The sequence below is a fragment of the Homo sapiens genome, chromosome 9, assembly GCF_000001405.40.
Source record: "Homo sapiens chromosome 9, GRCh38.p14 Primary Assembly".
Classification (NCBI taxonomy): domain Eukaryota; kingdom Metazoa; phylum Chordata; class Mammalia; order Primates; family Hominidae; genus Homo; species Homo sapiens.
Genome location: NC_000009.12, coordinates 26,711,722 through 26,783,810, shown reverse-complemented (window position 1 = coordinate 26,783,810; position 72,089 = coordinate 26,711,722). Strand labels below are relative to the sequence as shown.

The following is a 72,089-nucleotide window of genomic DNA, read 5'->3' as shown; positions in this document are numbered from 1 at the left end:
ACCTTATGTCATGGATTATTTCTCATTTTGTAATAAATCTTAGTTTGATCTTCCACATGGGTGCTTAATACTATTATTGTGTAAATACTGAAAAATCGACGTGTGAAGACCCTACAGTACAATGCCAGGCTATGAATCCTTTCACTGTGCATTCTGAAACATGCATTCTGAAATGCACAGCAAAAGGTGACTAGCTCCATTGTGTTGTTTTATCTGAATTTTCATCGGTATCTAGTGTATGTGTGTGTGTGTGTGTGTGCGCGTGTGTGTGTGTTTACCAGTACAAGGAACACACAGAGGATTCAAATAGTAAATGAAGAAGGCTGGTTATTATTTCCAAGATCAGTCAAAAGCCTTTGTCCTCAGACTCTTCAAACGGAAAACAGAAACAAGTTGGCTCCTAAAACTGAGGATCAGTTTCTGACTTGAGATCTGTATGGACATAGCTCTTTGCTAGAAGAGGAAAGGATACTTTCCTCTCTTCTGTGTGCTTATCTTTCTCCTTTCCGTGTTTTCCATTTATTGAATTCTCATCTTCTGGAGCTTTACTTTTGGAAAGAAACTTGTGTAATTCATGGACACCATTTTTTCTTTGTCTTGTCATGCTAATTTGCTGCATCCTAGTCTTTCCCTGTGAATATGTACAGTTTACAAGCTGGGTCATTGGTATGTGCTACCTAGCATATCCACTTCCTCAGTCCATATTCACTTCCTCCTGTTGCATAGGCCATTTTGGCTTTTAAGCAAACAAGGGAGTACATTTCTGTGTATATGGATGAAGTCAAAATAAAAAAGCTTGACTATCAGACATGAATCAAATGTGCTGTACAGACTAATCCATTATTTGAGTATATCTGGGACTACGTGTATTAATCTTAATCATGTTTACTCTTTTAAAATATCAACAGTTAAAAATTGCACATCTTCTTATTAAACATGGCTTTGGAGCTGAGATGTAATCTCCTAAATGAAGGAATAAAAATAAGAGCAGGATGAGCCAGCTAACCATTTTTCTTCCTAAAAACTTGAAATAAATGGAGATCAGGAATGTTAGACATCGTTCAATAAATCAGAGGTCTTATGACATTTCTAATATTTTATTAACAAAATTTTGATTTGATTTATCTATTTAAAATAACTAGCAAGGTATTCTCTAAGTGCTGAAACATAAATTACAAACACGAAGCCTTGATTTATGTTAATAGTGGATAATATGTGAGACATGGCAAGTGATCACAGATTTTGTAATATTCCCTGAGTTGGGGCTTGGAATCAGAGAAAATTACTGAAGAAAGTGCTGCCTTAGTCTCCATTTGTTAATGTATAGATGATGGCTGTCTTCTAAGAAATGATATAATCTTGATGATGTGAACTTTCACTCCATTCCAGATACTTTCAGATTTTAGTGACAGTTCTGGGTGCTTTCATGTCTCCAGGATGGATGAAAAACAGTCAGTTCTCTAGAAGGATAGCATAAAAGTTTTTTTTTTAAAAAAAGAGAGGGTTTGCCTATGTAAATATTGGATCTCACTGATCTCTTCCAGTAATGTTTTCATTTTTTCCATCTCTTGGACCCTAAATGACACCTACAGCCAATTCCCAGTTCTATGTCAATCCAAAATATTCCTTTTCTATTCTTTACCTGGGCTGCTGAGCTTTACTGGAGAGAAATCACATGGTTATGCAACTTGGCACCACTCCACATTTTTATTTTCCAGCCTCAGGAACTTTGGTTTGGTTTGCTTCATTCACCTACCTCCCTGTTCTCTGCATGGCTGTCTCCTTCTGATCCTTTGAGTCTCACCTTAAATGTATATAACTGCCTCAGGGAACCCTCCTTGGATCTCCCTATGTAAGCAGGTTCCCCCTCATTCAGTGCCCTGTTCGTTTATTTCATGACACTTTGCACTCTTTCTAATTGTTTACTCAATGCTTGCCTGACTTATTGTTTGTCTCCGTAACTAATTTCTTGTGCATAGGGATACATCTGCTTGATTAGTTACTATAGTACTGTGCTTTCTGGCACACAGTAAGCACTCAGGAAAAATTTTTTATATAAACAAATAAATTGTGAGATTGCATTTGAGAAAGAAAAACATTCCCTTATTTTTTAAAAAAAGTATTAAAAACACTACTGCAAGTCAATGTTGCCATAAGCCCAAGATATATTCTTACAGATGGCAGATTGCATTACCTTCAACTTATGTGTGGTTAAACAGTTAAACAGACTCTTGTGTTCTGAATTATGAACTCGTAGCAGTTGGTGATCATTTATAATAGTGGTTTGCGGCCGGGCGCGGTGGCTCACACTTGTAATTCCAGTACTTTGGGAGGCCGAGGTGGGTGGATCATGAGGTCAGAAGATGGAGACCATCTTGTCTAACATGGTGAAACCCCGTCTCTACTAAAAATACAAAAAATTAGCCGGGCATGGTGGCACGTGCCTGTAGTCCCAGCTACTTGGGAGGCTGAGGCAGGAGAATCGCTTGAACCCAAAAGTCAGAGGTTGCAGTGAGCTGAGATTGCGCCGTTGCATTTCAGACTGGGCGACAGAGCGAGACTCTGTCTCAAAACAAAGCAAAGCAAAGCAAAGCAAAACAAAACAAAACAAAAACAAACCAAAAAAACAGTGGTTTGCAACTTCTTTTTGTCTGCAGGTAACACACAGGCCAATGCTCTGTTGACATGTTCCACCTCAGCACACCCAGGGTCGCGTATGACTGTTCCTGCGCCTCTTTCTTCTCTACTCAATAAATATTGTGATGCAAGTGAATGAGTGAGTGTCTGTAAGGCTACTGGACAGATAACTGTAAGTCTGTTCTAATTTATATTAAAAATGAAAAGATAAAATACTTACAATTTTGGGGGTTTTATTAGTAGTAATAAATTACTTGCTACACACTTCACTGCTCATCAGGATACATCAGTGTCATGATGTGGATATATTTTTTCTTTTTTTAACTTTTATTTTAAGTTCAGAGATACATGTGAAAGTTTGTTACATAGGTAAACTTGTGTCATAGGAGTTCGCTGTACAGATTATTTAATCTCCCAGGTATTAAGCCCAGTACCCAATAGTTATCTTTTCTGCTCCTCTCCCTCCTCCCACGCTCCCATCAAGTAGAACCTAGTGTCTGTCATTTCCTTCTGTGTGTTCGTAAGTTCTCATCATTTAGCTCCCACTTGTAAGTGACAATGTGATATTTAGTTTTCTGTTCCTGCATTAGTTTGCTAAGGATAATGCCCTCCAGCTCCATCCATTTTCCCACAAAAGACATGATCTCATTCTTTTTTATGGCTGCATAGTATTCCATGGTGTGTATGTACCATATTTTCTTTATCCAATCTGCCACTGATGAGCATTTAGGTTGATTCCATGTCTTTGCTATTGTGAATAGTGCCTCAATAAACATCTGCATGCGTGTGTCTCTATGGTAGAATGATTTATATTCCTGAGGGTATGTACACAGAAATGGAATTTTTGGGTCAAATGGTAGTTCTGCTTTTAGCTCTTTGAGGAAATATCATACTGCTTTTCCATAATGGTTGAACTAATTTACACTCCTACCAACAGTGTATAAGTGTTCCTTTTTCTCTGCAACCTTGCCAGTATCTGTTATGTTTTGACTTTTTAATAATAGCCATTGTGACTGGTGTGAGATGGTATCTCATTGTGGTTTTAATTTGCCTTTCTCTAATGACCAGTGATATTGAGCTTTTTTTCATATGCTTGTTGGCTGCATGTATGTCTTCTTTTGAAAGTGTCTGTTTATGTCCTTTGCCTACTTTTTAATGGGGTTGTTTGTTTTTTCCTGTAAATTTAAGTTCCTTATAGATGCTGCATATTAGGCCTTTGTCAGATGCATAGTTTGCAAATACTTTCTCCCATTTGGTAGGTTGTCTGTTTACTCTGTTGATAGTTTCTTTTGCTGTGCAGAAGCTCTTTCATTTAATTAGGTCCCATTTGTCAATTTTTGCTTTTGTTGTGATTGCTTTTGGTGTCTTTGTCATGAAATCTTTGCCTGTTTCTATGTCCAGGATGGTATTGCCTAGGTTGTCTTGCAGGATTTTTATTGTTTTGGATTTTACATTTAAGTCTTGAATCCATCTTGAGTTTATTTTTGTGTATGGTCTAAGGAAGGGGTCCAGTTTTAATCTTCTGTATCCCAGCACCATTTATTGAATAGGGAGTCTTTTTCCCATTGCTTGTTTTTGTCAGCTTTGTCAAAGATCAGATAGCCATAGGTGTGTGGCCAAATCCTACTATGCTTTTTCCTATGCATATGTGCATATGATAAAGTTTAACTTACAAATTAGGCACAGTGAGAGATTAACAACAATAACTAATAATAAAATAAAACAATTATACCAATATGCCACCATCACCACTCTTGCACTTTGGTGTCATTATAAAGCACAGTAAGGGTAACTTGAACACAAACAAGCACTGTGACACTATGACCGGCAATATGATAACTCCTAGGTACTAAGTGGCTAACAAGCAAGTAGTGTCTAGGGTGTGGACAAGTTGGACAAAAGGATGATTCATGTCCAGGGCAGGACAGAATGGGATGTCATGAGATTTCATCATATTACTCAGAACGGTGCATATTTGAAACTTATGAATTGTTTATTTTTAGAATTTTTTCATTTAATATTTTCAGACCACAGTTGATTGTGGGTAGCTAAAACGGGGGGAAGCAAAACCATGAATAAGAGGGGATGGCTATATTCTCTTCCTGACACATGCAAATAAACATATGCCATACACATTTTTTTATTATACTTTAAGTTCTAGGGTACATGTGTACAACGTGCAGGTTTGTTACATAAGTATACATGTGCCATGTTGGTGTGCTGCACCCATTAACTCGTCATTTACATTAGGTATATCTCCTAATGCTATCCCTCCCCGCTCCCCACCACCCCACGACAGGCCCTGGTATATGTGATGTTCCCCTTCCTGTGTCCAAGTGTTCTCATTGTTCAATTCCCACCTATGAGTGAGAACATGCAGTGTTTGGTTTTCCGTCCTTGCGATAGTTTGCTGAGAATGATGGTTTCCAGCTTCATCCATGTCCCTACAAAGGACATGAACTCATCATGTTTTATGGCTGCATAGTGTTCCATGGTGTATATGTGCCACATTTTGTTAATCCAGTCTATCATTGATGGACATTTGGGTTGGTTCCAAGTCTTTGCTATTGTGAATAGTGCCGCAATAAACATACATGTGCATGTGTCTTTATAGCAGCATGATTTATAATCCTTTGGGTATATACCCAGTAACGGGATGGCTGGGTCAAATGGTATTTCTAGTTCTAGATCCCTGAGGAATCGCCACACTGTCTTACACAAGGGTTGAACTAGTTTACAGTCCCACCAACAGTGTAAAAGTGTTCCTATTTCTCCACATCCTCTCCAGCACCTGTTGTTTCCTGACTTTTTAATGATCGCCATTGTAACTGGTGTGAGATGGTATCTCATTGTGGTTTTGATATGCATTTCTCTGATGGCCAGCGATAATGAGCGTTTTTTCTTGTGTCTGTTGGCTGCATAAATGTCTTCTTTTGAGAAGTGTCTGTTCATATCCTTTGCCCACTTTTTGATGGGGTTGTTTGATTTTTTCTTGTATATTTGTTTACGTTCTTTGTAGATTCTGGATATTAGCCCTTTGTCAGATGGGTAGATTGTGAAAATTGTCTCCCATTTTGTAGGTTGCCTGTTCACTCTGATGGTAGTTTCTTTTGCTGTGCAGAAGCTCTTTAGTTTAATTAGATCCCATTTGTCAATTTTGGCTTTTGTTGCCATTGCTTTTGGTGTTTTAGACATGAAGCCCTTGCCCATGCCTATGTCCTGAATGGTATTGCCTAGGTTTTCTTCTAGGGTTTTTATGGTTTTAGGTCTAACATTTAAGTCTTTAATCCATCTTGAATTAATTTTTATATAAGGTGTAAGGAAGGGATCCAGTTTCAGCTTTCTACATATGGCTAGCCAGTTTTCCCAGCACCATTTATTAAATAGGGAATCCTTTCCTCATTTCTTGTTTTTGTCAGGTTTGTCAAAGAGCAGATGGTTGTAGATGCCACACACATTTTAGGATCGTTTTTATCGTGTAACAAACCATCAGTATTACCCTATGTTATTTTAGTGTTTGAAAACACTTATAATATGTATGTAATTTTTATCATATGAATATACTTGAACATGACCAGATTATTGAATGTTTGTTTCCCTTTTCTTCTCTTAAAAATGATACTTAAAAATGATTTTTAGTGCACATGAACTTGGGGCAATTTTCATACTTTTATGAGTTGATCATAAGAAAGAATGTATAATGTGAATATTCATGAATTTCCTCTTTTTATTACGTTTTTTAAATTCAAAAGCAACACATTTAAACTCTACTGAAATCTCTAAAACTGAAAATGAAAATCTCCCTCTGTTCTGGTAGGTTTACTTCCCCAAGGAAAATAAAATATTGTGAGGTCTGTGGCTTTAACCTGTGCATGTGCATCAGAAATTATTAGGAGTGCTTCTAGCAACTGTGTAAAAATGCAGCTTCAACCCTGAGCTATTCATAAGTGTTTAAAGTTCCAGTGAATTCTCAGGAAGAATATTAGAGGCCCATTATCTTTTGATTTGTTGCTGGGGTGGTATTGCTTAGGTGTTTCCTGTAGTTGTGGTGGACTTTTTTTTTTTTAAGAATTTTGCTGCTCCTTTGTCACTTAGGAGTCAGTTTCATTACTAGGTAATAGGCATCAACACCAGGGAAAAAGGACCCTTGATTGTCCCTGCCTTTCAGAAGAGATAATTCATCCTGTTCTCAGGACGTTGAGCCCTGTTGGGCAAAGCCCTGGCACTATAGTCCTCTGACACTGTTGTTCACCGTGAGGCAGCATCAGGGAAACATCTTGGCACCCCTGACTCCCAAAAGCCACAAGCCGCAGTGACTGGACGTTGTGAGCTCACTGTTGATGTAAGGGCTTACTACTACTAGGGAATAGGATGTGGAGAGTAGTGTCTCTGGAGTTAGGGCTGGGCTTAAATCCTGAATTTCTTTCTTTCTTTTTTTTTTTTTTTGAGATGGAGTCTCGCTCTGTCACCCAGGCTGGAGTGCAGTGGCACGATCTTGGATCACTGCAACCTCCTCCTCCCAGGTTCAAGCGATTCTCCTGCCTCATCCTCCCGAGTAGCTGGGATAACAGGTGCACATTACCACACCCGCCTAATTTTTTGTATTTTTAGTAGAGACAGAGTTTCACTATGTTGGCCAGACTGGTTGCCCACCTCGGCCTCCCAAAGAACTGGGATTAGAGGCGTGAGCCACCGGGCCTGGCCAAATCCTGAATTTCATACCTACTAGGAACTCTTTGACTTTAAACAAGTAACGGAGCCCCCTGAGCCTAGCTTTTTTTAACTGTAAAATGAGATTTTTTTACAGGCTATTGTATAATTTGAATGAAAGTGAAAATGTCTGATACAGTGCCTGGCACATACTGCAGCATTTGATAAAAGTTTGTTAAATGAAGAGATGGATGAATCACCTACCTAGCTGGCTGAACATGTTATTTTCAAAACAGGAGGTGTGGCCATTTGTGATAGAAAGAATACTAAATATAAATGAATTAAATGGCAACTTCATTTCTTCCTCAAGGTTGTAGGTAACAGAAACCAACTCTAGCTAGCTAACATAAAAGGAATTTATTGACAGGACACTCAAGTTTTGAAACCTAAGTTAAAACAATCAGTCCTTGGATGACCAAGCTTAGACAGCTCCAGGGACCTAGAAGCAGAAAGTAATGTACCTTTCCCTTTTTTTTTCCCCAGAGACAGGTCTTGTTCTGTTGCTGAGGCTGAAGTATAGTGGCATGATTATAGCTCATTGTAACCTTGAACTCCCGGGCTCAAGTGATCCTCCCACCTCAGCCTCCTGAGTAGTTGGGATTACACATGTGCACTATCACACCTGGCTATTTTTTTTTAAAAGATGGGGTGTCACTCTGTTGCTCAGGCTGGTCTTGAATTCCTGGCCTCAAGTAATCCTCTTGCCTCGGCCTCCCAAAGCACTGAAATTTATAGGCATGAGCCACCACACCCAGCTGGACCTTTTCTCTGGAACGTTGATATCTTTGTTTCTCATCTTTAGTGACCTGCCATTAGATGGATCTGCTCTGGCCAGGAAGGCAGGGTCATGTAGTACAAATGTGGCAGCGGGTGGCCCCTCCTCTATGTCAGGGGCAATTCACAGGACAAAGGGCATGTTGGGAGCTGATAAAATTGTAAGGCTTTATTGAGGCCTAATTAACATACAATAAGCTACACATATTTAGAGTCTACAATTTGTTACATTTTACACATGTGTTCACACCCAGGAAACCATCATCATGATGAAGATAATGAATATGCCATCATCCCTGACAGCTTCCTTGTGTTCCTTTGTATTCCCTCCCTCTCAACCCTCTACAGCCGTTCTGCCTATCCCAAGGCATCTGCTGATTTGCTTCTATCACTGTCAATTCATTTGTATTTTCTAGCATGTTATATAAATGAAATCATACAATAGGTACCCATTCTTGTCTGACTTTTTTCACTCAGCATAATTATTTTGAGAGTCAACCATGTTGTAGTATGTCTCAGTACTTCATTCCTTTTAATGGTTTAATAATATTCCATTGTATGGCTATGCCACAATTTGTTTATTCTATCTATTTACTTGCAGATGGACATTTGGATTGTTTCTAGTTTGGGGCTATTACCAATAAAGCTGCTGTGAATCTTCATATACAACTTTTTTTTTCTTTTGACATACGTTTTCATTTCTCTTGGATAAAAACCTAGGGGCAGAATAACTAGGTCATGTTGTAGATGTAGTTTAACTTGTTCAGAAACTGCAAAGCAGTTTTCCAAAGTGGTTATACCATTTTATATTTCCACCAGCAATGTATGAGAGCTCCAGTTGTTCCATATCCTCACCCATACTTGGTATGCATGCAGAATTTATTTTTTATTTGATTTTATTATTATTTTTTGAGATGGGCTCTCACTCTGTCACCCATGCTGGAGTGTAGTGGTGCGATCTCGGCTCACTGCAACCTCTGCCTCTTGGATTCAAGCAATTCTCCTGCCTCAGCCTCCTGAGTACCTGGGACTATAGGTGTGTGCCACCATGCCCGGGAAATTTTTTGTATTTTTAGTAGAAACGGGGTTTCACCCTGCTGCCAGGCTGGTCTGGAACTCCTGACTTTGTGATCCACCTGCCTCAGCCTCCCAAAGTGCTGGGATTACAGGTATGAGCCACTGTGCCCAGCCGCAGAATTTATTTTAAAAACTCTGAAAATTCAGTACTAAGAAGAGCAACAATCTAATGTTTAAAAATGGGTAAAAACGTTGAACAGATGATCCACCAAAAAAGATAAACTCACAGCAAATAAGAACATGAAAAGATACTCAAAATCCTTAGCCATCAGACAAATGAAAATTAAAATCCAATCACATGCTCATTCACATGGCTAAAATTTAAAAAAAGCTAGTAATTTTATATGATTATAATGCCCATTTTATAGATGAGAAAATTAAGCCCGATGTTAAGTAACTTGATCAAGGTAGAATTAGAATTTGAACCTAGGTGGGGTTAACCTTTATACTGTGCAAGCAATGGTCTTTTGAAAGAGGCTTAAAAAGCCAAAGTTGGAGACAGGGGAACTCATTTATTATTTAGGAATACAATTTCCACTTCCTCTCCTGATAGGTTAGGTTACCACCAGTCACAATGCATATTATGAAACTTCTATGCAAATTTTGGCATCTATTTTTCCCAACAGGGTAAAATTTATATTTTTCTGACATCTAGGTTTATCTAGATGCCTCTTGAGGGAAGTATTCAAAGCATGGAAAACCCACCAAGGCTTCATTGGCCCCCCAAAGATATAGATGTGTTTAACCATAAGGATTAGTAATTAAAGTTTTCTTGGATCAGACATCTGAGTTTTTACCACAGCTCTACTATTTCTTAACTATGTAACACCTGAGCAAATTACTAAACACTTTGAGCTTCGATTTCTTCATCTGCAAACTAGGAATACTGCTCCTGATCTCACAGTGTTTTAAGGGTTAGAGGCTGCATATAGTTTACCACAATGTCCTACACTTGATAAACTCAAAACATTGATGCTACCATTCACAAATACTTATATATAACCACACTGAGAACAGGTATGTTAAGCTTTGCATTCAGTACAAATCTTAAAACACTAATTCATTACTGGCTGATATCTTGCTTCCCTCTGAGGACTTGCTCTTTCCTTTAGAAAATGCTAATCTGAGGACAGATGATGGCATTTAATTCTGTAAGAATTATTAAGAAGTGAAATATTTATCCTTTAGTTGTAAGCGTTAGAAATATTCTTGGAAGGGAGTATCTATGACTGCTGTTGAGGCACGGCAGCTGAGTATCTGCATGGAGTTTTAGAGTTCAGTTGTCAGATATGCAGGAATCACATGGCATAAAGAAATCAAAGTCAACATAATAAAGAGCTCTACAGAGCGCTGTTATTCTGCTAAGATAACTAAAGCCCAGCTGCAGTTTTGCATGGCTCATAGACCTTATCAGGCACTCACACTTGGTACACTGCCTGTATCCTTTACTTGCTCTAACACCACCAGCTGTTTTTTCCGGGCCCCTGGAAGTGCTACTTCAGCTGCCAATGATGTATTTTTCTCTGTCCTATTAGTTTTTTTTTCTGAAATATGATCAATATTTTCAGTCAGTACTTGGGGACTATAGTGAAGTTTCCTCTAAGCCCTTAAATGTAAGATCATGAGGAGAGACAAGCCAATTTCTCTACTGGATGCCTCCAGCAACTTTCCCTCAAATAGTCCAGTAATGAGCTGGCCCTGCAGAGAGAGGCAAGAGTTCTACTGGTTGGCACTAATGCTGATATGCAAGCTTCTCAGAAGACTGGCACTGAGAGTAGAATAATTTTTTGCACTGGCAAGGCTGTGCCTTGTTTCAGACCAACTGGGTCAGATGATCTCTGTCAACTCCTAGTTACAAGTATATGAGGAGTCAGGGCATTGGAGGTCTCTCACCAGCAGCACAATTTAAATGGTCTCCAGCAGTGCCAGCTTAAAGAAGAGATCCTCACCTTAAAGCAGGGCATTGTGAGAGACTAGGGGGGCACCTCCATTCTGTTCCTCGAGCCCAAATGTGGACATATGTCTTCTTTGTGTGTCATTAGGGTGTTTGACCCTATCTCTTTTACAACAGAAAAACAATACTTGCTCTTTCATAATTTAACTTAAAAACAAGCACTTAACACTTTAGAGCAGTGATACCTAAATTTAACTCCAAGGCCTGTAAGACACCCATAAGCCATCCATCCATTCATTTTAAAAAATGTGGTAAAATACACATAACATAAAATATATCATCTTTGCTATTTTTAAGGGGACAATTCTTAAGAACATTCACATTGTTGTGCAACCATTACCATTCTTCACATTCAGAATGTTTTTCATCTTGCTAAACTGAAACTCTGTACCCATTAAACAATAACTCCCCATGCCCCCTTGTCTACAGACCCTGGCAATCATCATTATATTTTCTGTCTCTATGAATTTCACTTCCCGAGATACCTCATGTAAGTGGAGTCATACAGCATTTTTCTTCTTGTTCTATTTGTTCGTAAGGTACATGGATAGAATTAGAAGTTAGCCGGTGAACTTCCTAGTACCCTTGGCAAGGATACCCATGTTGAGAGTTGGTAGAATCCTGCTATTAATGTTGATGCCATTAAACATTTGCATGTCTGGCTCCCTTTATTCTGCTTTCATGTTCACAAAGCAACCTGCTGATTATGGTATGACTTCCTACAGTAGATAGAATTACTTTCCTCCCAAGCATCCATTCTGTCTTTATCTACAAGGGGTCTTCAAAAAAATTCATGGAAAATGTGTATTATGAAGAAACTGTGTGATGATTTCAGTTTCTTTTTTTGTACCAAAATAAACTCATACTAACTTGTTATAGTATGTCTGAAAAGGGTTTAGTTTGAGGCCCTAAGGATAAGATATCAGCTTGAAAAGAGCCACTATCAGAGCAACATAAATTCGCTAAAATTGAAGCAAGGCTAAACATTAATGTATCGTGAAACTAGGGTAGCAGAATGGTGAAATCACTGATGCTTTATGAAAAGTTTATGGGGACAATACACCAAAGAAATCAGCAGTTGACAAATGGATTACTCATTTTAAGAAGGGACAAGATGATGTTGAAGATGAGGCCTGCAGTGGCAAGCCATCCACTCCAATTTGTGAGCAAAAAATTAACCTTGTTCATGCCCTAATTGAAGAGGACTGATGATTAACAGCAGAAACAATAGCCAACAGCATAGACATCTCAATTGGTTCAGTTTTTATAATACTGACAGGAAAATAAAAGTTGAGCAAACTTTCCACTTGGTGGGTGCCAAGACCATTGTGCCCAGATAAGCTGCAGACAAGAGTAGAGTGTTCAATGGAATCAAGATCCTGAAGGATTTATTTGAAGACTTTTAACAGGAGATGAAACATAGCTTTACCAGTATGATCCTAAAGACAAAGCACAATCAAAGCAATGGCTACCAAGAGGTGGAAGTGGTCCAGTCAAAGCAAAAGCAGACCAGTCAAGAGCAAGAGTCACGGGAACAGTTTTTTGGAGATGCTCAAGGCATTTTGATTGTTGACTTTTTGGAGGAGCAAAGAACGATAACATCTGTTTATTGTGAAAGTGTTTTGAGAAAGCCAAGACTTTAGCAGAAAAATGCCTGGAAAAGCTTCACCAGAGTCCTTCACCACAACAATGCTCCTGCTCATTCCTCTCATCAAATAAGGGCAATCTGGGGAGAGTTTCATTGGGAAATCATTAGGCATCCACTTTATGGTCCTGACTTGGCTCCTTCTGACTTCTTTTTGTTTTCTAATCTCCAAAAAAATCTTTAAAGGGCATCCATTTTTCTTCAATTAATAATGTAAAAAAAAGAATACATTAGGCTGGGCACGATGGCTAGCACCTGTAATCCCAGCATTTTGGGAGTCTGAGGCAGGTGGATTGCTTGAGGTCAGGAGTTCAAGTCCAAGACCAGCCTGGCCAACATGGCAAAATCCCATCTCTACTAAAAGTACAAAAATTAGCTGGGTGTGATGGTATATTCCTGTAGTCCCAGCTACTCAGGAGGCTTAGGCAGGAGAATCACTTGAACCCTGGAGGTGGAGATTGCAGTGAGCTGATATCACACCACCGCACTCCAGCCTGGGTGACAGAGCGAGACTCCATCTCAAAAAAAAAAAAAAAAAAAAAAAAAAAAAAGACTATATTGACATGGTTAAATTTTCAGGACCCCAAGTTCTTTAGGGATGGACTAAATGGCTAGTGCATCATTGCCTACAAAAGTGTATTTGTATTGCCATCCCTTAACTCTGGAGATCCTCCATAAGCCAATTTTCATAAACCCATACTCTTTATCACAGTGATTGATTCAGAGATAGACATTGACCCAGGCCTAAACCAGTCCTCTGGCTATAGGGATTAGTTCGTGGACAGGTATTTTACTACAGAAGTCCGATCGAAGTGAGATTTAGGTCTTTATTTGTTGGTTGGGCAGAAAGAAGCCTTCCTTCTTTTACTGAAGTTAAATAAATAAAATGCATATTATCTTATTGCTGCTGATAACTATTTTGCAGCCATGGAAAGAAGTAGTTTAGGAAGATGCCAATACGATAAGAAATAAAGCTAATCTGTGGAAAGAAATTTAACCCTTGGTGATAGTTTTAAGCTGCTGGATCAAGTCTTGCCTGAAGCACTTTCTACCACATACCTTTTCAGTTATAAAGTAATTAAATTCTCTTTATTGTCTAAACAAATTTGAGCTGGGTTTTCTATTACTTGCTTTTAAGTACATTTTAACTGACTCTCCATGAAGAGTTGTCTATAGAGTCAGAAAACAATGGCTTTCAAAGGGGCCAGAATACAGAAAATCTATTTAATCCTTGTTTTCTATTGGACTTTATATATTCTGGCCCCTTTGATACTAATTTCTCATTGTGAAAAAAATATTGGTATTCTGATTTTACATATTAGTTTGTTTAGCTTGTATAATGTGAGATATGGATTCATTCTCAAGATCCTGACAAAAATCCAATTTCTGAGTTTGTCCTTTTGGGAACCATGATCTACTCTCAAGGCAATGAATATCATCCTGTGGAGGCATTCTGGGAGAAGACCTTGGTGAGCATACTGGTCTGCCTTGAAGGCTTTCCTAAAACTTGCATTTCCTTTTCTTCCCCTTGAGTTTCTAGAATCACTGGAAAGTCTTCTGTACATCAGTGAGTGCTCTCAAATAGTAGCCAGTGCTACCTTGTCTCTGACACTTGGCCTCACAATCATGGGAGCCTCCTCCTTAGGTGCTGCCACTTTTTCTGGCTAGCAAAAGGCAGCTGAGTTCTTCCTTCGAGGGTATGAGTTCTTTGTATGTGGTCATAGCAGAAGTGATATCATCTAGCATGATGCCTAGCATATAGTGCATTGACTCTGAATCTGAGGGGCCCCTCTTGTTCTGTCATTGGCAACCTGCAGAAGGTTGAAAGATCCCAAGTGCAGTGAAGGCTCAAACTTTTCCTGATCTTGCGTAGCCATTCTTTCGACTTATCCAGAGGCCTTTGGTGAGACCTCTCTTGTGGTATAGTTGTGTGTACTCAGTGTTTCCCTGTTCCTACTTCCCTTTAAAAAAATCTGTGCATCAGCTGGGCGTGGTGGCTCATGCCTGTAATCCCAGGACTTTGGGAGGCCGAGGCGGGTGGATCACCTGAGGTCAGGAGTTCAAGCCCAGGCTGGCCAACATGGCGAAATCCCATCTGTAGTAAAAATACAAAAAAAAAAAAAAAAAAAAAAATAGCTGAGCGTGGTGGCAGGCGCCTGTAGTCCCAGCTACTTGGGCGGCTGAGGCAGAAGAATCATTTGAACCCGCGAGCCGGAGGTTGTGGTGAGCCGAGATCATGCCATTGCACTCCAGCCTGGGCAACGGAGCGAGACTCTGTCTCAAAAAAAAAAAAAAAAAAAAAAAAAGAAAAAAAATTCTGTGTATCATTCCTCTTTCCTCTGCAGGCCCTGAGTAAAAATATGTTATACACAGAATAGGAACAACACATTAACAGTAGGGTTGTTCCCACATGGTGTACTTATGAAGCATTTCTTTCTAAAAGGACTCAATATTTTTTTAAAAAAGCAAAAGCAAACAAAAGATTGCAATTATACCGAAAACCTGAGTGTTTATTGTTTTTAATTTCACCCTAGAATTTTCAGGCTCCTTAATTGCAGGGAAAGTCATAGATGAAATTTTGTTCAGCTATCCCTTGGGAAATGTTCATGGACATGCATTCCATCAATTGTGGCTAAATGCAGAACTATTTGCCCTGTCAGCATCAAGATGTACTTGGGATTCCAGCCCATAAACATTTAAATGCAGTCATTCTAAACCTATCGTGGCCCTGACTTATATTTTCTCATGTTCAGTGATGGGACCATTTATTAACAAAGCATGCTGTCTGTGTGAACCAGTTGAATGGAGTGCCCTGAAAATCTTTAATAAATTATAGGTGAATTTATGGGTTCTGCTCAGGGCCAGGGTAGGTTGGCTGAGTTGAAATGAAATGAGACTTATTTATCTGGAAGGTCCAGTGGATCCTAGGTATTAGAGGAAGAAGGTTCATGAGTGGAAGCTACTTTTTTTTTAACCTTATAGACTGCTTGCTCTCCATAGACAACTGTTTCTAGTATTGAATAATCCCATCACATTAAAGTGACATGTTGTCTAATTGGTCACTTAGGAAAACTTCCTCAGTGTAACTCAATTTACTATCGGCAAAATCATAGCAGTGAGAGAACTCTCAAAGCCAACCCCACACTTGAAACAGGAAAGCATCAAAGCAGTCCAAAATAGATGGGCTGCCTTTATCTGCTTAGTACCTCTAAGAACATATTCCACATCTTGTGAGCTAGTGTTTCTCAGCATTTTCCACCTCCTCTGCTCTTATTAGGAGGAGAAGATGATTGTAGATGAAATGTCAGAGCTTCTGCTGAGCTTGGCCACTTTTAGGATGTTGTCGGTTTATCAATCCATTGTGACTTTTTGTACTCATAAATAAACCTTTTGTGAGCTGTATTCACGAAAAAATGTGAAGATGAGTAAGAGTGAGATTCTAAATTAAAGAGCAGTGTTTCCTTACGTTGGGGCCAAAGTGTTAGCAGAAGCGGTGGTGTTTGGAAATTACTGCTGACTAACCGGGGTTCTTAATGGAAAGTTCATAAACCCTGAAGGTTATGTATAAGGAATATTGTATACCGAAGGGGAAAGAACAGTTCCACCTCCCACTAAAAGCAGTTATGCAGACCTAATTCGTAACTGAATGATGATGATGTGCATTGTACCTCTCCTTCCTTTGACGTGGAATTTCTCTTCCAGCTCTCTCTTTGGTATGGTTGATTCCTAACCTGAATATAAGTTGTCAGCCTTTAGTGAACTTGTGTGTTCTGTGGCTGCTGCTGAAGCTGGGTATATAACTAGTCATACCATTTGGCTAATGACTAACATTTCTGAAGAAAAACAAAAAACCATTTTATAAAAAAAAGTCCATCTTTTATTTTCCTCTTCCAGAAGATGACTGAGATGGCTAAAATTTATATGTTGTTTGTGCACTAGAAGAGCTTCTGGTAGACAGTGCAAAGGATGAGGAAAGACAGTAAAGAAGAAAAGATAATGAGCAAACTTCTCTTTGTTGGCAAAAACAATATTGCCGCTTTGCTGCTTCAAAAGGCTTGTGTGAAGATTCCATTTACCTAGAAGCCCGTGTGCTTTCTGAAGGTCCTACTCTGTGTGAAGTTAAAAGCCAGCAAAAGCGCAGTCTCCAATGCATCGGATGGGATTGTCTCTCTTTCCTGTGGAGTCAAGTTATGAAATGAACCTGGACATTTGTCAAAGGTTTACACTCAAAGCAATTGATGCAAGGGTGCAGCATTGCTTTTAAGAGACTGCTGAGACTATGTCACACAGGGAATGGCCTCCTTATAGAAGTGCTAGAAAGTCATTTTCAAAGAGATGAAGGTTCACAGTGGCCCTTCTTCCTAGAATGCCCTTCCCTTACTTGGCCAACTGCAAAAGCCTAATCACCTTTTAGGAAACGTCAAGTGTTTTTGACCTCTCATTCCTGTGTAGAACTGTCCCTCCTCTGTACCCTTAATATTTACTACTTAGTTTATTAATTTCTTGCCTGTTAATAACACTTTTCACGGTAAAACAAATATCTATTGCTTTACTATAAGTCAGGAATTGTGTTAGGTGCTTTAAGGGTAAACTCTCTTATAACCAGCCTAGCATTGTCTCCATTTTACAGATAAGGAAATAAGGTAAAAGTATGAATAAATAATTAGTATCCAGCATAGAGCAAAATGCAAAATAAATTATTAGAAGTAATTAATATTGTGTGTTTATATATTGACCTAATGTCTCTTTGAGGTAAGAACAGAGGCCTATTCATCTGTGTAGTCCCAGCACTGACACAGTGCCTAAGGTCTAATAGCTGCTTGATATATCTCGGTGAAAGGTGCAATTGATTGACCAGTTTGTCTGAATCTTCCTAAGAGTTTAGAGTAGAGCAAAAGTGATTCAGATTAGATAGACAGCAGAGCTTTAGGCTGGGTGAGGTGGCTCACACCTGAAATCCCAGAACTTTGGAAGACCAAGCCTAGAGGATTGCTTGAGTTCAGCCTTGGCAACATAGCAAGACTCCATCTCTACAAAAAATTTAAAAAATTCCAGGCGTGGTGGAAGGCACCTGTAGTCCTAGCTACTCGGGAGGCTGATGCAGGAGGATCACTTGAGCCCAGGAGTTGGAAGTTGCAGTGAGCTATGATGACATACTGCAGCCTGGGTGACAGAGCAAGACCTAGTTTCTAAGAAAAAAAAAAAGTAGACCTTTATATATCTTATAAAGTATTTTTCTAATCATAAACATAATAGAAGTCCATTAGAGAAAATTAGGATAATACAGAATATATACTTTTCATAGTCATCTATCACCCTGAGATAATAATTTTCCTTTCAATCTTTTCTGTGTGCATTTTTACTCTGAGATCATAATATATATGCAGCTTTTATTTTGCTTTTGTGCAACTTCAATATTAGGAATATTTTCCCATACCATCAGAAACTTTGTGTCAACTTTAGTTCTAATTTGGTATATATGTAAATATATTCATTAGGTAAATTTACTTATTCTTTCCCTCTATGTTGAATATTTAGGAAGATTATAATTTTTCACATAAGTAACACTGTAATGAACATTTTGGGCCATATAAAGTCTTTGTGCACATCTTTGATAATAACTATTGGTATAGGAATTCCTAAAAATGGGCTAGTGGTCACTGGGTATCAACATTTTTAGACTTGATACATGTTGTCAGTTTGCACCTAAGAGAGGTTAAATCAGTTTACACACACAGTAGCTGAGCACACTCACCAACACTAGTATTACCTTTTACATCTCTACTAATTTGATCCACTGAAAAAGACTTGAGCCAGACTCAAAAGGCTACATACTGTATTATTCTACTTCTGTGACATTCTGAAAAGGGGAAAACTGTAGGGGAAAAAACTGGATGAGGGTCTAGGCACGAGGGAAGAAATTGACAGCAAAGAGGTCCAAGGAAACTTTTTGTGGGTTATGGAAATGTCCTATATCTTGATTTTGATGGTGGATTCATGACTGTACATATTTGTCAGAACTCACTGAACTATAAACTTGAAGACTGAATTTTACTGTATATGAATTATGTGGCAACAAACTTTTTTCTTTTCTTTTTTGAGACAGAGTCTTGCTCTGTCACCATGGCTGGAGTGCAGTGGCGTGATAAACTTGTTTTTTTTTTAAATGACATTACATTGTGGTTTTAAATCACATTTCTTTTGCTTTCCAGTAAAGCTGAACAGCTTAACATTTTATTAACCATTGATATTTCTTCTTTAGTGAATTGTCTTTTTATCCCATTGCATACTTGTCTACTAAGTCTGCAAATTTATCTTATTAATTTGGGTTGACCTTTGAATATTGCCTGTCATACTTAAAAGATATATTTTTCTAAATCTATTTTAATTTTATTCATGACCGTTTTTTATATTTATTTGACCTAGCTAAATTAATTGCCATTTACTTTAAGGGTTTATTTAATTTTTAAAGGAGACCTAGATGATAGTAACCTTTGAAACACTGAATTTACTGAAATGTTTCAGGAAATTCTACTTCAGTTTTTCTTGAAAATCTACCAGGTTTGGTCTGGGTAGACTTTGCAAATCATGAAAGCAATCCCTCTATGCATGAGTGTAGTTGTTGCCTTCCTGAAAGATGCTCATTGGGTATATCCTCTCATCTGATCTTACTGGCACCACTGGGCTGAGTGGATCTAAGATCATACCTGTGGACTGACATTCACCATTGTTTTCCCACAGTGGCAACAGCAATAACAGTTTAAACACAGTGCCTTGCAAAGTGATATGTATTTAATAGAAATGGGATACAGCATTGATCAATGGAAAACCTCATTTAATATTTCCCGCTGCTGCCTGGCTTTTGGTAGTTCTATTTTGTCTTGATTTGCTCCATGTGGGATTGATGAGAAAAAATATGACTTCACTTGTATATTTTAGTAAATATTTATTGAACACTTATTATATGCCTGGTGGTTTCTAGGTACTAGACACACAATGGTTGTATTAGTCCATTCTTGCATTGCTACAAAGAAATACCTGAGTCTAGGTAATTTATAAATAGAAGAAATTTAATTGGCTCACAGTTCCACAGGCTGTACAGAAAGCATGATTCTGGCATCTGCTTGGCTTCTGGGGAGGTCTCAGGAAACTTAAAATCATGGTGGAAGGCAAAGGGGAAGCGGGCTCGTCTTACATGGCTGGAGCAGAAGGAAAAGAGAGAGGAAGGAGGTGCCATCACTTTCAAACAACCAGATCTCATGATATCTCACCGACTCACTATCATGAGAAAAGAACTCAATGGATGGTGCTTAACCATTCGTGAAGGATCCACCTCCATGATCCAGTCACCTCCCAGCAGGACCCACCTCCAAACACTGGGGATTACTATTGAACATGAGATTTGGGTGGGGACACAGATCCATGGTGAATAAGATAGCCTTAGATACTGCCCTCATAGAACTAGCAGGCAAGTTATGTAGATAGGCAATTAATATATATCAAACAATGGTATAAAACAATTGGAAATTAAGGTAAGTGCTCTGGAAGGAACAAAGAAGATGTTGTTCCCCTGACACAAGTGGGGATGTGAAGAGTGACAGGATACCCCCTCTTCTGACTTCAGTTGGAGAAGTTTTGTTTGGCTTCAGGCTTCCAATAAGCTTTCACTTTCAGGAAGACTTCAGCAGAAGAAAAAAGTCTGCAAACCAGTGCCTTATAGAATTATATACAAATGTGAGAAGCTGAATGATCTCGGGCAAGGCCAGGTTTCCTCCTCTGTGAAATATAAAGGTTATCTCTCCTAGGAGTTGCTGTGGGAATTAGCAAAAATAAATGTGTGAGGTCAATGAGCTACTGGCCCAACACTCTGGAGGCCAACAGCCCAGGTTGAAATTCTGGCTTCTCCACTTATTAGCTGCTGCTGCCTCAGGTAAGTCATTTATCCTTTTGGTGTTTCAGTTTCCTCATGTAGAGAATAAGGATAATAATAGTGTCTACTTCTTAGGGCTCGTTTGAGAATGAAATTTTTAAGTAGTGCTTGGTGCGTGGCAGGTGTTCAGTTAAGGCTAACTTCTATCATTTTCATCACATTGTCATCATTATCATCATTGTAATCACTGGTTATGGGTCCTAACATAAGCAAGAGCAAATCCTCTCATGTACTCTAACTGGGTAATCAGATTACCCTGAAACAGCTAGAACCCTGGCTCTGGAAATATGAGGAATAGGTATGTGGCATAAAGCGAGAATGTGAGCAGCACAGTGGCTATAGACTTTCTCTGTAAACGGGGTCAGGGATCTCATCTCAATTGCAACTCCATCTCCCTTTCCTGCTTTACTGGGGAGAATGACCTTGAAGGAGGGAGACCTATACTCTGAGTAGATAGAACAGCCTTGGCTACAGCCCAGCTCTGCCCCCCAGGCACAGAGGAGAGCCCTTTGATGTCTCTTGAATGATTTAGCTTTATTGCCTATTGTCTCTCTCTCCAAATTGCCTTCAGGATGAACGTCCCAGCCAGAACCTATAGAGAGGACACCAGCTTCGCAAGTACCTCACAGATGCACAGATGCGGATGCTCTTTCCTTGTATTAAACATCCCTCAAAGTGACCATTAATGGAGGCTGTATTTTGCACCTTGTGAAGAGGAAATTACACTACATTAGAAGTTCTGCACTCTGGCTTAGGCAGTGAATTAGGTAAGGGATACAGGCTAGGGTGCTTTCCTACTGGGCATAATACCCAATTTATTTTCATTTACATTAATTTCTCTACATCACTGACTGCATGAGGCATTAAACTGTTAAATGCAAGCAATTCCCAATTGCTTGACACAAATAGAAATGTTTAATGAATAATAATAAAAAAGGAGCCTATAGATGAAACCAATATGCAAAATCGTGAGAGCGTGTTAATCAACCTTTTCCATTGCATAGGGCTTGACAAACTTATCCTTGTTTCTTTCCTTCCTTCCTTCTTTCCTTCTTTCCTTCCTTCTTTCCCTCCATCCCTCCCTCCCTCCCCCACTCACTCTCCCTCCTCCATCCCCTGCTCCCTCCCTCCTTCCTAAGTTTTCTTTGAAAAGACAAAGCAAATGCATTTAAACAGAATTAAATAGAGTAGTGTCCTATTGGTAACACAACGAATAAAACTGATATGAAAGCCTTTATCTGGAAGATTCCATGAAGGTATAAAAAAATCCCACCTCTGTTTAGCTGTAGCAATGGAATAGTTTGGCTGATGGTAGGAAAAGGGATTTTAATTTACGCATTTCATGTTTTCCTGGCCTCATTGACCTGTTAGTAGAGGAGTCAACTTAGGAAAAAGAAAGATGTTTCTTTCTCATTAGCACCTCATTCCAAACCTTCTAGTTTCTTGGGGTTACCTCTAGCAGGAGTAGAATCTTAAAGCCTCCATCAGAATTGCTGGATCTTTGTCCCTGACAGTTTTATTCCCACCCACTAACTTCATAGTGTCGGGTGGTAAAATGGGATTTGTTGTTAAGAGAGTCCCAGGTTGGAATCCAGACTCTGTTCGTGAGTGGTATGACTGGGCAAAATTCCTTAACTTCTCTGATCTTCAAATTCCTTATTTACAAAATAAGCAACAAATACTTCTTTCCCATGATTATTTCGAACTTACTGGTAGCTAATGCTCAGGTATATAAAAATACACATAGAAAAGAGACTGGAAGGAAAAATGATAGAATGTCAGCAATAGATGTTTATTTTTCCTCTTTTTCTGTTCTGCACTTTTCAACTTTCTATAATATGCAAGCATTATCTTCAATAGGAAAATTATGATGTACAAAAGCACATCATTTCTTTGTTCAAGCTATGTAGATTAAAATAACTATTGAATGTTTTTTTTTTCCTCTGCCCCATGCAATCTACCCCTTTCTCTTCCTCTTTTGAAAGGAAAGAAGATATGGGGTATATTAATTCTCAATTGTCATTGTAACAATTTCCTTATCACAGATTTAGTGCTTAAAACCACACAGATTTATTCTCTTTTGATTCTGGAAGTCAGAATTTTGAAATGAATCTTATAGAGCTAAAATCAAGATGTAGGTAGGTCTGTTTCTTCTGGAGGCCTTGAGGGGGGAAACTGTTTAGAAGCCTTTTCCAGCCTCTAGTGGCTGACCTTAGTCTTGGCTTCTGGCTGTTTCCTCCATCTTCTAAGCACATCGCTCCATCCTCTGCTTCTGTTATCACATCATATTCTTACCATATAAGGGCCCTTGTAATTACATCTGACACACCCAGATATCCAGGATAATCTACCCATTTTAAGATCCTTAATAACATCGGCAAAGTCCATTTTCCCATATTAAGGTAATGTATGGAAATTTTGCGGGGTGGTGGGGGACAGGCTTCATTCAGTCTATGACATGTAAGAGGTTATGTAAGAGGTGAAGGATGAAATAAAAGCTGGGCAAGGAAAAGCAGCAACAAAGTTCCTGATGACATAAAATAACAAACCAAGTGCTTCATCTAGACTACCTGTTCAATTCTTGTAGACTGTGACTGTATTGAATCCCCTTCCCTGCACTGTCAGGGAATACAAGGCATTTGGATCTGATGTGAATACAGAAGCTGATGTGTCCTAGTAGAAAAAAAAAAAAACCCACAAAATCACTATATATGACAATGAAAAACTATCAAATCCTTTCTCTCACAATCTTTAAAAGGCCAGAAATTCAGTCTAAAATTATTATTATTATTTCTTTGAAATATCAGTTCTTACTATTAAAAGGCACCAGGAAGACTCATGTCAGAGACTGCTCCTGGATTCAAAAGCAGCCTATTTTCTCCAGCTTGGTACTAAGATGTGCCAAGAATGATTTTTTTTTTTTTAAAAAGCAAAAAGGTTCAAATTATTGTTTTTTGTTGCAAGAATGCCAGAGGTTACTAAAGTAACATCAGGAATGGATATAATCAGATCTCATCTATTATTAATGAGATTCTGCCTTAATGTGATCATTATAGGTATGTGCCTTACACCTAGAAGCTATCATCTAACATAATAATAACCTCAAATAATGAGTTGCCAGCATGATTTTTCTTGTGCTAATGGTTTTACCCATAGGGTTGCTTTTTCCTTTTCTTATAACAACAACAATAATAATAAGCCATAACATTTTAGACAGAGACAGGTGTAAGTTTTATTTGTAATATAATGGTTACTGTTTAACATCTTTATAGTTAAGATTTGCTACCGAGCCAACACAAAAATGTTTTGAAAACCATATTATTACTACTTATAATGATGATCCCAGAGCTAGAAAAACCTCATATGACTTTCTATAACATCTGCTATATGTGTGTGTGTGTGAGAAATTGAGAGAGAAAAAAAGAGAGAGACAGAGACAGTGAGACAGAAAAAGAGAGACAAAAACTATCAAATCCTTTCTCTCAAAACCTTTAAAAGGCCAGAAATTCAGTCTAAAATTATTATTTCTTTGAAATGTCAATTCTTACTATTAAAAAGCATCGAGAGTTCCAAGATATGATTATACTTATAGTTTGATTTACTAAGAAATTAAAAATTATTTTTTCTCATATATAAGCCTCTTAACTGCAATCCCTTTTCTTCTCCAAGACATAGGTTAAGAAAGGACATAAATTAAGCCTTCGTGAACAGAGGCAGAGAGAGACCACATCCTGAATAGTTTAGCTTCCAATAGCATCTGTTACAGCAGGTCATTTCAAATAGCTGTGCTGAGGCTTGCTCACAAACTCCTATTTAATCGTTAACACAGTTGAATTCTACAGGGTACAGTTACCTGGAGACCAGATCAGGCAAATTTAAGTGTCAAGAATGCGAGTGGATGCAAAAAGGAGGGAATGAGGCCCAAATATCCAAGTACCTGACAACAGCCAAATCAATGGAGAAAAGCTCAAGGCTGGCCAATTAGATGCTTCACCCCTTAAATGGTTATTCCACTATTTCATCCCTCACTCTCTTTGAAACCCAGTGTCCCTGGGTGCTCTATGAAAGGGTAACCCCTTGTAACTGTGGCACCTTGAGTTTCGGTGTTTCAAAATGTTCCAGGAAGAAGTCCAGCTATGGCAAAACAAAAAGTCGCTGGAACCAGAGATGCCTGAGTTAGAGATGAACTTTGGTGAACTCTCCAAATTACCATACTAAAAACCCCGCCCAGGGAGGAGCTTGTTCACTATTTCCCATACATGTGGCATATGAAGCAACGTGATTGGGGACTGTACCTGTGCTGCCTTTACCCTGCCTTTACATACAAAAACTCAGCCAACTAGCACAATAAAAGCCCCCTTTCCATCTTTCTTCCAAGAAACACTGCTTTGGGAACGACCCCCTGTGTTCTCCTTACGTGTTGTTGCAAGTAATAAAATCCCCTTGTTAAATCCTCTTTGGTTGTGGTAATAACACCCACCAAGAAATCAAACTCATTTCACTGCTAGAGTCCACTTCCTCATAGTCTACTTACTCCCAACTCTGCAGGATGACTTCTCTTCCACTGGTCTGGTTTGGGGCAGTCTCCAGTGATCTCTCCAAATTATTCTCTTTGTAGGATTTAGTGCTGCTGGTCAGTTGTTGCTTCTGGGAGCTTTCCTCTCCTTTAGCTTCTTCAGCACTAGGCTTTCCCGGTTCTTCCCTTGCCCTTCTTCCCACTGGGCTGTGCTGGCTTCTGTGTCCCTATCCACCCTCAAGATATTATCATTTCCTGGGTTCTTTTTCTTCTCCAGCTCCTATGATCAGATCTTTACTGATAAATCCTAAGTTCACATCTTTAGCCCTTTTTCTGCTAATGAGATTCAAACCTGAATTTCACCCACTTGGTGGACGGCTCCATATGAATGCCAACAGCATCTCAAACTCTGCAAGTCCAGTTTTGCTCACTGGCTTCTCTGCTATTTCCATCTTCTGTTCTCACTTGTCCTGACTGACTCTCTTGGTTAACGGGCTCCTCTTCCTCTGACTCCTTCAGTCTGGAAACATCTTTGTTTTCTTTGCAATTGCTAGGTTCTGTGCTTCCTTGTTTGACCATGCAACATATCTCTTCCCTTATTTCTATTCCTGCTATCATTACCTGGACAATTAGTAACTTCTTAACTAGCCTCTTGGCCTCCAAACCAGCCTTCACTCTCCTACTCAAACTAACTTTTTAAAACATTGATATTGAGCTTCAAGTCAGGGTAAGTTAAAAAAAAAAAATTAAAACATTGATAGAATCATGATATTGCTAGTAGTACTATTTCACATAGTAGTTGCTCAAGAAATGTTACTTCATTACTTCCTTAGCTTCCATGACTTTATCTGGTAAATTGAAATCCAGCCTGGGCCTGATATCTTACACGTCTCGTAGAAATAAAGGATGGAGTTTTCATTTGACTTATGCCTGAAAATCCTATCACTGATGAATCTGGGCCCCGCTCTAAAGAGTGTTCCCAACATTTAAGGCTCATTTTTTACACTAAAACCTTCTCTGTGCCCCATGGATTGAGCCATTGTCAAGGCACCTAAAGCTCTAAAGTCAATGATGCTCCCAATATAAAACAGACTATGCTGAAAGATAGGACATTGAACCATTTTCTATAGAGTGGGCTATTTAAAATACCTTCTTCTTATGTATAAAATAAGCAGGTTGAAATAGTGAGCTCTAGGATCTATTCAGCTTCCAAAAAGTCTGTTTCTTCCTGGAACCTCATTTAGAGGCTGGGCTGATGTTTTAAAATAATTTATCCACAAAGAATCACATACTTTTGTGTGTGTGTTCTTTATAGTTTTTTTTTTTGAGGTGACCATGAATATGCATCTTTTAGATTTCTAACTGCAGGGAGTGTAATTATCCAAGGCCCAGCTGCTGGCCTAGGAAATCCATCCCTGCATTTTCTAGGCCATGCTTCCCAAAGGCTGCTGCCAGTCAGTAACTGAGTGTAGCAGGAATATAAAGTAGGTCCATTCCTGGGAGATGCAGGACTCCACTGACCGGTGACTTTGGCTCATGAACTTCCTGCTGGCCTTGCCAGACTTTTCTTAGAACTGAACTACATTCTCTGGCTGGGCATTGTGGCTCATGCCTGTAATTCTAGAACTTTGGGAGGTTAAGGCAGAAAGAATACTTGACGCCAGGAGTTTGAGACCAGCCTGGGCAACATAATCAGATTCTGTCTCTACAATAATAATAATAATAATAATAAATTAGCCAGGCATGGTGGCATATTATTGTAGTCCCAAATACTCAGGAGGCTGAGGTAGGAGGATTGCTTGAGCCCAGGAGGTTGAGGCTTCAGTGAGACATGATCATGCCACTGCACTCCAGCCTGGGCAACAGAGTGAGACCATGTCTCAAAAAACAAAAATAACTGAATTGCTTCCACCCATTCTTCCTTTCTTCTCTTTCTCTTTCACTCTGGGTTTGATTGCATTCCCAGCCTCCCCTGGCTCTCTCCTTCTTTCTCTCACAGGGATTTCTGCTAATAAAGTCCTCCCATGTGTTGGTGGCTGCTTCTCAGATGGCCTGGACTAATGCACAAACTGTATTTGTCATCATAAGAAGTTCACCTTTACCCACGGAGGAAAATGGAAAATTTGATCTAGTTTTAGCATTGTGATGGTTTGAATGTGTCCCCTCCAACATTCAGGTGCTGAAACTTAAAGGCCAATGTGGTTGTAGCAAAAGGTGGGGCCTTTAAGAAGTAATTGGACTTTGTGGGCTTGCTCCTCTCTCAGGAATGGGATTAAGGCCCTCAAAGAAGACATTTCAAGCAGTGTTCTGCTGGCTTGTCCTTCCACCTTCCTCCATGTGAGTACACAGCATTCATTCCCTCCAGTGGGTGCAGGGCCTCCTTGGCACCATCTTTGAAGCAGAGGCCGGACTCTTACCAGACAACAAAGCTGCTAGGACCCGGCCTCCAGAACCGTGAGAAATAAATTTCTGTTCTTTATAAATTACCCAGCCTCAGGTATTTTGTTAAAGCAACACAAATGAAATAAGAGAAGTATCATCTGTACATCTGCAATCAGTCCTGCAGATTCTCTTTCCATTACAAAGGCATACATTCCTTCACCTTTTCGATAAAAATGTTTTTCCCTAAATTACAAAAAGTACATAACATTTGATGAAAATATACATATGTAAAAAGAAAAAAAACCTGTATAACCAGTTCTTTCAGGCCTTTTCTATAATAAGCAACAACAAAGGTTTTTTTTTTAAATAACAACAACAAATATTAATACATACAGTGATTTAGTAGAGGAGTGACAAACTTTTTCTATAAAAATTAGTTAAGTATTTTTAACTTTATTGACCATACACACTCTGTTGCAACTTTTCAACTCTGCCCTAGTAGACTGAAAGCAGCCACAGCCAACACATAAGATGGGGCTGTGTTTCAATTAAACTTTGTTAAAAACAAAACAAAACAAAACAAAACAAACAAAAAAACAGATAAGGGGCTGGATTTGGCCTTGGTGCATAGTTCACTGACTATGATTTAGTAAAAGAAACGATCTTGTTAAAAGACTTCATCTGTGGCTGAATGGGAATTTTCAGACGTTATTTAAAATGACCCAGAGAGGTCTGTAGAAATCAGCCCCCTTTTGCAAAGTGGTAGCTGGAGTAGAGAGCCTGGTGGTATCCTGGCAAGAATGGCTCGCTTACCGTGGTTGTGGGATCCCAGGCCACAGGGGACAGCCCCTGGGATGTGAGAGGAACTCATGTTTGTATGGAGCTTTCTCCCAAAGAACTAGCTGTGACTTAAAGTGAGAAGGAGAATGACTAAGCTGACAGCTACATTGTGGTCTTTTGCTGTTGTCAGGCATGAGTTAAGTAGGTTGCAAACCCTTCCTAATGTGCTTTTCCCATTTAATTTTGTGGCTGCATAAACTTTCATAGCAAATAATGAGTTGGGGCTGCAGCCCAAATGTTATGGACTCTTTATGTATCTGGAGAGCATGCGGAGTGAGGCTCTGCATTCTAATGGTCTGCTTATCCAGCGCCGGCTGGGCCGAGCAAGCTGGTTTTGGCTTGAAGAGGGATTCTGCAGAATGCGAGGGGAACCCACCAGAGAGGCCGTTGGCCTCACTGCTGCCCTTTCCTCTCCACAGAAGCATTTTTCCCCAAGACTTGACAGCTGTTTCTCTTGGGTCAGAGTGAATTTGTCCCTCAGCTAGAATCCTGACTGTGTCTGTCTTGATATGAGCGTTGAAGGATAAATTCTTACCTAGGAGTCCTGTTTTCAACATCCACTCTTGATACTCCTATTTGTCCATGGAAATGAACATTGACTACCTATTTTCTGGCCCATCTGCTGGGATGGCATCGTGCCTGATTCCTGGCAGGGCAGGCACACTCCAAAGGGCTGGAGTTTTAGTGCACTGTGTCTGGAAGGGTAGCTGTGAGGGGAGGGGAGGGAAAGCAGTGGCACAGGGAAAAGAGAGGCAGAAAGCTGCTTTTCCTTGCTTTGCCCTCAGTCTCTGGCTCCTGGACCCTTCCATCGGCGGTCCCTGCTTTACCCCTTGCTATGGTTTGGTTAGTATTTATTTGTCCTCACCGAATCTCATGCTGAAATTTGATTACCAGTGAGGAGGTGGGGCCTAGTGGGAGTTGTTTAGGTCTTTTCCACAGTGGGTGGGTCTATGCAAACCTACCCCCAAAGTCTGAGGAAACTGAGAGGCTGAAGAAAGACATTGACATATCTACTTCCTTAGAAACATTTAACAGGGACAAAAGCCATGTCTGTGTCTCAGGCAGTGGTGAGACAGGATGGCACGCCATTACCCCCTAGACCCAGGGCTAGTGTACTATAGGGAAGGGGTGATTCAGAGGAATGTGCAGGACAATTGAAGTACAATAACATCAAGGTTCTTTGACCCAAGGGCAGGATTTACTCTAAGTATCTGCTCTTACACAGAAACAATAGGTAAACTGAAACTCTTAGAGGTCTTTCTGGAACTGGGGTTAATCAGAAGTCAGCATGGTGGATTAGCTTCCAAGATAGAGTTGCTTTAACTTCCACAGGGTTGTGAGGGGGCAGATCTCTCATGAATAGATTTATGCTCTCCCTTGGGGTGGGTATGAATTCATTCTCTATTAGCTCCAGCAAGAGCTGGTTGTTAAAAAGACCCTGGCACCTCCTCCCTCTCTCCTGCTTCCTTGCTTACCATGTGATTTCCGCGCACACTGGCTCCCCTTCACTTTCCACCATGAGTGGAAGCAGACTGAGGCTGTCATCAGACGCAGATGTTTAATCTTTAACCTATAGCCATCAGAATTGTGAGCCAAATAAGCTGTTTAAAAAATAATTTTCTCAACCTCAGGTATTTCTTTATAGCAACACAAAATGGACTAATGACTCCTCTTTAGGAATCAAGGCCTTTAGAAAACCTGGGCATGAGAATTGCGTGTGTGCGGGCAAATGGCAAATGTTAGAATCTGGCTTCAATCTCTCCCCAGCTACAAATATCTATAGGAGTCAAAACAGAGTGCAGTGGAAAAAGCGGATTACAAAATGGTAATGCATGGTGTTACCCTACTAATGTAAAATATTGTGTGTGTGTCTGTGTGTGTGTTAGTATTTCTAAGGCAGGTGGTGGAACTGTAGGTGTTTTTATTTTTTATTTCTTTTTAATTATGTACTTTCACATTTTTCCACAACAGGTATATGAATGATAACAAAAAGCAAAACAAGACAGAAATAGCTGCAAAATATTAGGTATAAGACTTTACTGAAAGACCTAAGCTCTGGGCGAGGAAGAATTTTTAAGCGCTCTGTAAAATGTCTGTCAATGGGTGCTGGCAAAATTCAACCTGGAACTTCAGAACGTGACAGCAAAGACCTGGTAGCAGAGGAGTAGGCAATGTCAGTTCTCAGAGAATGGTGAAGGGGAGTGGTGCAGGCCAGACCTTTGGAGAAGAGTCAACAGTTTCTGTGTTATTTTCTCTGAGAGGCCTTCAGTTTCCTCCACTACCTCTGTATTGGTCCGTTTTCACACTGCTAGTAAAGACATACCCGAGAATGGGCAATCTATTAAAAAAAGAGGTTTAATGGACTTACAGTTCCACGTGGCTGGGGAGGCCTCACAATCATGGTGAAAGGCAAGGAGGAGCAAGTCACGTCTTACATTGAGGGCAGCAGGCACAGAGAAAGAGCTTGTGCAAGGACACTCCCTCTTATAAAACCATCAGATCTCATGTCACTATCAGAATAGCACAGGAAAGACCTGCCCCCATGGTTCAGCTACCTCCCACTGGGTCCCTCCCACAACACGTGGGAATTCAAGATGAGATTTGGGTGGGGACACAGCCAAACCATATCAACCTCTATCCCCAGGCTTCCCTGGAAGCATTGGTTGCTCCTTTTTTTGACTCCATGGAAACCTTTTGCAGGCTGCTCTCAAGGTGGTTTTCCCCTTGTAGGTGGAATTCATTGATGCATTTCAATGAATGATACATGCTCCCTAAAAGGTGCATGGGCTCTTGGAGGGAATAAATCATCTCCTCATTGTTTAGAAGAGAACCTGGTTGGTGGTGAAGCTCAAAATAAATCTCTTCATTCCTCCAGCCAGAAAACTATTTTTTTTACAGTTTAGTTCATTTTTAAATTTTTTATTCTTTTGTGGTAAAATATACATAATATGTACCATTTGAGTCATTTTTGAGAGTACGGTTCAGTAGCATTACACATATTCAAACTGTTGTGCACTCATCGTCACCATCCATAGCAGTTTTCTCATCTTCCTAAACTGAAACTCCATGCCCATTAAACAATAACCCTCCATTCTTTCCTCTCCGGTCCCTAGCAACCACCATTTAACTTTCTGTCTCTATTAATTTTCCTATTCTAGGTACCTCATAAAAGTAGAATCAGATATTTGTCCTTTCGTGACTGGCTTATTTCATTGAGCATGATGTCCTCAAGGTTCATCTGTGTTATAGCATGTGTCAGAACGTCCTTCCATTTTGAGGCTGAATAGTATTTCATTGTGTGTGTATATACCACATTTTGTCTATCTATTGAACTGTCAATGGACACTTGGATGGTTTTGGCTACTGTGAATAAGGCTACTGCAAACATGGGTGCATAAATATCTGTTTGAGTCTTTCTGTCAGTTCTTTTGTGTATATACCCAGAAGTGGAATTGCTCAGAAAACTACTTTTTAAGTATGGTTGTCACTTGGTGTGAGGTGAAAGCAAGACTAAAAGGGGGCCATAGCTGTAGGAGTTAGAGTCCAAGTGTAGTTGGAGAACTATGTACCACAGGTTTACCTACTGAATCAGGATTTTTCTGGAAGCTAGACTAGGAATCTGTATCCCCAGGTGATCCTGATGATCAGCTAGGTTTGGGGACCACAAAACTTCATGATTTTCAAGGCTTGTTTCCACTCTACAACTGAATAAAATCTGTTACCCCTTGTCACCACAGGACGTCCATAAAATCCTTGGATGTTTTTCTTGCAAATGGAAAACAGAATTTCAAGATTATATTATCACTTTTGGAAGTATTGCATCTAATTTCCTCCCAAATCTTGCAAGAGACATATTCACCTTCTATTTTACAAATGAGGATACTATGGCATTGAGTACTTCTGCATTTTGTCTGAAGTCACCTCTGTGTGTAGGTATGCAATAACATATCAGAAATTTAGAGTCTAAGGTAAACACAATCTAATGACCTCATTTTCCAGATTTATAAATAGAGACGAAGAGGCAAAATGATTAGCAGAGTATCCATATTGGATGGCATTGGAATCAGAATTTGTGTTCCCTGACTCCACTCCTACGTGCATGTAGAGACTCATTCTCTTGAAATTCTGTGTTTTCTCCCAACTGGGTTGTGAGCTTCTTATAGTTGGTGCTTCCTTTTACACCTCAGTCTCCCATCGTGTCTAGGATGGGACTAAGCACATAATAGGGAATGACTGAGAGAGCGGAAGGGGCAGTGCAGATGAGAGGTAGAAACATGGCATGCAGAATGATGCCCCTTAAGCAGTGTGATTTGACTCTATAAATGCAAGGAGGAAGAGTTATTTCTATTGCTTGTCTATGTAGTGGGAAAAAGTACATGACATTTAGAGCAAAAAAAGGCTTAGATTTTAATACAATTTCACTGTTTATTATTTTCAGACTGTAAGCATATTATTAAACTCTCAGCCTCAGTTTCCTCATCTGTAAAATGCAAAGATTAATACTTATTTCAAGGAGTTATTAGAAATAGAAAGTAAAAGCGACCTGAACAGAACCTGATACATTGAGCACAGTAAAAAATATTAGATTGTTTCCAACCTCCTTCCTAGGAGGAAGAACACCAGTCTCAAGGAGAAGGCTAGTTTATCTGTCACAGGGGCCTGCATTGCCACGGCAACTGGGGCTACTGGAGGTTGAACTTAGGATCAATTTTTTGGCCCAGAAAATGTGCCTATTTATATCAAATCAGAAAGGAGTCAGTTATATACCCATGTTGTTAGTAGCATTATTCACAATAGCCAAGATGTGAAAGCAACCCAAATATCCATCGATAAATGAATGAATGAACAAAATGTGGTATATACACATAATGGAATATCATGTAGCCTTAGAAAGGAAGGAAAGTCTGACGCATGCTACAATATGGGTGCGCCTTAATGACATTATGCTAAGTGAAATAAGCCAATTACAAAAGGACAAATACCACAGGATTCCACTTGTATAAGGTAGCTAAAGTAGTTAAACCCATAGAAAGAGAAAATAGAATGGCGGTTGCCAGGGCAGGGGGAAGGGAATTTGGAGTTGCTGTTTAATGAATCTAGATAGAGTTTACATTTTGCATGATGAAAAAGTTCTGGAGATTGGCTGCACAACAATAGGAAGGTACTTAATGCCACAGAACTGTACTCTTAAAAATGTACAGGTGGTAAATTCTATGTCACATGTATTTTGCCACAATTTTAAAAAATTTAAAAAAGATTCCGGGAGCTATAACTATTATTTTATTCCTGCTGCACATAAACCACATCTTTTCTTTCTGAGTCCACTCAGAATCTGAAGCCATTTCTTCGGACAGAAGTCCATCCATGCTGCAACAGGTCAGAAATAGCGTCATAATTTTGAGATTAGCAAACTTTCTCTGCTAATGTCTTGCTAATTATCATATACACTTAACATTGAGCCATAATTATTATCAGTTAATTAGACCTTAAAATTTATCTTTGATAACACCTCTGGCATTTAATTATGTAACCGGTAACTCATGAATGTTATTAAGTGATGTATGACTACAGTAAAGCATAATTAGATCTCATATTTGTTTCATATCATATTGATGGTGATAATAGTTTCGTAGTTTTTACAGCTTATATAGATATGGCCACATTAAATTGATATTCTATAAGACAAACAAACATTTTAACAAGTATTCTAAAAGCATATTAAAGAGAGGCCATGAGGAAAGGAAAAGTAGATGATCATATCTGATGCCATTTAACAGAAGTTCACAACAAATAAATAGCCTGATTTCAAGGCCCCATTTTAACCTAAAAACAAATAACATTCAAATACTTATGTCATAAAAAATTAATTCCTACTGTTGTAAAACAGAGAAAAACAATGACCAAACTGTTTCTAGTACTGTTAAAGTAATAAATATGTTCCCCTAAATGTTGTATGCACATTAATTCATATTTTAAATATGCTAGTGTACTTTTAGGAAATGTGCAGTGAATCTTTTTGTAAAAGGAAGAATCTCTTTTTTAGAAAATGTGGTTACTTTCATATCTTTGTAGGAGAATTAAAAGTCAGCTAGAAATCAGGTTATCTAGTAGGATGGACTGGTAGATTCTAAACCCCTTGAGGGCAAAGTTCTTTTGCATCTTAATATCATTTACAATTCCTAATGTGGTGGTTCACCCATAGTAGGTATTTAATGAATATTGATTGCCTATTGTGTGAGACAGCTTGGGGGGAAATTAAAGAAACTCTGCTTTATGCACTTTTCTCTGAAATGGGGACAAAGAAACACACTGTATTCATCAGGGTTTTCCAGAGAGACAGAATGAGGAGGTTGGATGGGAGAGGATTTAGTAAGAAGAATTGGCTCACATGGTCACAGAGGTGGAGAAGTCCCAGGTTAGGACAACTGCAGGCCGGAGAACCAGAGAAGCTGGTAGCGTGGCCCAGTCCAAGTCCAAAGCCTCAGAATGAGAAAAGCCAACAATGTAGGCTCAAGGACCCCCTGGAATGTTGCTGGGACAAGTCCCAGAGTCCAAAAGCCAAAGGACCTGGGAGTCTGATGTCCAAAGGCAGGAAGAGAAAAAATATCCTGCTCTGGAAAGGAGAGAGAAAACAGAGTGAGTCCCCCTTCTTCTGCCTATTTGTGCCGGCCTGGCCCCCTGCTGTCTGGTTGTTGTGCCAGCATTGAGGGGATTTTCCTCTCCCAGTTCACTGACCCATGGAAACACCCTTACACACAAACACAGAAACAGTGCTTCACCAGCTACTGGACATCCCTAAATCCAGTCACTTTGACACCTGAAATTAACGAGCACATGTATCTTGAGAAAACAAGTCAAGATTCTGATGTGGAAAGGAAACTCAGAGTCTGGTGAGTTACCAGATACTTGACCATGGAGGAGACCGAGACTTTGCAAACCAGGGAAGGAAACTGTGCTAGTCCGTTCTCACACTGCTGTGAAGAAATAACTGGGACTGGGTAATTAATAAAGGAAAGTGGTTTAATTGACTCACAGTTCCACATGGCTGGGAAGGCCTCAGGAAACTCACAATCATGGTGGAAGGGGATGCAAACACGTCCTTCTTCACAGGGCAGCAGGAGAAAGAAGTGCTGAGCAAAGGGGGAAAAGCCCATTGTAAAACCATCAGATCTCGTGAGAACTTACTCACCATCACGAGAACAGCGTGAGGGTAACTCCCCCCATGATTAAATTACCTCCCACCAGGTCCCTTCCGTGACAGTGGAGATTATGGGAACCATAATTCAAGATGAGATTTTGATGGGGACATAGCCAAACCATATCAGAAACTCCCGCAGCAAGGTCAGGTGTGAAAATAAGCTACAGGAAACATACTCAGATTTTGAATTTATACAACTAATCTAAGTCAGATAGATGGATTGATTTATTTTTAACTCCCTGTCTTGATTTGTAATAAAAATGTAATAAATTAGGTGGAATAGTACGCTATTTGAAACGCAACACAGATGAGGAAGCTTATTGCTCAAAGCCACACAGAATGAAAGAAATCATTGTCTAAAATCACAGAACTGTGACGCATCAGTCATTAACTGAAAGTTTTTGTAAACACAATTCTCATTTTTCAATTGAGATACAATGAGGAGATATTAGAAACATATTTTGATAACTTACCTTTACTATTCCCAGAGGAGCTACTGCCCTGATGCCTTCCTCTTGCTAAGTAGCAGTTCGTTGGTTTGTAGTCATTCTCCCTTAACCATAGGGGATACATTCCAAGACCCCCAGTGGATGCCTGAAACCTCAGGTAGTACCAAATCCTATACATAATTTTTTTTCCTATAATGTATACATACCTATGATAAGGTTTATAAATGTAGCACAGTAAGAGATTAACAACAACAATAAAATTGAACAGTTATAATAATATACTGTAATAAAAGTTATGTGGGGCTGGGTGTGGTGGCTCATGCCTGTAATCCCAGCACTTTGGGAGGCTGAGGCGGGCAGATCACCTGAGGTCAGGAGTTTGAGACCAGCCTGGCCAACATGGCGGAACTCCATCTCTACTAAAAAAAAACCAAAAATTAGCCAGGTGTGATGGTGCATGCCTGTAATCCCAGCTACTTGGGAGGCTGAGGCACGAGAATCACTTGAACCCCAGAGGTAAAGGTTGCAGCAAGTCGAGATTGTGCCACTGCATTCCAACCTGGGGGATAGAGCAAGACTCTGTGTCTCAAAAAAAAAAAGTTATGTGAATGTGGTCTCTCTCTCTCTCAAATCATCTTATTGTACTGTACTCACCTATTTTCAGGTGGTGGTTGTCTATAGATAACTAAAACCATGAAAAGTGAAACCAGGGTCTACTGTGAATACAGCCTAAGGGTCAGAGTGAGAAAATGCTTAACTCCTTTCCTTTCTTAACCTGATGTGTTTTCTTCTTATTTGAGTAAACTGATTTACATTTCCTTTCCCTGAAATAGGTGATCCTTTCACAGACCGGAAGAATGCGGATGGTCAACATGCTTACTCAAAGAGCTGAGTCATAGGCCATAGGGCTTAGTGGAAAGAAAGCTAGGATAGTTGTGAGTATGCCTAACTGTGTGTGATCTTGGGAAACTTATTTAACATCTCTGAGACTATATCCTCACCTGTAAAATGGAGCAATTAATATCTTTAGGGCAGGGTTGTTGTTAGGATAAGAGAAAATACATGTAAACGTATGACATTTAGTTGATGCTTAATAAATGGTAGCTAATTTTCCTTTTATGATTGTAAGGAGTTGAGATGCAAATTGCAATGCCACTGAGAAGGGAAACCAATTAACCAATGAGGAATATAAAAATAGAAGTAAAACCAGAAAGACGAAACCATGAACTCACAGAATCTGTAGATGTGCTTTGGTGAAGGAATAGCTTTGTTTACCTGAAGCAGCTAAGCTGTATTTTGTTTTGAGAAGAATAGAGTGATATCATGTAAAGGGGCCCAGATGAGACTGGAAACATGGGTTCTAGGTCCACTTCTTCTGTGGATGGTATGACCTTGAACAAGTCACTTAAATGTAAAGAAAGGATATTGAGTGACTCTCTCAAATTCCTTCCAGTCCTATGATAATGGAGGCCTGGAAACAGGAAGAGTAGAGTTTGGATGCAGACACACAAAAAATCTTATTTTGGATCCCAGCTCTTTAAGCCTGTTTCTTTCTGTAAAATAGTATAAAGATCTATATTTTGGTGAGGTTATTGAGAAGAACTACGTAGTAGACTACGAAGTTGCCTCACAGTGTGATAAGCATTTTTCTATTTCCCTTCCATTCCTTTTAGCCACATTATATGTCAAGAACTACATCTCAGGCTTCTTAGTTGAGGAGACATGTATGAAATCAGCCTTTGATAAGTGTTGGCTGATAATGATTTTATTTGTTTCTGTAAGGCCTTGCCCACCCAGAGAGAACTCCCTTCTTTTTTGTGGCATTTCATCTTCCTATTTACTTGTTCCAAAATTCCTTTCACTAGGTTATTCCTGACTTAGACAACCAAGGCAAAGCATTGTCTGTTGATGACCATGTCACCAAAAGCGGGATGAGGATACTGAGGTGTTTGTGTGTGCGTAGGTCTTTTACCATTTTGTATTAACCAGATTAGTTCAAATTAAGTACTTGTTCTTGGGAAAGGAAAGAAACTTTTAGCAAGACGAGCAGTATAGTGTCATATGTAGTAGGCTTAGAGTTAGCCAAACTTGGGTTCGAATCTGACCTCCCATTTCCTAGTTCTGTCCCACTTAACCCCTCTAAGAATCAATTTCCTGAGTCTTGTGGGGCTAATAACACTATTCATTTCATAGCATTATTGTAGGGATTAAATAAGATGATATTTGTGATATACTTTGCGTAATACTTGGCATAAAGTAAATGCTTAATAAACAGAACTGTGTGTTTCAGGCCGAACACATACTTTGGTTAAATAAAATTTATGAGAGGCCATTGTTTTGAAGTAAGTTCTGACATTAGGCCCTAATAGAACAGACCAAACCAAAATGGGGTCACTCATGCTAAGGTTCCATGTTACCAAATTGAATTCGTCATTCAACCTTCTGAGAAATCAAGAGAGAGAGATGACAGCCGCAACACTCAAACAGGCCAGTTTTAGCCAGTATGATAAGGAAGTCCCCTCTGCTTTAATTCTTATAAAGAAGGTAACCTGAAGTGACCTGATGTTAACCAATCTGTTTTTTTCTTTTGTATTATGCTATTTCCTTGTTCCTGTTCAAGGTACCTTATGAAAACTGAATGTTCTGCCATGCCCAATGGAGTGTCTTTTATAAATCTTTAGATGAGATGCTGGCCAATTCATGAATCACTAATAAAAGCCAATTAGATCCCTTAACTAAATTTTTTGAAATAAAAAGAAAAATGATTTTAGAGATGAAGAGAGTGAGGCTCGGGGGAATCAGGAAACTCATCTAGGCTGCTGCACCATAGGAAAAATAGGTCTTTGGTCTCCTGACTCCCAAGGCTGGAATTTCTATTTGTCTTTCTATTTCATCACTGTTCTGAAGTTAGAATTTAAGAATCACTGCAATACATCTGCTAATGTAATATATTTATAAAATACATGAATCATATTTCTGATGAATTTCTCTATTCACAATGCTTAGTATCTACAAACTCTGAATAATAAAAAGGAAGTCTGTTTCAGGTGGTATTAATAGTTTATCAAGGAGAAAATAACTGAATATCGTATTAGCATCATTTTCCTTTTACAGAATCTGGCTACTGCCCCCTGGTGCTAATAATATGTAATTACACTTCATGAAAGTTGCATTCAGCATTTAGGTTTGAGTCAAATGTTGATAGAAATTAAACTTGTTGCCCTCCAAACATCTATGCACATTATCTGGATAGGAAATATAAAGTTACAATCCAGAGTCCACCTAGGCATACCAATGGGTAGCAGAATGACTTCACCTTTTAATTGAAAGTAATCCATTTCTGAGAAACCATCACAGGCAATTTGGTACAATTGAACTTTGTCTTTAACCTTTTACTATGATTTATGTGATTAGGCCAATGGAGGAAGTGGTTTTCAACAGCATGATTAAAACACTTTGAGGAAATAATTTCTGTCTTCAAGCACCTTGCATGATTTTTTTTTTTCTTTTCCAAGTGTTTGTCCTTTCTCATCAAAAGGAGAGTCAGGAAATGGAGAAATACTGACTTTTAAACACTGTCTTGGACAGAAATGAAAGCTCATAAAACAGCAAGGTCAAAGCCAGGGTGCTGGTTTTTAGCAGACCTGTGCAGCATGACTTCTTGCCTGATGAACAGCAGGACTAGAGATGTACTAATTTCAGTATTTTCCAAATTTAGGAATTTTACCCATCTATCAGGGATTTTTCAATTTTACTAAGCAAGGATTAAATTTCACCAACTTTTCAATTTTATTAAGCAAGGACTTATTTAAAAATAAACAATACATTGTGGCTACCATCTACTAAGAACCTATTTTATAAAATAAAGGACACTTTAATATCAGTAAAGTAGGAAGGACACAGTTTTATAATAATGGGCAATTTTACTCAACAAAATACAGTTGTTGCATTAGTCTTTGGTTTTCTCATTTTGCCAGGTGGCAAAATTGGACAATGGACCAGGTTAACGTTCCCTATTGAAATGACCTGCTCAAGTTCAGACTAAATTTTAGGCTGAAAATATTCCACTCTGCTTCTGTATTTGCCACTGTGCTTCAGAATATGTACAGAGGCTCCCAAATAGTCTTCAACATGCATGAAATTTATTGGCAATATGTATTCTGCCACATTTTTGGAGTAGGGAGGGTTGTTATAAGAATTCAGCTAAATGTAGCAAATTTTGCAAATCTCAAAATTTTGAGTAATCATTCTGAACTGTCTGTCCTTTGCCATTTTCTTTTGAGAAACAGGATCTTGTGCCACTGCCCCACAGTACTTTACATCTCAACAAGAAGAAAAAGAAGGTATTTTTTTTTTCTGGAAAGAGTAGGTTGTGGGTGACCTATCTGAGTTCACTGGCTCACTGAACAGTGATTAACATTTAAAATGTATGCAAACTAGACTCCTAATTAAAGCCCAATAATGTAGGACTTTGAACCTATTCACTGCCTTTGAAAATAATCATAGATGCTGGCTGCTTATCATGAAAAAGTCATTATGGTAAATGACCAACTCCCCCACCTTCTTTCCATCAACTGCAAAAGTGATTCTCCATTGCAAAGATTTGCAAATGGTGCATGTTGCAGTCACATGTCTCCTGGTAGCTGTAATTGTTATGCAAATTTTCTTGGCTCATGAATAATAACATTTACAGAGCTCCTGTTATATGTGAATTTGCAAGCATGAACTGAATTCAGGGTGGGTGGACAGTGGTGTTGATCTGAGAGTTCGTCAGGAACTCTCAAGGGCAGTTTGGAAGTGGCAGCGAAGAAGGGGAGTGACCCTTCCTCCCATTCTTTATTCTTCCTCCTTTGCTTTGCTGACTGTTTGTGGGAAAGGGGATATGAAGCGCAGAGAGGGAATTAAAAAAAAGTAATGGAATCCAAAATAGGTCAGAGGACAGAAATATTCAGGAACCAAATACTAGTTGCAGTATTAATTAAAGTCAGTTTGTCAAAGGTAGAGAATCCAGATAACAAAGACAGCCTCAGTGGAGAAAAAAGGGAAATGTGAGAATGAACATTTATTGTGCCTCTGGTAAGTGCCAGAGACTCTTGTACATAGGCTACATATTTTATTATTGACCCATATAATAGCCTGATAAAATAGGTTGTGTTTTCTTACAGGTGAGGAGCCTGAGGTTCCCAGGGGTTTGTGTACATGAGGAAGGTTCTCACATCTCAGAGCTAAATTTCAACTCTAAATATATCTGATTTGAAAACTTTCCCATCTCCAAGTTTCCTTTCAAAATTACTCCAAAATGTACCCATTGAAATGAACTTCCAGGAAACATGATTTCAGAGTAGTGGTTTCATTACCTTATTTCCCTGGACATCAGTGACACAGAGATGATATGGCTAAAATGACTGTTTATTGCCTAAGCAGCTGCTGACATGACCAGCACACCATGGTCCTGGAATCGAATGCAATGGAATATATGGCTACAAAAGGGGTCTGGGAGCTCTTCAGTGTGGTTCCTCAAGACCTGTCACTGTGTTCTGTGGGTAATTTAATGTTTACTAAGGAAATACTGAAATGTGCCAGCAAATGATCATTTTCACCTTTGGGAAATCACTCATTTGATGGGGACATTTAAGGAATTTATGTTATTCTTTGAAGACTTATAAACAGAAAAAAAGTGACTATGAGCTATGGGAGAAGAAAATTTCCCCTCTTCTCTTGTCCATTTCTCTGGTCTGGCAGTCCTTCCCAAATATTTGTGAGATACAGGACAAGGATACAAATAGAGGCCCAGATGTTGTGTGGGCTATATATTTAGGCTACACAAATAATTATCCTCTGTCTCTCCATCTCAGGACTAGGGCTGTGTACTCTGGTGGTGTAGTTTGTACTCTGGAGGACAGACCTGGGAAAGAAAATCATACGGGGCCTAGAAGCAATTTGAAGGCAATATGGGGAAAGGATTTTAGGGTCCCTGGAACACAGAGGTTGGTTAGTAGAGGAGAATAAGGGTTCTGGGTTGACATGTCCTATTGCCACACAAACTTCTCACCCCAGGCAAAGCTCTGTGGCTGGAGGAAGATGACAGAGTGGTGGCTTTTAAGCACAGGACCCGGGGCATGGTTGGAAGCATGCACAGACACACACTTATAGACACATGCTTGATGAAACCGCAGATCACCTGTAATTTTTCCTCTGGGGTAACTTGACAGAGCAGAGACTTTGTTCTTTATTTTTTCTAGCTCTCACCATAGTGATGATTCCTTTTCAAGATGGTATAATTTAAGTAAAATAAATATTCTTTATTTTTCTTCCAACTTTTATTTTAGGTTGGAGGGTATATGTGCAGGTTTGTTACATGGGTAAACTGCATGTGGCTGAGGTTTGGTATAATTGTTTTCATCACCCAGGTAGTGAGCCTAGGGACCCAGCAGGGAGCTTTTTGATCTTCATCCTCTTCCCATCCTCTACACTCAAGTAGGTTCCAGTGTCTATTGTTCCCCTGTTTGTATTCATGCGTACTCAAATGTTTAGCTCCCACTTATAAGTGAGAATATGTGGTATTTGGTTTTCTGTTCCTGCATTATTTCACTTAGGACAATGGCCTCCAACTACATCCATGTTGCTGTGAAAGACATGATTTTGTTCCTTTTTTATAGCGGCATAGTATTCCATGATGCATATGTACCATATTTTCTTTATTCTATCCACCATTGATGGGCATCTAGGTTGATTCCGTGCCCTTGCTATTGTGAAAAGTGCTGCAGTAAACATACACATGTATGTGTCTTTTTCTTTTGTTTTGTCTTTTTTGAGACAGGGTTTCACTTTGTTACCAGGCTGGAGGGCAGTGGTGTGATCTTAGCTCACTACAGCCTTGACATTCTGGACTCAAGTGATCCTCCCACCTCTGCCTCCCAGAGGAACTACAGGCACATGCCACTGTGCCCAGGTAATTTTTTATTTTATTAATTATTATTTTTTTTTTTAACAGAGACTGGGTTTTACCTAGTTGCCCAGGCTGGTATCATGCATTTGTCTTTATGGTAGAATGAATAGACTATTATTTTGGGTACATACCCAGTATGTATTGGTATTGCTGGGTTTAATAATAGTTCTGTTTTAAATTCTTTGAGAAATCTCCAAACTACTTTCACAGGGGCTGAACTAATTTATATTCCCACCAGCAGTGTATAAGCATTCCCTTTTCTCTGCAACTTCACCAACATCTGTTATTTTTTGACTTTTTAATAATAGCTATTTTCACTGGTGTGAGATGTATCTCATTGTGGTTTTGATTTGCATTTCTCTAATGATTGGTGATGTTGGGGATTTTTTCATATGCTTGTTGGCTATATGTATGTCTTCTTTTGAAAAGTGTCTATTCATGTTGTTTGCGCATTTTTAATAAGGTTGTTTGTTTTTTACTTGTTGATTTGTTTAATTTCTTTATATATTCTGGATATTAGACATTTGTTGGATGCACAGTTTGAAAATATTTTCTCCCCTTCTGTAGGGTGTCTGTTTGCTCTTTTGATAGTTTCTTTTGTTGTGCAGAAGCTCTTCAGGTTAATTAGTTCCTATTTGTCAATTTTGTTTTTGTTACAATTGCTTTTGGAGTCTTCATCATGAAATATTTGCCAAGGCATATGTCCAGAATGGCATTTCCTAGGTTTTCTTCCAGGGTCGGTCTGCCTTGCCTCGCCTCTCCTCTCCTTTCCTCTCCTATCTGTCCTTTCCTTTTTCAATTTTAGGTTTTACATGTAAGTCTTTAATCCATCTCGAGTTGATTTTTGTATATGGTGAAGGGAAGGGGTCCAGTTTCTTTCTTTTGCATATGGCTGGTCATTTATCCCTGCACCACTTATTGAATAGGGAATCCTTTCCCTACTGCTTGTTTTTGTCAGCTTTGTTGAAGATCAGATGGTTGTAGGTGTGCAGCCTTACTTCTGGGCTTTCTATTCTGTTCCATTGGCTTGTATGTCTGTCTTTGTATCAGTACAATACCGTTTTGATTACTGCAGCCTTGTATCACAGTTTGAGGTTGGATAGTGTGATGCCTCCAGCTTTGTTCTTTTTTTTTTTTTGCTTATGATTGCTTTGGCTATTTGGTTTTTTTTTTTGCTTCGTATCAATTTTAGAGTAGTTTTTTCTAAGTCTATGAAAAATGACCTTGGTAGTTTGATAGGTATAGCACTGAATTTGTAAACTGCTTTGGGCAGTATGGCCATTTTAACAATACTAATTCTCCTATCCACGAGTAGGAAATATTTTTCCATTTGTTTGTGTGTAATTTCTGACTTCTTTGAGCAACGTTTTATAATTCTTGTTGAAGAGATCTTTCACCTTCCTGGTTAGCTGTATTCTTAGGTATTTTATTCTTTTAGTGGCCATTATGAATGGGATTGTGTTACTGATTTGGTTCTCAGCTTGGATGTTTTGGTTTATAGAAATGCTACTGATTTTTATACATTGATTTTATATCCCAAAACGTTATTAAAGTTGTCTATCAGTTATAGGAGCCTTTGGACAGAGACTGAGGGGTTACAGAGTCATATTGTTTGCTAAGAGAGATAGTCTGACTTCCTCTCCTTCTATTTGGATGCCTTTTATTTCTTTTTCTTCCCTGATTGCTTTGGTTAACACTTCTAGTACTATGCTGTATAGGAATGGTGAGAGTGGGCATCCTTGTCTTATTCCAGTTCTCAAGGAAAATACTTCTAGCTTTTGACCATTTAGTATGATGTTGGCTGTGGGTTTGCCATAGATGGCTCTTATTATTTTGATGTACGGTTTTTTGATGGCTAGTTTGTTGAGGGTTTTTAACATGAAGGGATGTTGAATTTCATCAAAAGCCTTTTCTGTGTGTATTAAGATGATCAAATGGTTTTTGTTTTTAGTTCTGTTTATGTTATAAATCACATTTATTGATTTGCATATGTTGAACCCATCTTGCATCCCAGAAATAAAACCTACTAGATTGTCGGGGATTATCTTTTTGATGTGCTGTTGGATTTGGTTTGCTAGTATTTTGTTGCAGACTTCTGCATCTATGTTCATTGCTGATATTGGCCTGAATTTTTTTTAATTTTTAAATTAAAAAAAAATTTTTTTTTTTAAATTTTGCCTCTGCCAGGTTTTGGTATCAGAAATATACTGTCCTCATAGAATGAGTTAGAGGTGAGTCCTTCCTCTTTGATTTTTTATGATGATTTTGATAGGATTAGTACCAGCTCTTTTTTATATGTCTGGTAGAATTTGACTGTGAATCCATCTGGTCTAGGGTTATTTCTGGTTGGTAAGTTTTTTATTACTGATTGGATCTGGGGACTTATTGGCCTGTTCAGATATTCAATTTCTTCCTGGTTCAATCTTGGGAGGTTGTTTGTTGTGATGAATTTATCCATTTCTTCTAGGTTTTCTAATTTGTGTGCATAGAGGTGTTCATAATAGTCTCTGAAACTTTTTTGTATTTCTGTGGGGTTGGTAGTAATGTCCCCTTTGACATTTCTGGTTGTGTTTATTTGGCTTTCTCTCTTTTTTTCTTTTAGCCTAGCTAGTGGTTTATCAATATTATGTATTCTTGAAAAAAAAAAAAAAAAAAAACAAGTTTTAGCTTCACTGATTTTTGTATGGCTTTTCATGCCTCAATTTCGTTCACTTCAGCTCTGATTTTGGTTATTAACTTTATTCTGCTAGCTTTGGAGCTAGTTTGTTCTTGTTTATCTAGTTCCTCTAGGTGTGATGTTAGGTTGTTAATTTAAGATATTTCTACTCCTTTGATGTAGGCATTTGGTGATATAAACTTTCCTCTTAACCCTGCTTCAACTATGTCCCAGAAACTCTAGTATGTTGTATCTTTGTTTTCCTTAGTTTCAAAGAATTTCTTGATTTCTGCCTTAATTTTGTTATTTACCAAAAAGCCATTCAGGAGGAATCTGTTTAATGTCCATGTAATTGTATATAGATTTTCTTTTCTTTTCTTTTCTTTTGAGACAGAGTCTCACTCTGTTACCAAGGCTGGAGTGCAACGGCTTGATCGTAGCTCACTGCAGCCTCAACCTCCCCAGGCTCAGATGGTCCTCCTGCCTCAAATTCCGGAGTAGCTGGAACCACAGGCATGTGCCACCAAGCCCAGTTAATTTTTGTATTTTTTTGTAGAGATGAGATTTCACCATGTTGTCAGGCTGGTGTCAAACTCCTGGGTTCAAGTGATCCTCCCTCCTTGGCCTTTCCAAGTGCTGGGATTACAGGCATGAGCCACCACAAATGGCTACTAATCATATGGTTTTGAGAGATCTTCTTGGTATTGATTTTTATTCTTATTGTGCTGTGGTCTGAGAGTGTGGTTGGTATGATTTCATTCTTTTTAAATTAGCTGAGAATTACTTTATGGCTGAGCATGTGGTTGATCTCAGATTGTGTGCCATGTACAGATAAAAAGAATGTGTAGCCTAGTGTTGTTGGGTGGGATATTCCATAGATGTCTGTTAGGTCCATTTGGTCAGGTATCAAGTTTAGATTCTGAATATCTTTGTTAGTTTTCTGCCTTTATGATCTGTCTAACACTGTCAATGGGGTATCAAAGTCTCTCACTATTATTGTGTAATTATCTACAAACTCATAGGTCTCTAAAAACTTGTTTTATGAATCTGGGTGCCCCAGTGTTGGATGCAAAAATATTAGGATAGTTAAGTCTTCTTGTTGAATCTAACCCTTTATCATTATGTAATGAATGTCCTTCTTTGTTTTTTTCTTTTTGGTTATTGTTGGTTTAAAGTCTCTTTTTTCTGAAATAAGAATAGCAACCCCTGCTCTTTTTTGTTTGCCATATGCTTGATAGATCTTTTTCTGTCTCTTTACTTTGAGCCTATGGGTGTCATTGCATGTGACATGGTCTCTTGAGGACAGCACACAGTGGGTCTTGTTTCTTTATCCAACTTGCTACTCTGTGCCTTTTAAGTAGGGGCATTTAGCCCATTTATGTTCAAGGTTAATATTGATATGTGCAGATTTGATGTTGTCATTGTGTTGTTAGCTAGTTCTTCTGTAGTCTTGATTGTATAGTTGCTTTATAGTGTCAGTGAGCTATTTACTTAAGTGTGTTTTTGTGGCAGCAGGGGTTAGTCTTTTGTTTCTGTGTTTAGCACTCTCTTAAGGACTTCTTGTAAGGCAGGTCTGGTGGTAACAAATTCTTTTAGAATTTTCTTGTCTGAAAAGGATTTTATTTCTCTTTTGCTTATGAAGCTTAGTTTGGCTGGATATGAAATTCTTGGTTTGAATTTTTTTTAAGGATGTTGAATATGGGCCCCTGATTTCTTCTGGCTTATGAGGTTCCTGCTGAAAGGTTCACTGTTAGCCTGACAGGCTTCCCTTTGTAGGTGACCTGGCCCTCCTCTCTAGCTGCCTTCAATATTTTTTCTTTTGTGTTGACCTTGGAGAATCTAATGACTAAAATAAATTTTCTATTATCAAGTTGAGATTATATAGTTTCTGTTTTGTTCTTCTTTTGCTGTTTTTCTACATCTGTTTTTCACCTACTAGTCATTTCACTTCTCTATTTAGGGACAAAAGAGGACAAAAAGGTTTGCTTCTTACTTTAGGCTTATGTCATGGAACCTTACATTATAATCCTAATACTTTAATGTTATAGATTGAATAATATTTTAATATTATGGCTGAATAGAAACAGCTCCGGTCTGCAGCTCCCAGTGAGATCAATGCAGAAGGCGGGTGATTTCTGCATTTCCAACTGAGGTATCTGGCTTATCTCATTGGGACTGGTTAGACAGTAGGTGCAGCCCACGGAGGGCAAGCCAAAGCAGGTTGGGGCATCACCTCACCCGGGAAGCATAAGGGGTTAGGGAACTCCCTCCCCTAGCCAAGGAAAGCCATGAGGGACTGTGCTGTGAGGAATGGTGCATTTCGGCCCAGATACTACACTTTTCCCATGGTCTTTGCAACCCGCAGACCAGTAGATTCCCTTGGGTGCCTATACCACCAGGGCCCTGGGTTTCAAGTACAATACTGGGTGGCTGTTTGGACAGACACTGAGCTAGCTGCAGAAGTTTTTTTTCATACCCCAGTGGTGCCTGGAATGCCAGTGAGAAAGAACTGTTCACTCCCCTGGAAAGGGGGTGCTGTAGCCAGGGAGCCAAGTAGTCTAGTTCAGCGGATACCACCCCCCACTGAGCCCAGCAAGCTAAGATCCACTGGCTTGAAATTCTCACTGCCAGCACAGCAGTCTGCAGTCAACCTGGGATGCTCAAGCTTGGTTGGGGGAGGTGCATCTGCCATTACTGAGACTTGAGAAGGTGGTATTCCCCTCATAGCATAAACAAAGCCTGGGGAAGTTCGAACTGGGCGGAACCCACCACAGCTTGGCAAAGCCTCTGTAGCCAGACTGCCTCTCTAGATTCCTCTTCTCTAGGCACGGTATCTCTAAAAGAAAAGCAGCAGCCTCAGTCAGGGGCTTATAGATAAAACTCCAATCTCCCTGGGAGAGAGCACCTGGGGGAAGGGGTGGCTGTGGGCACAGCTTCACCAGATTTAAATGTCCCTGCCTACTGGCTCTGAAGAGAGCAGCAGATCTCCCAGTACAGGGCTCGAGCTTTGCTAAGGGACAGACTGCCTCCTCAAATGGGTCCCTGATGCCCATGTCTCTTGATGGGCAGACACCTCCCAGCAGGGGTTGACAAGACACCTCATACAGGAGTGCTGTGGCTGACATCTGGTGGGTGCCCCTCTGGGATGAAGCTTCCAGAGGAAGGAACAGCAGCAATCTTTGCTGTTTTGCAGCCTCCGCTAGTGATAACCAGGCAAACAGGGTCTGGAGTGGACCTCCAGCAAACTACAGCAGACCTGTAGCAGAGGGGCCTGACTGTTAGAAGGAAAACTAACAAATAGAAAGGAATAGCATCAACATCAACAAAAAGGACGTCTACACAAAAACTCCATCCGAAAGTCACCAACATCAAAGACCAAAGGTAGATAAATCCATGAAGATGAAAAAGAACCGGTGCAAAGTAGCTGAAAATTCCCAAAACCAGAATGTCTCTTCTCCTCCAAAGGACCACAACTCTTTAGCAGCAAGGGAACAAAACTGGATGGAGAATGAGTTTGATGAATTGACAGAAGTAGGCTTCAGAAGGTGGGTAATAACAAACTTCTCTGAGCTAAAGGAGCATTTCTAACCCAATGCAAGTAAGCTAAGGACGTTGACGAAAGGTTAGAGGAATTGCTAACTAGAATAACCAGTTTAGACAAGAACATAAATGACTTGATGGAGCTGAAAAACACGAAATGAGAACTTAGTGAAGCATACACAAGTATCAGTGGGTGAATTGATCAAGCAGAAGAAAGGATATCAGAGATTGAAGGTCAACTTAATGAAATAAAGTGTGAAGACAGGATTCGAGAAAGAAGAATGAAAAGGAACAAATAAAGTGTCCAAGAAATATGGGACTATGTGAAAAGACCAAACCTACATTTGATTGGTGTACCTGAAAGTGATGGGGAGAATGGAACCAAGTTGGAAAACACTCTTCAGGATATCATCCAGGAGAACTTCCCCAACCTAGCAAGACAGACCAACAATCAAATTCCGGAAATACAGAGGACACCACAAAATACTCCTTGAAAAGAGCAACTCCAAGACACATAATCATCAGATTCACCAAGGTTGAAATGAAGGAAAAAGTGTTAAGGGCAGTCAGACAGAAAGGTCAGGTTACCCATAAAGGGAAGCCCATCAGACTAACAGTGGATCTCTCTGCAGAAACCCTACAAGCCAGAAAAGAGTGGGGGCCAATATTCAATACTCTTAAAGAAAAGAATTTTCAACTGAGAATTTCATATCTGGCCAAACTAGCTTCATAAGTGAAGGAGAAATAACATCCTTTACAGACAAGCAAATGCTGAGAGATTTTGTCACCACCAGGCCTACCTTAGAAGAGCTCCTGAAGAAAGCACTAAATATGGAAAGGAAAACCAGTACCAGCCACTGCAAAAACATACCAAATTGTAAAGACCATCAACACTATGAAGAAACTGCCTCAACTAACAGGCAAAATAACCAGCTAGCATCCTAATGACAGGATCAAATTCACACATAACAATAAGGCTAAATGCCCCAATTAAAAGACACAGACTGGCAAATTAGATAAAGAGTCAAGAGCCATCAGTGTGCTGTATTTAGGAGACCCATCTCACGTGCAAAGACACACTCAGGCTCAAAATAAAGGGAGTTTACCAAACAAACAGAAAGAAAAAAAAAAAAAAAGCAGGGGTTGCAATCCTAGTCTCTGATAAAACAGACTTTAAATCAATAAAGACCACAAAAGACAAAGAAGGGCATTACATAATGGTAAACGGAGCAATGCAACAAGAAGAGCTCACTATCCTAAATATATACGCACTCAATACAGGAGCACCCAATACAGGAGCACCCAGATTCACAAAGCAAGTTCTTAGAGACCTACAAGGAGACTTAGACTCCCAAACAATAATAGTGGAAGACTTTAATACCCCACTGTCAATATTAGACAGAAAATTAACAAGGATATTCAGGACTTGAACTCAGCTCTGGACCAAGCGGACCTAATAGACATCTGCAGAACTCTCCACCTCAAATCAACAGAATATACATTTTTCTCAGCACCACTTTGCACTTATTCTAAAATTGACCACATAAGTGGAAGTAAAACACTCCTCAGCAAATGCAAAACAACAGAAATCATAACAATCTCTCAGATCACAGTACAATCAAATTAGAACTCAGGATTAAGAAACTCACTCAAAACTGCACAACTACGTGGAAACTGAACAACCTACTCCTGAATGACTACTGGGTAAATAATGAAATTAAGGCAGAAATAAATAAGTTCTTTGAAACCAATAAGAACAAAGATACAATGTACCAGAATCTCTGGGACACAGCTAAAGCGGCGTTTAGAGGGAGATTTATAGCACTAAATGCCCACAGGAGAAAGCGGGAAAGATCTAAAATCAACATCCTAACGTCACAATGAAAAGAACTAGAGAAATGAGAGCAAACAAATTCAAAAGCTAGCAGAGGACAAGAAATAACTAAGATCAGAGCAGAACTGAAGGAGATAGAGACACGAAAAGACCTATGAAAAAATCAATGAATCCAGGAGCTGGGTTTTTGAAAAGATCAACAAAAAGATAGATCACTAGCCAGACTAATAAAGAAGAAAATAGAGAATAGACACAATAAAAAATGATAAAGGGGATGTCACCGCTGATTCCACATAAATACAAACTACCATCAGAGAATCCTATAAACATCTCTATGCAAATATACTAGAAAATTTGGAGGAAATGGATAAATTCCTGGACACGTACACCCTCTCAAGACTAAACCAGGAAGAAGTTGAATCCCTGAATAGACCAATTACAAGTTCTGAAATTAAGGCAGTCATTAATAGCCTACCGACCAAAAAAAGCCCAGGACCAGACAGATTCACAGCCAAATTCTACCAGAGGTACCAAGAGGAGCTGGTACCATTCCTTCTGAAATTATTCCAAACGATAGAAAAGGAGGGGCTCCTCCCTAACTCATTTTATGAGGCCAGCATCATCCTGATACCAAAGCCTGGCAGAGACACAACAAAAAAAGAAAACTTCAGGCCAATATCCCTGATGAACATTGATGTGAAAATCCTCAATAAAACACTGGCAAACTGAATCCAGCAGCACATGAAAAAGTTTATCCACCACGATCAAGTTGGCTTCATCCCTGGAATGCAAGCCGGGTTCAACATATGCAAATCAATAAACGTAATTCATCACATAAACAGCCAATGACAAAAACCACATGATTATCTCAATAGATGCAGAAAAGGCCTTCGATAAAATTCAACACTCCTTCATGCTAAAAATTCTCAATAAGTTAGGTATTGATGCAACATATCTCAAAATGATAAGAGCTATTTAGGACAAACCCACAGCCAATATCATACTGAATGGGCAAAAGCTGGAAGCATTCCCTTTGAAAACCAGCACAAGACAAGGATGCCCTCTCTTACCACTCCTATTCAACATAGTATTGGAAGTTCTGGACAGGGCAATCAGGCAAGAGAAAGATATAAAGGGTATTCAAATAGGATGAGAAGAAGTCAAATTGTTTCTGTTTGCAGATGACATGATTGTATATGTAGAAAACCCCATCGTCTCAGCCCAAAATCTCCTTAAGCTGATAAGCAACTTCAGCAAAGTCTCAGGATACAAAATCAGTGTGCAAAAATCACAAGCATTCCTATGCACCAATAACAGACAAAGAGAGAGCCAAATCATGAGTGAACTCCCATTCACAATTGCTTCAAAGACAATAAAATACTTAGGAATACAACTCACAAGGGGTGTGAAGGTCCTCTTCAAAGAGAACTACAAATCACTGCTCAAGGAAATAAGAGGACACAAAACAAATGGAAAAACATTCTATGCTCATTGATGGGAAGAATCAATATTGTGAAAATGGCCACACTGCCCAAAGTAATTTATAGATTCAATGCAATCTCCATCAAGCTACCATTGACTTTCTTCACAGAATTAGAAAAAAACTACTTTAAATTTCATATGGAACCAAAAAAAAAGCCTGTATAGCCAAGACAATCCTAAGCAAAAAGAACAAAGCTGGAGGCATTGCACTACCTGACTTCAAACTATACTACAAGGCCACGGTAACTAAAACAGCATGGTACTGGTACCAAAACAGAAATATAGACCAATGGAACAGAACAGAGGCCTCAGAAATAGCACCACACATCTATGACCATCTGATCTCTGACAAACCTGACAAAAACAAGCAATGAGGAAAAGATTCCCTATTTAATAAATGGTGTTGGGAAAACTGGCTATCCATATGCAGAAAACTGAAACTGGACCCCTTCCTTACATATTATACAAAAATTAACTCAAGATGGATTAAAGACTTAAACGTAAGACCTAAAATGATAAAATCCCTGGAAGAAAACCTAGGCAATACCATTCAGGACATGGGCATGGGCAAAGACTTCATGACTAAAACACCAAAAGCAATGGCAACAAAGGCCAAAATTGACAAATGGGATCTAATTAAACTAAAGAGCTTCTGCACAGCAAAATTAACTATCATCAGAGTGAACAGGCAACCTACAGAATGGGGGAAATTTTTGCAATTTACCCATCTGACAAAGGGCTAATATCCAGATTCTACAAAGAACTTAAACAAATTTACAAGAAAAAAGCCCATCAAAAAGTAGGCAAAGGATACGGACAGACAGTTCTCAAAAGAAGACATTTATGTAGCCAACAAGCATATGAAAAAAAGCTCATCATTACTGGTCATTAGAGAAATGCAAATCAAAACCACAATGAGATAGCATCTCACGCCAGTTAGAATGGTCATCATTAAAAAGTGAGGAAACAACAGATGCTGGAGAGGATGTGGAGAAATAGGAATGCTTTTACACTGTTGTTGGGAGTGTAAATTAGTTCAACCATTGTGGAAGACAGTGTGGCGATTCCTCAAGGATCTAGAACCAGCAATACCATTTGATCCAGCAATCCCATTACTGGGTATATACCCAAAGGATTATAAATAATTCTCTATAAAGACACATGCACATGTATGTTTATTGGGGGAACTGTTCACAATAGCAAGACTTGGAACCAACCCAAATGCCCATCAATGATAGACTGGATAAAGAAAGTGTGGCACATATACACCATGGAATACTATGCAGCCATAAAAAAGGATGAGTCCATGTCCTTTGCAGGGACATGGATGAAGCTGGAAACCATCATTTTCAGCAAACTAGCACAAGAACAGAAAACCAAACATCGCATGTTCTCACTCATAAGTGGGAGTTGAACAATGAGAACAGGTGGACACAGTGAGGGGAACATCACACACTGAGGCCTGTCAGGGGTTGGGGGGCTAGGGGAGAGATAGCATTAGGAGAAATACCTAATGTAGATTACGGGTTGATGGGGGCAGAAATCCACGAAGCCATGTGTATACCTATGTAACAAACCTGTACATTCTGCACATGTATCCCAGAACTTCAAGTATAATGATAATAGTAATAATAAAAGAATAAGGCCCAGACAGGTGGAGAGATGGCAGGATATGCGGAGGAGGTAAAGGCCTGCATTTCTATTTTGTCATTAATTTCTTTTTGTGGAAATAGTTACATGACTTCTGCTTTATGATAGCTGAATTGGTGTATGGCTGAAGGAAACTGTTTAGGAAAATGGATAAGATTCTGGATTATGGAGCATGCTTCTTGGCTTCAATTCCCAGACCTGCCATGTGGCAGCTGGGTGATTGCTGTAGGCTGGAAAATGAATACTCAGAGAATATTCATGTCCTAATTCCTGGAACCTGTAAATGTTACCTTATATGAAAAAACAATCTTTGTAACATGATTAAGTTAGGGTTCTTGAGATCGGGGAGGTTATTGTGGATTATTAGGTCGGGCTGTAAATGTAATCATGTATGTCCTTTTAAGAGGGAGTTGGAAGGAAATTTTGCAGACACACACACACACACACACACACACACACACAGACACACACAGAGAGAGAGAGAGAGAGAGAGAGAAGGAGAGAGAGAAGGTGGCAAAGTGAAGAATGGGGCAGATTTCGAGTTATGCAGCCACAAACCAAAAAACTCTGGCTGCCACCAGATTCTGTAAGAGGCAAGGAATGGATTCTCTCCGAGAGCTTCTGGAGGAAATATGGCCTTGCTGACACTTTGATTTCAGTCCAGTGATACTGATTTTCCATCCTCCAGAAATGGGACAGCATAAATTTCTGTTGTTTTCAATCACCAAGTTTGTGGTAATTTACCATAGCAGCCATGGACACTGAAGCAGTGATTTTAGGCAAGTTAAAGTACTCCACATTAACTCAGTTTCTTCAGTTGTAAAATGTAAATGATAAAATTCTGTAACTCAGAAGGTTCTTATGAAGATTAAAATTATGTTTATGTATTTATGATGCAAGATAAATATATGTATATGACTTTAATCCTCACAATAACCCATGTGAGATAGATATTCTTATTTATTTGCACATATATTAATTATATATGTATGTTTCTCTTGAACATTCTACACACACTCCTGCAGGCAGAGTATTCTAAGGCCATAGGGACCTGCGGTACCATAAATTGAAGAAACCTAGATCTGTAAATTACCATATGGAAGAAAGCTATCCATTGCTGGGAACACCTGCATGGGATTAACACGAGAATAAATAGAGGTTTACTTCTGTCTATTGTGATAAGCCATTAATTTGATGGCTTACTGTTACAGTAGCTAGCATTATGCAACTAATACAACTACGGAGTTATTTGCACTTGCATGAAGTGAAAAGGTCACCAGCCAGATTTCCTAGACCTTATATCTTGTTTGTAGAGAGTTTGTCAGGGAAAAAATTGTTGATGTGTACCTAACAATTTTAATCTTGAAGTTACTAGAAGAAAATGAGCACAGAATCCATAAAGGCCATTTTCAGAGAGTCACTTTTCTGATTCCAGTTACACTCTAATTAATATCATGAAGCGTTAGCAGACGAAGTAAGGAGCAATTATTAGCTATCAGATTCTGGTTTTGGGAGAGAAATGATGGTATACTGTGCATAATTTTTGCATCATTAAAAATTAAATCCCATAAGCATAATGACTCGAATATCAAGCCCTGACAATATCTGCAGATGATAAACTATGGTGTGTAAGAAAGCAATTTACTAGGTAATGATGCAATATTTTCTGTATTTAGACAGAATTTTGCCCAAAAAGGCAAAATGATGTTTTATATCAAATTATTTCCAGTCAGAGATTAGCAGAAGAATAACAAAAATTACTTAGTGGTATTCACTTTTATATTCAAGGTAATTTAATGAGAAAGGCATACATTTCTTTGGCAAATAGACTCATTGTTGAAGCTTACCAACCTTCATGACCCTACTAACTGTGTGAACTTGAGCAAGTTTCTCAACCTCACACATTTTCAGTTTCACCACCTGTCAAAATGAGGTACTCTGCCTTAGCTCATCAAACTTTTGTGCAGATTAAATGAGATAACGTAGTTAGAACACTGAACACTGAGTCGAGCACATTGTAGACACGTCATAAATGTTAGTTCCTTTCTTCCTTCTTTTTTCCATGTTGTTGAGCTCTCTTCCTGAGGAGAGTACCTAAAATGAGATTCTGATACTACTGCATAAAACCAAGCTCACAGGATGAGTCACAGTGGGAATCAAAAACTCCTGATTAAAATCTCCCAGGAGCTCTTGAAGACATATCTGTGAGATTTCTGAGCTCCAAGCCAGTTACTGATACCACATACCGCCAGACTTTGTGGAGGTTGCTAAGATTTCCAAGAGGATGGAAGACTCACTGGCATTTGTGTCTGTCTTCTTTTTTTTTCTGGGAGTTGTCATAATTCCCTCAGTGATGATTTTATATGTTCAAGAAAATGAAATGGGGCTTATGTATGAGACCACTCAAGAGTATTAGGGCATGCACTAATGAGAACAAGATCATGGATTTGATCTTGATCAATTCCAGACCCACAGCACTGCCATCCTAATCTCTGACTGGACATCACACAAAGGTTTACTCTAGCTCCAAGTTGGGACTAGGAGTGAGACTGTGGCTGGTGACCATTAACTGGTGATGAATGACTATCTCTTCTTGAATGGAGCTGGTGATTTCCGTTACTCTAATCAACTGATTTGTCCTCTGCATTCCTTGGGTTTCTTCCTGTAAATGGGATTAGCCATCTTTGCCTTACTAACATTCTTCCTTGAAAATCCTCAGGCAAACCAAACTACCTGTACCATTCACTGTCATTAATAATGTTGTATCTGGTCCCATGCCTGTCATATGGCAGTGTCCAATAAGTGTTTGCCCTTCCACTGTGTGAGGAGACATCTTGGTGTAGTGGAAATTGCCCAGGCTTTAAAGCCAGAAATACCCATGTTCCCATCCTCATTCTGTCACTTACTAGCAAGGAGGTCTTAGGTTACTTCCCTGGAACTCGACTTCTTCATCTGCAAGGTGGGGATAATAACACTAAATCTATAAGGTTACTTTTAGGACTAAATAAAATAATATATAAATATTACTCCTTTTCTCATTCTTCTTAGCTCCTAAACTATATCACATAATTATATATGATATTATCAAAATAATATAAAGGAATATGCTGTGGTTTAGTCATGGAGTAATTAATGAACTATTGTAAAGGGTATGCAGAATTTCTCTGTTGCTTCTCAGAAGCTTTATGTATTTCAGAAATTTCCTACATTTTTGTGGTTATTGGAAGTGACCTTTCTTGTTTCCAAGCATCGTATACATGCATATTATGTTTATTTAAAAAACATTTAATCTTTTGATTTGTAAAGGGAGAGGGAGTATGCTATATGTTCAGTCCATCATCTTGAAACTTGAAGTTCTATGCTTGCAAATGTTTTTAGCTTCTTAATTTTCTTATTTTACTTGAATTTCCTCTTAATTAAGAAGGTTGTGCATAGTAGCAGTGTTGGGGCAGTGTGGTGCTGAGAAAGAGTCATGGGTATATCAACATTTTTATTTATACAATGTGAGGTGGAAAGAAAAAGAGAAAAATTATGCATGAAAGCAGAATGAAAAGAGGTTAGAAATAATGAAATAGTTCCCTTCAGACATTCAATATTTGAAAGAAGGCTTAAGGCTTAGGGGTTTCCAAAGAGGTAACAAGATAAAAACAAAGAGAAAAAACATTGGCTTGAAATTCAGGGGATGGAAACATCTTCCCAGTTCTGCCGTTCCCACTTGGTCATTTGGCCAGCTGGCATCAGGTCTCTGGGCCTTGGTTTCCTTCTCTGTAAAATGGTTGTGAAGGAGGGCTATTACTCAGATGGTTTTAATTGTCTGGTTCATGTCTTGCAACAATTAAATCAACACCTGATTCATCAAAGCTCTGGGGAATTCCTTGCTGGCGGTTTAAAAATAGAGTTCTGTGGAAAAAAACAAATGACGAATCCAATATGTGAACATGCCATTTTGTTTGAAAAGAGGGAATGAGAGTGAAATGCTAGAAACCAGAGATGCTAGACTATTTTTAGCAGGAATATTAATATAGAAGTAGTAAACTGTGAAACTTTAAGTTTGGCATAACCTAGCCACAAAAAAGGAGATCAATCACACTGAGCAAAAAAAAAAAAATAATCATATGGAAACAGTGTCCATTTTTAACAGTGACTGTCTGCCTCACCACCTTTGTGGCAATAAGGTAGATATAAACAAATTGATTTTTGAGAAAATGAGACCAACTCACCAAATATTTAATTTATATATATACACACACATGCATACAGCTACAAAAACTATAACTGAATACCAATAACTAAATATGACTTGTCCATGTGGATACTGTGCCTAAGTGTCTTATCAAACAATGGAACATACAAGAAAAATTGAAAGTAGAGTGCTTTTTGAGTAAAAGAGGGTTAGACATGAGGACACTGCCTTATATCTTTGAATATCTTATATCTCTTTGTGTCTTTGAAGATTTGTTTTTGTATTATACTATTAATGGAAAGAGTAGAACAGAAAGGGGAATATGACCCAAGTTTATTCTTCCTTGCTCAGAGTGAGGAAATAGCAGCTTTCAAAAGGTAAAAGCCAAAGAATTTGAAATAGGTGGAACAAAAAAGATTGATGATTGGAATAAATGGAGATTTCCTTAATTTTTTATTCAGCAGATATTTGCCAATGGCCTATTATGAACCGTACCCTAAAAGCTTCACAAAGGAAAAGTGAATGGGCAGACGGGAATTTGATGTTTCTAAAAGACATGTGTGACCTGATGTGGAATTAATATACCAATATGTGAAATTTCCAGAAAGTAAGAGAATGTAAGTGGGGAGTGAGGAGTAAAGGTGAGTAAAGGTGTGTGGTAAATGAGATGGGGGTGGGGGGGAATGACAGTTCCAGAAACCATATGGGAAGAGAATATGAAATGCAGAAATGTTTTAGATAAAAATGTCATGAGCATTGGCAAAATAATTAGAAGCTGGGCTGCCAGAAAGCAATGGAAAAGAATATGATTAACATAAAAATGTATTGACAGGCTTGAAGGAGTTATTGTGATGATCACACCTGGAATTAAGGCACCATGGAGGAGCTAACTGGAATGAGACTGCAGAGATACAATGGGCACAATACAGTATGTATTGTAATGAAGGAGGAAGCACACGTTTATTTTTGGTAAGAAAAGAGCATGACTCTTACTTGCTGTAAACAGGAGAACTTGAACATACAGAAGGTGAAGAGGAAAGGAACCAACATTTTTTGGCCTTACTGTCTTTAAGCCACTTGACATAGGTCATCTCGTTAAGCATAACAGCTCTAGGATATTATACCCATTTTGCATAAGAAAAAAACCAAAGCTCAGAAATTGTAAGTAATTGGCCAAGATCACACAGCTAGTAAGTGGCAGTGCTGGAATTCCAACTCAGGTGCACCTGCTTTAAAAGTAAGCAAGGGTGTAGCAGTCAAGATCAGACCAGGAGACCAAAACCACACCGATTCATTTTACTAAATTGAATATTAAAAATTGCACTAAAGGTGTTAATGAACTGAAAATGCAAAAAGTGAACATTAAGATAATCACAGATGTGGCAGCTTCGGGAAGCAGTGACAAGGCATTGGGTTGGGGGAACAAATGTCTGCGAGGAGGTTGAAATCGTCAAACCTAGGAGCTTGGAGGAAAGGCCCCCTGGGGCTGGAACCCAGAACTCTGGGGAAGATGCACTCCTTGCTGGTGCTGGTGTCTACGAGAGCGTGAGTCGAGGCTGTTTTGTAATTGCAGGAAAAACTACAAACTGGAATCAAATCCTGCTACAGGAGCAAGTTGCTGCTGCCAGGGTGAAGAAACGCTGCTGGGGTGATGCCCATAGCAACATGACGCCGACAGGACAGGCAAGTCCCTTCCACCCTCCGGCTTCCCTTAGTGCCCCCTGTTGGCTGAGTCTAACAAAGCAGCTGGCAAGGTGGTTCTCAGAATTCCTGCCCCATCACAAAGCCCAGCACAGAAGGGTGGGTCTGAAGCGGGATATGTAGCTTGATGATTGGAACAAAGAACAGAGGCTAAGGAAAACAGTTTCGTTATCTCCCCCATAACAGTTCAGAAGAGTTTTATGCTTAACAGAAGGAAAGACAGATTTTAATATTGGCTTTGGAGGAAGGGACATAAACAAGTTACGTTTCACTGATTTCTGCAAATTCGTGCAAAATTAAAACTACAGAATACATTGGAAAGAAATATACCTTTAGAATCTCCAAGTACATAGAGAACTGCTTTACTTAGGCGTTACATAAATACAAACGCATATTAATTACCCTGTTCAGTGAGGTAGAAAAAAGACAATTAATTGTTTAGCTGCTGAAGATTCTTTATTATTAGGACAGAAGGACAATTAGCTTTAAAAGCATTGCTCAGAACATGTATTTTTTTTTCCCCAAATGTTGCTTTTTTTTTTTTTTTTTTCCGAAACAGAACAAACCAAGCCCTTTCCCGCAAGAACTACATTGTGAAGAAAGCAAATGCTAAGTAGGAATTAGAAAAAAGAAAACATGCCTAAAGCCCATGGGAATGACAATTCCTGGTTAACTGTAAAAAATGGGGAATGTAATTGAGACAGATGACCAGATTTAGGAAAAATAAACCTCACCATTAAAATCTAATTAAATATTTACATTTCAGCATTAAGTTTCTTCTCAAAAGTTTTGTGAGCAGCGGGGTGACAGTGAAGATTATTGACTATAATTTGCCGAAGTTTTTTAAACTAAATTAGTTTTGTGCAATGTATGGAAGGTTTACTCAGCCGCACTTATCCAGCGGCTGCTTTATTATTCTTTTAAAGTGAATCATTTATAACTGTTCTCAGAGATCTTTTATCAGCTACTTATCTCCTTCAACTGGACTTGTGATGCCAAGGGATAAAATGAATTGCTGGCTAATATTGTGAGAATTAATCAGACCACAACAGCAGGAGAGTAATGACTTACTTACAGTCAGATATTTGCATTTGGCAGTAAAATCACAACAAAAATATAAGGATGTTTAATCTTTTGCTTCGACTGGAGCACGGGAACATGTTGGCAATACAAAAGAAATACAATAATCGTGTGTTTTAATTTTGGGTGTTTACCTAATCTGAGGGATTTATTTATTCTAGGAAGAAAGCTCTTATTTGATGTGAAGATTTTTTTTTCATTTTGCAGCACCTTAGATTGGTCTTGTTTCCTGAAATTTTTTTTTTTTTTTCTGTTAGAGATCTTTGGACAGATGAACTGAGCCTTTTGCCCCTCATCTCACCTTTCTCCAAAATATGCTGGTTCTGTTATCTTTGTTTCCTTTCTGTCCCTTGGCCCCTTGGTAACTTAGAAGAAAGGAGTGGCACAACCAAGACCAAGGGTGGCAACGTTACTGCTGCTATTCTGTTGAAATGATTTCATGTGCTGCTTGTTCTCTTTTCTTAGAGTCTGGCAGTTTCAAAAAGTAGGATTAGGTTCTTAGTTGCTATGTAAACACTAAAGAAGGTATGCAGTGAGAAATTATTTCCTGATTTGAGTCTATAAATCAAATGCTTTGGAGAGCATTTCCTATAATCAGAAGCCACTTTCTTCAATTTATATGTCTGTATCAGTGTGTTAATGGCATCCATTACTGTTTGGTTCTGGTAAGTTGTAGAAAGTTGTCCTCCTCAGTAACTGTATGGTTTTTGGCCTTTTCTGGATACATGCCCATGTGTATGTCGTATACATATGTTAGTGTGCCTGTTCACACTAATACACATATTTTTTCCCTTTTCAGAAGTCGTGTAGTATCTAAGTGGGAAAGCTAAGTAGAAAAGCACATAAACTCAAAGAGACCTAAGTTTAAATCTCTTTTAAAGGCTATTTCCTGGTCATGTTATTCACCTCTTGGAACTTTATTTTCCTCATGAATAAAATGAGGATTACAAACCTACCTTGCAGAGTTGTTGTGAGGATTAGAGATTATAAATGAAACGTGCCTGACACTTGCTCAACAAATGACAGTAGCGATTGTTCCTATAATCCACGGATAATCAGCACCTTTGGATTTCTTGCACTTCTTGTGGGTTTCTGGTTAAAGCAAAGAATAAAGCCTGTACATTTGCCTGGAGCAGTCCATGGATCGTAGCTTTGGAAAAGTCTAAACTCCGAGTCTACCTTCAGACTGGTAGCTCTAGTCAAGGACAGGGAGCCCCCACACAAAGCAGAATCTTGTGCATCTTGTTTTATAGTCTTTCTGAAGTCTATCTTCCTAATTTCCAGAGCAATTTGCTTTTTCTTCTAAACTTCTCAGGGGCAGAGACTGTGTTTTAGTTTTCTTTACATCACTAGAGCTGATACACAGTAGGTTCTTTTTTTTTTTAATTTTTTTTTTTTTTAGATGGATTCTCACTCTGTCGCCAGGCTGGAGTGCCGTGGCATGATCTTGGCCCACTGCAACCTCCACCTCCCAGGTTCAAGTGATTCTCCTGCCTCAGCCTTCCAAGTAGCTGGGACTACAGGCGCGTGCCACCACACCCAGCTAATTTTTTGTATTTTCAGTAGAGATGGGGTTTCACTATGTTGGCCAGGGTGGTCTCGATCTCTTGACCTCGTGATCCACCTGCCTCAGCCTCCCAAAGTGCTGGGATTACAGATGTGAGCCAGCGGACACACAGTAGGTTCTTAGTAAATGCTCAGTGAAATGAATGACTATACTGAGTGTTTTTTTTTTTTTTAATCCCAAACTGGCAGTGACATCAGTACTCTTTTTCCAAGATGCCACTCACTTCTGCTTTGCTATTTTGCTAAGAAACTGGTTGTTTGACCTTTGATCAGAATTTGATTCGGAATAGGATCTAGGGATGGCAAATGGGTTGCACCTTGTGTACCAACACTATTGGGAGCAGATCTCTATTGGATTGTCATCCAACCTTTAGTTTGAAAGAATGGCAGTCAGTTAGTGGTGGCTGTCACAGACCTGGGAGTGGGGAGAAAATATGTCACGTATTTACTCTCCTTGATAGAGTTACTTCTTTTACCCATTAGAATTTTAACCCTCTTTGAATGTTTTCCTTGCATTTCATCAGCCTGGCTGGTTGGAGTGGAGGGAGATTGAAAGGATGAGAATCCCTGAATCTCATTCTTTCCTCTAGCACTACTTGAATGTCACTGTTGTAAAGGATGACCCTCTTTATTCACAAGGAGACAACACTGGCTTTAGGATATCTCTTACGGCCAGAGGCTGGGCAAATGTCCTACTATCAGGTCAGTATCTGGTGATGTCTGAGTGGGGATCAAACTTCTTAAAGTCTTCTGTTGAGAGTGAAAAGGAAATGTCCAATGTAACAACAGACAATGACATCACCTTCCATTTTGGCAAAACCTGGACTTAATTTGGAATCCTGATCCAAAATCCTTACTGATGTTAGGGAGGTTATTTCCTTGAGCTCCTATCTTCATTAAAATGGGAATAGAAATATCAGACTTATCATAGGCATAGGGAAGGTACAGAAGGAATTTCTTGTTATAGTGTAATTCGAACGGATATTATTATTATTATTTTGAGACGGAGTCTCACTCTGTTGCCCAGGCTGGAGTGCAGTGGCGTGATCTTGGCTTACTGCAAACTCCACCTCCTGGGTTCACGCCATTCTCCTGCCTCAGCCTCCGAAGTAGCTGGGACTACAGGTGCCCGCTACCATGCCCGGCTAATTTTTTGTATTTTTTAGTAGAGACGGGGTCTCACCATGTTAGCCAGGATGGTCTCGATCTCCTGACCTTGTGATCTGCCTGCCTCGGCCTCCCAAAGTGCTGGGATTACAGGCATTAGCCACTGAGCCCGGCCAGGATATTATTATTATTGAAACTAGGTTAATCTTTTAAAATACAAATGATTCATGTTGTAAACAATTCCAACAATACAAACAAATAATAGGAAGAAGAAATCAACTCAAATCACACCACTCAGAAATGAGGAGGCATAACATTGTGATACGCATCTTCCAGAAATCTCTCTTCAGGATAAATCATAAGATACCAACAAACTTAGTGACTTATTTTATTCAAGTGAACAATACATTCATAGATATCTTTCTATGCCAGTGAATTTTAATTTACATAGTATTTCTTTTTAACTTTTCATTATGGAAAATTTCAAACATACAAAAACATTCAAAATATTATATAATCCCCCCATGGATCTATTATCTAATTTTGTTTCATCTGTATCTCTCTTTCACTCCTCACCTCATCACTGGATCATTTTTAAACAAATCCCAGACATTGTGTCTGTATTAGTTTCCTAGGGCCGTCGTAACAAACTATCACAAACAGAGTGTCTTAGAACAACCAGAAGTTTATTCTCTCACAACCAGGAGGCCAAAAATCTGAAATCAAGGTTTTGATGGGTTGGTTCTTCTGGAGGCCTTGAAGGAAAACCTGTTCCATTCCACTCTCCTGGCTTCCTGTGATATTGACCATCCTCAGTGTTTCTTGGCTTGTGGCTGCATCTCTCCAATCTCTGCCTCCATCCACATGGGCTTCTTCCCTGTGTGTGTCTGTGTGTTTCTCTGTGTCCTCTCCTTTGTTTTTAATAAGGACACCAGTCGTTGGATTTACAGCCCACCCTAAACCCAGGATGATTTCATCTTGAGATCCTTAATTACATCAGAAAATATCCTATTTCCAAAGAGGATCACATTCTGAGGTTTCAGGTAAATATGAATGTTGGGGGGACACTATTCTACCCACCTATATCTGAAAACTAATGTTTTATTGTCTGAATATGCCACGGTTTTTAACCTATCCTGCTAATGACAGTACTGGTTGTTTCTGGTTTTTTAATGAAGCATACATCTTTTCACTCTTGGGTAAGATGGCTGAGTCAAAAGGATTTACATTTTCCATTCTGATACATGTTGACAAACTATTTCCTAGAAGAATCATACTAATCTGCACCCCCAAAAGTACACCAACACTGGATTTTGTCCATTTCATCCATTTAGTAAATGGGAAATATTTTTATTTTTATTTTTATTTTTTCAATTTTAAATGAGTGGGGGTGACTTTTTTTTTTTTTTATTTAAAGAAAGAATATGCAACAGTGGTGGAAATGAGAGAGAAGAACAGCTAGGAACGCTTGAATGCTGAGGCTCAAAAGTGATTCAGATCAAATCATTTCCACCACTTGTATCAAGAAGTTCAGGGGAAAAGCAATAGAGAAATGCTATTTATCTTCTATATGTAGGGTATATACATTACACTATGGGATGCTTATAGTAGAAAATGAATGCCCTGCAGATCAAGGAAATAACCTCTTTAAGTTTCTGTGGACAATTGTAACAAAATGTTCAATCTAGAGGAATTATTGCCCATTGGAGGTCACTTCTTTAACCAAGGGGCAATACATATTTCACAGCCAGGTTGTACATTAGGCTTTTGTTCATTTTGAAAAAAGAAAAAAAAAGTCATTCTAGGTATTCTCCTATCATCACTCAGACCTATCAAGTGAGCTAACAGAATTGTAGGGCGTGGCCAATTCTCTGGCTAAAAGTCAAAGGACCTTGGGGACTAGAATCATCAAAAAGGATAGTTTAAGACTTTAACAAAGTCACGCTTTATCCCATATTTTACTTTATTTCTGTTAATAATTTAGATTTAATTATATAATTTTTTTGTTTTTTAGTTACCAAAGGAATGCATGTTCATTTATAATATTTAAATGTTTAAGGTACTACATAGAGTAGAAAGTGAATGCCCCCTCATGTCACCCTGTGGTAGATAATTTGGAATAAATATACATTCCCAGGTTTTTTCTATACACAAACATAATAATTATTATTATTTTTTACAAAATTGAGCTCATGTTGCCCTGCAATTTTCTTTTTCCACTTATTCATACGCCTTGCACATTTTTATCATGGAAGTATATGTAGATCTATTTCATTTTAACAGCTGCAGTGTATACCACTAGAGGGATACATCATTTCCCTACAGATTTGGTTTGTTGCTGATTTTTCACTGCTGCAAACAGTGCTTCACACTATTTGTGTAGAATTGCACATTTTTTGCAGGTATTTCCATAGGATCCATTCTGAGATGAACAATTGCTGAATTCTTTTCACTTAACATGGGAGCTAAACATTGGGTACTCCTGGACATAAAAATGGCAACAATAGACACTGAGGACTGCTAGAGGGGGAAGGGAGAAAGGGGGGCAAGGGTTGAAAAACTGTTTGGCACTGTGGTCAGTACCTGGGTAACTGGATCATTTGTACCCCAAACCTCAGCATCATGCAATATGCCCAGGTAACAAACTTGCATGTGTACCCCTGAATCTAAAGTGAAAGTTGAAAAAGAAAGAAAACCCAAATGTGCAGCAAATTTTTTTAAAAAAGCAAAATAACAATGCAACAATAAAAAATAACATAAATTTAAAAAATAGTAATGGATACTTTACACATTGATAGATTCTGTCAGTTTGTCTCCCTTCCTCCCTCCTCACAAGAAAGGTTGGTCCAGGATCTGTTCCCACTAATGATGCATTCAAGTCCCTGATATTTCCTTTTTTTTTTTTTTTTTTTTTGTAAGTTGGGCACTATCTTTGATTACATGAAACCAAGGCTTCTAAAGTTCACCAAAGACTTCAACTTTCTCTCTAGGAGACACTTTTTGAGTCCATGTCATTCTTCCTTGGCCAAGAGTCAGACTGGTCTGGTAGATGCCCCATGAGACAGAGCACCCAAGACATCCATCTGACCACCTGGAGGATTTAGGGACATTCCTGTTACAGGAATGGTCAGTGCTGGATCAAAAGCCTAAGAGCAGTCCTTAATTTTGTACTCTTGGGCTCCTGGAAGGCAGCACAAATACTCTTCACCTAATAGGCTGTGTAATAATGATGACAGCAAATACCTACTGCGTGTCTACTATGTGCCAGGCAGTATACATATTTCATCCAACTTCATCCTCACCGCAAACCTGAAATGACAATATTATCCTATTCATTTTACAGATGGGGGCTCTAAGACTCAGAGAGATGAAGAGACTTTCCCACAAAACTACTACGCGGCAGTTCCAGGATTTGTATCCGTTGTCGAACCCCAAAGTCCAGGTTCCTTTCACGATCCAGGGCTCTGTCAACAGCGGTACCTTCAGCTCAGGCTTTCATTGGGTCATAATGGGCTACTATAGTTCTCCGATGGGGGTTTTGAACATATCACCTGCTTTTTGAAATTAAACATTATCTCTAACATTTTTTCCTTCTTTCCTTCACTCATTCACTTATTCACTCATGAAATATTTATTAAACATATGTCATGTGCCAGGTAAAAGAAGTGTGGTTCCTTCCCTTGAGGATCTCAGAGTTCAGCAAAGGTATAACCCTGATGTTTACAGCAAAGACATAGCTGTTATAACAAGGAATGTATTCCGGATGTCCTGGTGTGGGGAAAAGCAAGAGAGATCAGATTGTTACTGTGTCTGTGTGGAAAGAGGTAGACATAGGAGACTCCATTTTGTTCTGTACTAAGACAAATTCTTCTGCCCTGAGATGCTGTTAATCTGTAACCTTACCCCCAACCCCGTGCTCTCTGAAACATGTGCTGTGTCAACTCACGGTTAAATGGATTAAGGGCAGTGCAAGATGTGCTTTGTTAAACAGATGCTTGAAGGCAGCATGCTCGTTAAGAGTCATCACCACTCCCTAATCTCAAGTACCCAGGGACACAAACACTGCGGAAGGCCGCAGGGACCTCTGCCTAGGAAAGCCAGGTATCGTCAAAGGTTTCTCCCCATGTGATAGTCTGAAATATGGCCTCGTGGGAAGGGAAAGACCTGACCGTCCCCCAGCCCGACACCCGTAAAGGGAATATGGCCTCGTGGGAAGGGAAAGAGCTGACCGTCCTCCAGCCCGACACCCGTAAAGGGTCTGTGCTGAGGAGGATTAGTATGAGAGGAAGGCATGCCTCTTTGCAGTTGAGACAAGAGGAAGGCATCTGTCTCCTGCCCGTCCCTGGGCAATGGAATGTCTCGGTATAAAACCCGATTGTATGTTCCATCTACTGAGATAGGGGAAAACCGCCTTAGGGCTGGAGGTGGGACATGCAGGCAACAATACTGCTCTGTAAGGCATTGACATGTTTATGTGTATGCATACCTAAAGCACAGCACTTAATTCTTTACCTTGTCTATGATGCAGAGACCTTTGTTCACGTGTTTATCTGCTGACCTTCTCTCCACTATTATCCTATGACCCTGCCACATCTCCCTCTCTGAGAAACACCCAAAAATGATCAATAAATACTAAGGGAACTCAGAGGCTGGCGGGATCCTCCGTATGCTGAACGCTGGTCCCCTGGGCCCCCTTATTTCTTTCTCTATACTTTGTCTCTGTGTCTTTTTCTTTTCCAAGTCTCTCCGTTCCACCTAACGAGAAACACCCACAGGTGTGGAGGGGCAACCCACCCCTTCACCTGGGAACCCAGAAAGGAAGCATCTATTTCTGCCTCCAGCAGTCAGGAGAAGCTTTGCAAATTAGGTAACATCTGAATAAAGATAAATCCTTCATCTCCCACAAAACATCCCTTGATGCAGCTTTCAAAAACTGGACAGGACCAGACCAGCAGTTTGACTTTTGAGGAGAAAAGAGCAAGGACTTAGTGTTTCAAACGGAAAAATGTTATCCTTTTTATCTGATAATAAAGTTTAAAAAATTTAAATAATGAGATGAAACTAATACCTCTGGTAAGTTGGCTGTGTGACTTTATGCATCTTTCAATCCACCTCCATGCACAATTCTATTATAACAATCTTCTAAAATTTGCTTCCTTCACTCCAAAATAAATAGAGGTTATATGTGAATACATTCCTTATCTTTAATCTTTTAAACAGGAGTATATTTCAGTATATGGACTTGTCAAAATTTATTTGTTCAATATCAATGGACACTTTGGTGGGTGCTGATTTTTTATATTGCAAACAACATTGCAAAGGATCTCTCTTTCTATATATACTGCTTTAGAACCTTAAGACTTTGGAATCAGAGAGAACCAAGTGCAGATCCTGGGTCAGACACTTCCTAGCTGTTTTCAAGTTGGCAAGTTACTTATAACTGAATCTCAGCTTCTTCATGTCTGAAACCCATTAACAATACCTATCTCAAAGGGTTATATAAATTAAGTGAGATAATCTTTATACATAAAGGACCTAGTGTGGCACAAAACAAGCCCTCAATAGGTGATAGCTACCAAGTCTGTAGAAAGCTACAGTTCTAGGAAAACAAAGAGTAATTTTTCATCCTAATAGTAATGGAGCTATTTCAGGATTGTGGTATGACGAACTATCTAATGCATAAGGAGATCATAGAAATGGCCTTCCCGCAAAAGCATAAGCCCTGTCTGCACATGTCTTTGTAGTCCATATCCTTGCATGGATATGAAGGTCCCCCTAGCATTTCCCTCCATTTTATTTATCAGATTTAATGTGTCAAGGACACCACCCTGTGTGCCTCAATGGCCAGGCTTAAGAATGCTTTTTCTTTTTATAATGTAAGGCCTTTAAAAAAGAGTATTGGTGATCTATAATCTGGAGCTGTTTCATGAAGTCCTAGATCACTTGCAGTGAGATAAATTGGACCCACATAGTAACACATTAAAAACAGGGACATCTGCACAGCTTCCCCCTAGTGCTTTATAACTGGTCTCTTCCTTTTAAATCCACATCTGTTATATAGCTCCCAAGTAAATGGCACACATTTTGCTTAAAGACAGGACAGACTGTAAGGACTAAATTTTATTTTTTTCTGACCATTAGTGCTTGCCATCAAACAGATTGTGAAAATGCACACATTTTTGAGCTGTAAGCAGGCATTTTGTATGCATTCCCACAAGGAAAACAATTAATTCCCCTTAAAAATATGAGTGTATAAATTTATTTGTTAATATACATATTTGCTTCTTTATTTAGGGAATATTTTAAGATTTGCAGTGGGAAATTCTGAATTTGCATATTGTTATATAATTTAAAGGGGTGTTTTAAAAACTATTTTTTTTTTCAAGAATGGCAGAATCAATAATAGTTGAGACCGGCTGATGTGTACATGTGGATTCATTATACTATTTTTCTACCTTGTGCATATTTAAAATTTTGCTTAATACAAATTAGATTAAGAAGATTTTATTTTTCTGAGCCAAAATACACCCTGTTTCACTGTGCTCTTTCCATAGTAGAACATTAAAAATTTTACATTAGACTGGAAAAGATCCTTAGAGCTTAGTGTAAAATCAAACGGCTGAGAGCAACCAATGTTCTGTTGGCCTTTGATGAGAGTTAAGTGTTTTTGTGGTATTACAATCTGACTGAGATATAGACAGTCAGTGCAATTTACTTTGAATTGTAAATGTTAAACATAAGGATTTTTAAATCACATTCTGTGCTCTCATCTTTTGATTATTTGAGTTTCAGTCTAAGTTTCATTCACTCTTTTTGTCCCCCCCTTTTAACGGCTATTTAACTTTACAAGTGATACAAGCTAAACTCAGAACATGAGAATTAGCATTAGAAGATGTGGTTTTGAATCTCAGTTCTGTGTAACCTTGGGAAAGATTCTCTCTGAAAATCTATTTTTTCATATAGAAAATTGATGTAAAAATAATCCTTCCAGAATTGCTACAAAGATTAACATAGAGAGTGAATAAAATATGCTTTACAAACTGTAAAGCCCCTGCCTTGGAGTATATTGAAATTGCATCCTTATAGGGCTCTAGCATCTCAGAGAATAAACACTTCTGCACTCAGAGTACAGAATATACACAGGGAAAGGTAATAGCCTTCCTTCCCCTCTGTGGGACAGTGGAAAGGGAGAGTTTGATAACCTTATTCACACCACGTAGTGATTTTCAAATGTTAACATGCCCCTGGGAGCTTGTTAGGATTCCAGACTTCCAGACCAATCCCTGGGATGCTGATTGAGAAGGTCTAGGATTGGGGTAAGAATCTGAATTTTTTAATAAGCATTACTGGTAGTGATTCTGATGTAGATGGACCAAAGATTACAATTTGAAGAACATGGTTTCTAAGGTGCAACAAGTTATCCTTCTGAAGGATATTTTAGTTTGAAAGAAGACTCTGGGGGAAAAAGGTATTTAACCCAAAGAAATAAGGCACCAGGAATGAAATGCTAGACAGCAGTGTAGGAAAGAATTTTGAATGGGACCTCCCCAGGGTCTTTCAAATGTTACTCCATGATAATTGCAAGTAGATTTAGATAAGAGCATGGGTTTTTAATTTTTTTAAACTGTGGCTGCCTTATGTTGAAGTCCCTCCAGGTGATTTTGCTTCTGTGTGGATTTGTCCTTAAGGGAATGTTATTCTGGAGACTTTATTTGTATTTTCTGAATTATTTTGAGTGTGATTATTGTTTTGTCAGAATATTATAGCTTTTCCCTTAGTTAATTGACTTTAAAGGTGTTTGTAGCATTGTTAAATGTGATTTTTATTTAGACTTAGGGCTAAAATATTTCCTGTGGGGAACACATCTTTGGCTCAATGGAAAAATAGGTTTAGATTAAAAGAAAATTGCTTTACAGTCAATTTTTTTTTTTTTTTTACAAATTTGGGACAATTGCATTAGATGAGATTGCCCTGTATACTGACTCTCTAAATGTTATTTACCTTTTATAATAAAACTATTATTCAATGTTCTCTTTTTCCTTTTAGGTTTGCCTTCTCCATTGACTGTTACAGTTTGATTTCCTAATTATGCAATATTTAAGTTAAAGAATATGAAAAATGCAAAAGCATTTTGGAAACTCTGGCATCATAAAAATGTAAGAGATTTTTAATGTGAAGCTTATTTCCTCTTCTGTACTCTCTGTGCCATGCCTAGATTCTCAAGAGGTT

The 72,089-nt window shown here is 38.9% G+C and overlaps 1 long non-coding RNA gene across 1 annotated transcript, besides 8 other annotated features; it reads left to right on the top strand.

The window, feature by feature from the left end:
• Positions 29,360–29,875: an enhancer, noted in NCBI's record as "NANOG hESC enhancer chr9:26753934-26754449 (GRCh37/hg19 assembly coordinates)". NCBI's record gives its function as "activates a minimal SCP1, AML or CMV promoter by ChIP-STARR-seq in primed H9 embryonic stem cells {active_cell/tissue: H9 hESC(primed)}" and the evidence as "EXISTENCE:reporter gene assay evidence [ECO:0000049][PMID:30033119]".
• Positions 35,912–37,111: an enhancer, noted in NCBI's record as "MED14-independent group 3 enhancer chr9:26746698-26747897 (GRCh37/hg19 assembly coordinates)". NCBI's record gives its function as "activates an origin of replication core promoter dependent on BRD2, BRD4, P300/CBP and CDK7 cofactors, and independent of MED14, by STARR-seq in HCT116 cells {active_cell/tissue: HCT116}" and the evidence as "EXISTENCE:reporter gene assay evidence [ECO:0000049][PMID:35650434]".
• Positions 35,912–37,365: a biological region, named in NCBI's record as "MED14-independent group 3 enhancer GRCh37_chr9:26746698-26747897".
• Positions 36,686–37,365: an enhancer, noted in NCBI's record as "OCT4-NANOG-H3K27ac hESC enhancer chr9:26746444-26747123 (GRCh37/hg19 assembly coordinates)". NCBI's record gives its function as "activates a minimal SCP1, AML or CMV promoter by ChIP-STARR-seq in primed H9 embryonic stem cells {active_cell/tissue: H9 hESC(primed)}" and the evidence as "EXISTENCE:reporter gene assay evidence [ECO:0000049][PMID:30033119]".
• Positions 36,839–36,928: a silencer, noted in NCBI's record as "silent region_19818". NCBI's record gives its function as "represses an Ori minimal core promoter by ATAC-STARR-seq in GM12878 lymphoblastoid cells {active_cell/tissue: GM12878}" and the evidence as "EXISTENCE:reporter gene assay evidence [ECO:0000049][PMID:35858748]".
• Positions 40,471–41,036: an enhancer, noted in NCBI's record as "OCT4-NANOG hESC enhancer chr9:26742773-26743338 (GRCh37/hg19 assembly coordinates)". NCBI's record gives its function as "activates a minimal SCP1, AML or CMV promoter by ChIP-STARR-seq in primed H9 embryonic stem cells {active_cell/tissue: H9 hESC(primed)}" and the evidence as "EXISTENCE:reporter gene assay evidence [ECO:0000049][PMID:30033119]".
• Positions 48,480–48,549: an enhancer, noted in NCBI's record as "active region_28247". NCBI's record gives its function as "activates an Ori minimal core promoter by ATAC-STARR-seq in GM12878 lymphoblastoid cells {active_cell/tissue: GM12878}" and the evidence as "EXISTENCE:reporter gene assay evidence [ECO:0000049][PMID:35858748]".
• Positions 55,111–55,612: an enhancer, noted in NCBI's record as "NANOG hESC enhancer chr9:26728197-26728698 (GRCh37/hg19 assembly coordinates)". NCBI's record gives its function as "activates a minimal SCP1, AML or CMV promoter by ChIP-STARR-seq in naive H9 embryonic stem cells {active_cell/tissue: H9 hESC(naive)}" and the evidence as "EXISTENCE:reporter gene assay evidence [ECO:0000049][PMID:30033119]".
• LOC105376000 (uncharacterized) lies at positions 58,868–67,522 on the top strand. Its single transcript, XR_001746638.2, has 4 exons — positions 58,868–59,047; positions 59,239–59,375; positions 59,980–64,903; positions 67,204–67,522. It is a non-coding gene; the product is annotated as an uncharacterized LOC105376000 (long non-coding RNA).
• Positions 67,523–72,089: the final 4,567 nt, after the last annotated feature.